The 72,089-nt window shown below is 33.9% G+C and overlaps 1 protein-coding gene across 1 annotated transcript; it reads right to left on the minus strand.

Moving 5' to 3' along the window:
- Positions 1 to 25,536: 25,536 nt before the first annotated feature.
- On the minus strand, positions 25,537 to 50,178 carry LOC142331203 (uncharacterized). Its single transcript, XM_075376975.1, has 5 exons — positions 49,961 to 50,178; positions 47,588 to 47,744; positions 43,910 to 44,042; positions 33,481 to 33,595; positions 25,537 to 25,751 (listed from the first exon to the last, which is right to left on the minus strand). Exons 1-5 carry the CDS (start codon positions 50,072 to 50,074, stop codon positions 25,623 to 25,625), a joined length of 648 nt encoding a protein of 215 aa, XP_075233090.1. The 5' UTR covers positions 50,075 to 50,178; the 3' UTR covers positions 25,537 to 25,622.
- Between the last annotated feature and the right edge of the window lie 21,911 nt (positions 50,179 to 72,089).

The raw sequence follows: 72,089 nt of genomic DNA on the forward strand, positions 1-72,089 counted from the left end.
TAAAACCATAATGGAATACAGTGTTAAAGATCTAACTTAAAACAACAACAAAAATTAAGATAAAAGAACATTTTATGAATAATAAAATATTTGAATACAAATGTACAGCCTTAAGAAATCATAAGACATAAGATATTTTCCGTAAGATATTTTGGATGTTAGCCCCTAGTTTAAACTTCCTACACAATGCCACATAGCTGACAGTCTACAAGGATTTGGTGTACCATTAGCTGGCAGTCACAGTAAACACAAACTGGTGCATCAGTATGATTCATAAGGTATCCATGAGTAACTTTAGTGTGCCCTATTTGCAAACAGCAAAATATCCTCTTGATGTTTATTCCTGCTTGAGGAGCTCCACGATGATACAGTGTTCTTAACTGGGCACTGTTGATGTAGCACTCCATTCACTTTGCCACTCATCACGGACCACTCAAGAAAACAGGCAGGTTCATCAGATATAACAGGATTAATGAAAAGGGACGGCAAATAACCCTCTTTTGCTGCTCTATAAGCGCAATCATTGCCTGAAATTCCAATATTTTTTTTGGAAATCCAGCAGAAGCTCACACTTCTGTTATGCAGAGTCAACTAAGAAATCATAAAAGTGAATCTCACAGACAACAGGGTGTCTGGAATATGTCATTAATCGCCTGCAAGATATTCATGTAATCTGAAGAGAGAAGTGTATGTTGGGCTAATTATATTTAAGGCCTATTAAAGCATACAGCTCTGTGAAGAAAACACTGACAATGCTAGAAAGCCTAACATGTATGTTATATTGTCAACCACAAAATTATCATGTTTAGAGCCTTCTATATAAATTACAGCTCAGGATTCATGCTATTTAATAAAATTTAATAAAATCTGTCTTGCAAGATTCGTATATTTTTTATAATAGCTACAAACACTAAAGCAATAATTTATGAAAGAAGGTTGCCTAGGGGGCAATAACATTGAGTTACAGCAACCAACTGAATGTAATTGTATATGTATAGCTAGAAAAGGCGCTGAGCTCTGATCCCTAGCATAGCAATAGATCTCATTTATTCCTCATATTGATTAAGATATGGGTTAGAGAACACTGCGTCTAAGGTCAGATGATTTGGTTGTGCTTTAATGCAAGCTACATAGGAGCAGATTATTTTGTTATTCCAAAGAGACGGCTCACCACTGAACACTAATAAACTTACCACAGGACTTGAACGAAACATACCTATAGCAAGATGGCTAAATGATGGACTGCATCGAGCATCCTAAGAAAGGTGGTTCATGCAGATGAATAAGCCACACAGCCATAGTCAAGTGGGAATGGACCAGAGCTCGGCAGAAGTGCAACATGCATCGATCAGCTCGATCAGCTCACCCCAACAAGTATTAGATATAAATCTCAGCATATCTAGCATTTTTAGACATTTTGCCTTCAGTTCCTTGAAATCTGTTTGTCACGTCAGTTGTTAGTCAAACCACAATCCTAAAAATATAACCTGCAAGCATGGTTCAGCTGGTTCACCATATAAAAACAGTTGAGGGTTAACATGTTCTTTCAACTGGTAAAGTCAAATTCATTTCGTATTTTCCAGGGAAAGAGTTATCCAGTTGTTTTACACCATGATTGTAAATGGGATACTGTGCCTTGGAGCAGGCTGTCGGCAGTAGCTGAAGTTTTACAAGCAATGTAAATGAAAAAATCATCTACAAATAGCAGGGTTTTTACACACAGTTAGTTATACTATTTATGACTATAGAAAAAAGGTAACACTTTCCTGAGGTATTACATTTTCTAGTGTGAAACGTTCGAGTACCATCGTTCCAACTTGAACGCGAAAGAACCGACTATTGAGAAAACCCCTGATAAATGAAAGGATATTCCTTTGTATATCCCATTCATGCAGTGTATTCAGAATGGCTTTCCTCCAAACCGTAGCGTACGCCTTTTGCATGTCTATAAATATAACAACCAGGCGTTTACAAACTAGGAAGGCATTTTAAATAACAGATTCCAGGGCAACCACGTGATCAATAGATGATTTAACTTGGCGGAAACCACATTGGGGCAATTAGAGCATTTCTCTCAAGGTAACACACTAGACAACAGTTACCAGTCATTCCATCAACTTGCACAGGGTAGTGGTCAAGGAGAAAGGACAATAACTTGAGGAGCATAATTTATTTTTACCAGATTTCAGTACAGAATCACCATAACTTCAGACCAAGAACCTGGAAAAACCTGGTCAGAATATACATTTTACTGCAAATACATAAAAGATGCCCTAATGGAGTATCCGGGAGGTTGAGATGACATAATGAGGCTGATATTATCATTTCCAGGGGAAGTTTTACGGGAATTATTCAAGGCAACTTTAGCTCACCAAAAGAAAAAGGAACGTTTAAGTCATTTTTCGAGTTTATTAAAAAAATGGGGTACTTTTTACATGCAACTTATACCTCAAACGCAAGACAGTAAGTCAATGTAAGGGAAACTGACATAAACTTATTTCTAAACGTGTTCGCAACATCAGTTGGCGAGGCGACAAGGATGTCATTGTTTTCCAGTTAATCGGAAGCGGAGACTGTCCTGATCCACACATGACCTGAACTTTTCTACACGCAACCGATGATGGAGTAGTCCGAGAAGTGGTATCTACATAATTCTGCCATTTTCGTTTACCACACCGAAACACTTGACGCCATACAGCTATCGCATTCCGGAGCACGGAGAAATTCTGTCAAATGCCCTCAATTGGAATTACGTAAAACCCTGCGACAATCCCTTAGTGCACTTCTACAGTCTTCGCCACACAAACGGATAACAGCCGCCTTGGCTTTCCAAATACCTATAACGTAAGGGGGTTGGATAAGGGCGGGCTGCGACGCGAGTACGCGGCTTCCTTACAGGGGTTGGAATAGCGCATGGAGCACATGGAATTGATAGCTGAACAATTCGGCCGGGATATCAAGACTGGCTGCGATAGGGCAACTCTGGTCTCCTTAAGTGCGTCCAGTGTTCCTGTGATTTGGTCTATTCTCAGTTATTTTCTGGCTGCTGGTCGTAAGTGTACCTTTCAGCAGTATTGAGACTTCGCTGATTATCAGACTGTGGACACAGTTAGCGCTTATTCATTTTAGGCTCATTATTTCTTACTTTCACGGAGGTAAAAGGGTTGCATTTGTACGATGCGTACCCGCCTTATCGCGGCTGAAAGGTGGCAACAACCCCTGGTCGTAAGACCCTGTTACAAGCAAGGGATTTCCCCTAGTCCTGCTTGCGCTCTTTTCAGAGCGAGGGCCGTAATCTGTGGTTTCGTGACGTACGTTTAAATACTGTACCCAATCGATGCAGTAGCAGCCAAGAGGTACAAAGAGTCAAAGAGTGACAGGAGAATAAAGAAGGTCCCCAGCTGTCCGTGGCTCGCTGCGGACAGTCGTCACATTCGTAGGTTCGCCCAGAGTTTCTTTGTAGGAAGGAAGACAGCGAGCATGTCGCGACCCCATGGTAGTGAGACTAGGGTATCTCTGGCCATGCTAGAGGACCAGCGGTCCTCTGGCCACCCAGACCGAGGTCTGGGCGGAAGAGGAGAGCGGAAATTTCACCGTTCCCCTTGTGTTCAGAGAGTGAGTTCTCCGAAGTAGATGAAGGGATTCCCACCCGGGAAGTTAGACGCGACCCGTTGGTCGAGGATTTTCTGGCTACTCAGGTAAACCTGGCAGTTCGTATGCTATGTTGGCTGCGGCGCATCAGAGTATTGACAACCTTCTAGATTTTGTCGAAGGTCCCCGCAGCGTTAGCGCGGGAGCGAGGAGCAGGATATTGCCACATCCTTACACTAACTTAAGGATGTTCTGTCTGCTTTGGCAGATGGTTTTGAGAAGTTGGCCTCCAGGCCCGCGGAAGTCAAGGTAGTTCAGGTCCCAACGCAGTTCAGGTCCCAACGCCTGCTCCAAGACAGCAGAAGCGGTACGCTGATGTTGTCAAAGACAAACGTGAGGCTAGTCAAGCCTCGAAGCAGCCCAGGTATTTTTTTGTGAATAAGACAACTCAAGGAGGATTTCCAGGTCGCTCTTCGCAGGAACCGGAAAAAATTCAAAATCAGGAAAATTAAAGAGACCAGCAAGGGTCTGGTAGTGGTTGCGAATGACAAAGAGAGACAGTTCAAGTCATCTCGGAGTCTCCTGAGGTAAAGAAGCTCGAGGTTAAGGTCGACCCGAAGCGAAAACGTAGGTCCCGGGTCATTGTCTATGACACTGACCGACGGCTATCCGATGAGGATGTTCTGTCTCTCATTAGGGAGCAGAATACCGAACTGGATGAGGCCGACTTCAGGAAAGAGTGTAGGCTACTCTTCAAGACCGGTAAGCGTGATGCCCAACGGTATCACGGCGTATTTGAACTTGCCGCTGGTCTCTTTAAGAATTTTGTGCCTGAGTGTAGGTTGTATGTTGATCTAACGTCCTGTAGGGTTAAGGAGTACGTGGATGTACAAAGGTGCTCCAAGTGCTGTCTTTTTGTCCACCGAACCAAATTCTGTAAGTATGCGTTGGTCTGCCCACATTGTGGCGAGGAAGGTCACAAGCGCGACGACTGTCCGCAGAAAGCCGAGGCTCCATCGTGCGTCAACTGTAAAAGGTTGCGCAAAGAGTGTAAGCATTCGGTCAGCAGTAAGGACTGTGGCTGTTACTTACGTGCGGTAGAATTGTATTTCAATTCCTTGGATAGTTAGTATCCTTCATTGAAGCTTGATGTTTGTCCGCAGAGTTAGGTAAATTGGTTCTCGTGAGACTCGGGGTCGTTTTTCGCAATGCCCATCACAAGGTGGGTGATATCTGCCAGGTCAATTGTTGTCTGTTCTACGATATCATGATCCATCTCCTCTCCGATGCGGCAGACTGTAGGTTTTATCTCTTGCTACGTCAAATCGCTTCTTTAGCAACAGATAGTTGATGAATGCGGGTTTCTAATGTGGTAAGACTCTGTTGGCAGAGTCGCTTCCGGGGAATCGAGATGTATGTACATACAGTTTAGGGTTTATTAGTAGTGATAGGCGCGGGGTCTTCGATCTTCCGCGTGTAGGCTTGTAGCTTAGTTCCTGAGGGCTACATGTTATTGCTATGTATCTGATATCTTCTTTGAAGGCAAAACTTGACTGGGGAGAAATTACTGATGTAGATATCCCTTGGGGCATCTGCATCGGTGGCATCTCACGAGGCCGGACTGACCACTGTGGAATGTGATCAGTTTGAGGGCAAGAAGATGTCCTCTGTTAAAGCCACAACTGGCAAGGGACACAGGGGGTGGTGTAGCGACTAGACACGTTACCAGACGGGATCTTCTCCCCTCGGGGAGGAATTGAGATGTGGGTACATACAGTTTAGGGTTTATTAGTAGTGATAGGCGCGGTGTCTTCGATCTTCCACGTGTAGGCTTGTAGCTTAGTTCCTGAGGGCTACGTGATAGTGCTAGGTGTCTGATTTCTTTGAAGGCAAAACTTGACTGGGGCGAAATTACTGATGTAGATATCCCTCGGGGCATCTGCGTCGGTGGCATCTCACGAGGCCGGAATGAGCACTGCGGAATGTGATCAGTTTGAGGGCAAAAGGATGACCTCCGATTAAGCCACTCTTGGCTAGGAACGGAGGGAGTGGTGTAGCGATCACACACGCTACGAGGAGGGGCCATCTCTTCTCCCCTCGGGGGAGAATCGAGATGGCTGCGATAAGGTCCTACGACGGCCTCGGCCAATAGACGGACTCTTAGGTAGTGGCCAGTCCGCTGATCGGAGGGTGCCTGGAGCCGTCATGACCGCTGCTTCCGGGGAGCCGTCTGTTAAACGCAGGCGGAAACCCGGGAAAAAGTGGTGTTCCTCTGACCTTAGCGTGCTGCGCGCAAGAGCGCAGCAAGCTAAGTGGTTCGCTGGGCGAAGATATCAGCGTCGCCCCCTAACCGGAATTATCGTTGATGACATGCACGCTGAAGGTCTTCGGATCTACTGGCGCGTCCGTATTGAATACGTTCATGCCATCCAGGAAGTCAAACTCAAGTTTTGGTAAGACTCCATGCGCGAGTTGCAGCGCAGCCCCTGGCAGCTCGCGAAGTCACGTTACCGGCCAAAGCCATTGCACGAGCTGTCCAATGTTCGATGCGGGTTTTGTGGTCGTGATCCAGCAAACATCTGTGGCAACTTACAAGGTGTTCCTGGATATTCTGTTTCCAGAAGCTCCAAAGGGTGAAGCAGAAGTCGGCGTTAGGGTGGATGAGACACCATTGCCTGGCGTACGGGCTATGTATCCCATTGATATAGACCGAGTAGTTTCTCGAATGGCACTGAGAAAGGCACCGGGGATTGACCAATTTGACCCCGATATTTTCTATCATCTGCTGTTTGTCATAAGAGAGCCGCTTGCTTGGCAAGCTGTTCTCGGGGTGCCTAAGCTGGGGTTGCTTTCAGACTTGTAGGAATGTGGCATTGGTGAGGGTGCTCTTAAAATCAGGAAAGGATCCGAGTGAGGTCAGCAGTTATCGACCCATCAACCTGTTGCCGGTAATCGGCAAGTTGCTTGAATGGCTGTTTGTGGAACGGCTTTGGGAAAATATAGATATGAACTCACTTCTGAGTCGAGGTCAATATGAATTCATGAAAGGGGTTGGCACCGACGATTGCATCTTAAATGCTCTTGCCGAGGTGGAAGGCGCCGACTGTAAATAAGTTTTGGCAATTTTTGTTGACATAGAGGCAGCATTTCCTTCCTTGTGTTGGAGTTCAGTCCTCTATGAGTTGGAACGCCGCAATGTTTCCGTAGCCCTGCAGGCCGTAGTACGTGACTGCTTGTCTGATCTCACGGCTCTGTTTAAGGATGCGCACGTAGTTGTGGAAAGGTCCATCACCACGGGAAGCCCGCAGGGCTCCGTTCTCAGTCCCTTCCTGTGGAACCTGGTATTCGACGGATTTTTGGGACTGACATTCCCGGAAAGGGTCATAGCCCAGGCTTTCACCGCATAACTGTCTTCTGTTAGTTCGTAGTAACTCATACCGCAGTTAGAATAGCGCAGGCGGCTTTGTCAACTGCAGAGGGCTGGACGGACATTCAAAATTTAAAGATTTGTGTTCCCAAGACGAAGTTTATAATATAATAATAGTAGATAATATTTTAAATGTAGATTTATAACACTATCACATAATTGCATTGTGATTGAAAAAAATAAAATAAGATCTAGTTGAAACAACAAAAAGTTTTATTTTTTCCGCGATGACGTTTTTAAAATTTTTGTTAAATAGGTACCCTTTTTTTGCTTACTTGGTCCGAGTACTTAGAATCGACATGAAAACACATCTAATATAAACAGTGTGAACAATTGTAATAATCATATGGTATTGCTTAAACATAAGTACAGTTAATAATTTTTGTTGTTTCGTCTTTATCATGATGAAAGTAACATGATAAAGACCATGTTACTTTAGACCATGTTACTTACATCATGGTCTTTATCATCTTTAACCTCATAAAAAACCCAGGCCTCATAAAAATCCAGCTTCGTCTTTATTATTGTAAAAATCAATTAATTCTTTTTATTCTTTTCTTTATTTCGATATCATGCTTTAAATTGTTTCCTACCATTTTGGAATAATTTTGTAGTGTTAAAAAACCCGTATTTGTATTGACAATTAGCTTAAAATCTGTGAAAATACCATATGATTAATTATCTTTTATTTGTTCGTAATATACATCGATTAATATACTACTGCGCATGCGTAAAAAAACTGTAATTTGCATTAAGTAGAGATCAAAGATCAATGCTATTGTAATATCTGTACCAATATATATAAAAAAAAAAATTATGAATGATTGACAGCTGTTATGAGGAATTCCTTGACGTCATAAACAGTCTGTAGTATGTTATAATAAAACAGATTTATAAGAAACTACGAATTGTGATGTAGAAGCTGTTTGATCGATAAATTTACTGTATTTTGCGGCTTTATCTAAAATTATTTTAGTCTCGCAAATCTGAAGGAACATATACAATAAAGAATCTGATATTTGCATCCCGTTTTCTCTGAAAGTAATGATGACCAATGTTGCAGAACTTCATCAGAGTTTTTCTTAAATTCAGAAGATAAAAGAATAGATTTATTGAAAAATGTATAGTGAAAAGTGGGTTTAAGGTGAATTGACATATGCGAATTTCGCTCGCTAGTATCTCGAGAACGATGGCCGCTAGACGCATGGGCGTGGAGCCTATCGTTCCGGGCGATCACAAAGTACCTTTTCCAAAAAAGCATTTCCAAATCGCATCAGAATTGGCCTAGGACGCATCGTTTTCGACATACATCCTTTTTTTATTTAATGAAAGATATGTCTGAGAAATCCCGTTTCTTACGTATAATATAAATAAAACAACATCAGCTGTCAATCATTAGTTATCACAACTATACAAAATTAAAAACCCACAGCACCCGCTTTTGCTGAAAGTAATAATGATGACCGATTGATGCAGAACATCATTACAAATTTACAGCGTTAACTGAGTACTGTTAGATTATAAAAACCAACAATGATTTTGAAGTTTGAACCGTAAATAATGATCAATGATGTAACACCCATATCGCTGAAAGTAATGATGATCTACATCACCATCATAAATTTAAAATTAATCATACCGTTTGCAGTTAAAGCATATAACGTTAACACACATTCATCATTGAAAGTAGCCGTTCTTTAATGTATTCGAATAAACCCGCGAAAAGAGACGTGTAGGTTCAAGCGCCAATTTCTTTGTTGGTTTTTTCTTGTAATTTTGAGGGCATCTCAAATCGGTGTTTTGCTATGTATTTTGTAGTAAAGTCACTCTTTCAGCGTGAAAATTTAACTACAAATATGGGGTAATCTTGAAAAACATACCCTCAGACTCAACCGATGGTTGGTTCTTTATTGTATTTTTTCTCAAACGCATGTTTTACTATGAATTTTTTAGCGACTCCACTCTTTCACCGTGTAAATTCATCCGCAAGCACACGTGCATCACTGAAATCGTTCAACAGCCGAAAAAATCAAATAAAGAACCAACAAAGAAAATAGAGCTTGAATGTAAACATTCTATAATACTGATGAGCGTGAAATCGCCAATTAGGCAGAGCAAAGGAATCTGTCATCCTCACTGACGCTGGAATTTGTCGGAAGGTACATGTTGCGGGTATTAATTTTAAATGGTATCAATACCTTTACTGCTACCGCAGGGATGTTTGTAGTCAGCTGAATCCGCATAGCTAATATGTCATCCTTCAGGAAATGCTGCGCGCAAGAGTGAGGTCCGCTCGGGCAAGATACCAGCGTTGCCCCCTAACGGGGATCACTGTCAACGACGTGCGCGCTGAGCGTCTGCGGGCCTTCCGGCGCGCCCGTAACGAATATGTTCACGCCATCAAGGAAGCCAAACTCAAGTTTTGGAAAGACTCCATGCGGGAATTGCAGCGCGATCCCTGGCAGCTCGCGAAGGCTTGTTACCGACCGAAGCCATTGCACGTGTTGTCCAGTGTCCGGTGCGGGTTAGGTGGTCGTGACCACACATTAACATCTGTGGCGACTTACCGGGCGTTCCTGGATACTCTGTTTCCAGATGCTCCGGAGGAGGAAGCGGAAATCGGCGTTAGGGCGGGTGAAACACCATTCCCTGGCGTTCGGACCGTGGAACCCGAAGATATAGACCGAGTGGTTTCTCGAATGGCACTAGGGAAGGCACCGGGGATTGACCAACTTGACCCGGATATTTTCCATCATTTATTCCCTGTCATAAGAGAGCCACTGGGCAGACTGTTCACGGGATGCCTAAACTGGGGCTGCTTTCCGGCTTGCTGGAAGGTGGCTTTGGTAAGGGTAATCCAGAAACCTGGAAAGGATCCTGGTGAGGTCGGCAGTTATCGACCCATCAGCCTCTTGCCGGTTCTCGGCAAGTTGCTGGAAAGGCTGGTTGTGGAACGGCTCGAGGAAGGCATCGATATGAGCTGTATTCTAAATCGAGGCCAATATGGCTTCATGAAAGGGGTTGGCACCGAGGATTGCATCTTAAATGCTCTTACCGAGGTGGAAAGCGCCGACTGCAAATATGTTTTGGCAATTTTTATTGATATAGAGGCAGCATTTCCTTCTTTGTGTTGGAGTTCTGTCCTCTATGCTTTGGAACGCCGCGATGTTCCCGAAGCCATACAGGCCGTGGTACGAGACTATTTGTCTAACCGTACGGCCCTGTTTAAAGATGCGCACCTAGTTGTGGAAAAATCCGTCACCAGGGGAAGCCCGCAGGGTTCCGTTCTCGGTCCCCTGCTGTGGAACCTGGTGTTCGATGGATTTCTGGGGTTGACATTCCCAGAAGGAGTCACGGCCCAGGCTTTCGCCGATGACTGTCTCCTTTTAGTTCGTGGAAATTCACGACCACAGCTGGAAAGTAGAGCGCAGGCGGCCTTGTCAACCGCCGAAGGCTGGATGGACATGCAAAATTTAAAGATTTCTGTGCCCAAGACGAAGTTTATGCTTCTAAAGGGCGCAGACAAATTATCATGCAGTCGAAACCCCCACATTAAGTATAAAGGCTGTGTAATCAGCCGAGTAAGGGTTCATAAGTACCTAGGTGTTTTGTTTGATGATAAGTTGCTTTTTAGCAACCACATTAGACAAGTTGCGGCGGACGCCGTCTCTGTGATGCACAAACTTAGAAGGATTGCTCGGAAAGACTACGGGCTTTCTGGTCGCCAAATGTACTTAGTGTACCGAGGTGTCTTCGAGTCTATGATTGCATACGCGGCGCCAGTTTGGGCGCATAGGTTGGATAGAAATAGAGCACTGCTTCTAAATTTAAGGAGTGCCCAGCGCAGAGCCTTAATTGTATGCACTGGTGTTTTTAAAACAACCTCCTACGAGGCTACTACCGTATTGGGAAAGGCTCTCCCAATCGATTTAGTGGTGAAAGTTCGAGCAGCCATGTGGAAGTTGCGAAGAGGTCGGGAAACCGAGGTATTTGGGATACGGTTTCGGGCCGGGCTAGAACCGGAACGGAACGGTGATCACAATGCACCGGGTCTAAATTTCGAACAGTTGCCCATTTCCCGCCTGCGGAAGAGGCTTTGGGGCCTCGCGATGGAGACTTGGCAGCATGAATGGCACACCACGTCTAAGGGAAGACCTCTGTATAGATTTATACAGGATCTGGGGGGATGGTATGCCTCAAGTTCATTTTTAAGGGCGGCGGGTGCCCAAGTGCTCACCAACCACGTGAATTTGATGCAATATCTGTTCAGGTTTCGCCTAGCGGCTGATGAGTTGTGCGTCTGTGGGGAGGTCCAGTCGAACGAACACCTAATGTTCGACTGCCCTGCTCTTGGGGGGGCCAGAGACCGGGCCACCCTGGAACTTAGAGGTCAGGGGGAAAACTGGCCGCTCATAAACGGCGAGTCAATGTGGCGTGAGCCGCATTGTCGGACCGTGTGGGAGTTCCTCGATGAGGTTGCGATGTTCAACCGTCATCGGTAATTTAAATTAATTTTAATGGGGAATTATTGATTCCTGTAGCGTGTCGGTGAAAACCTTCCTGGAAATAATGGCTGCCATCAGCCAATAAAGCTCCAAGCGCTTAAATGGTGGACAGACACTAGCTGGCAAACAGCGACCGAGGCGTGGCGGCTTAAATTGCCGTTTTTTAATATGTAACTTGACTGTTTTAATTGTAACAAGGGGTGCGCCTCCCCGATTTAGTTTTAGTGTGACAAGTGAGCGGTAGGGACACATAGGCGGGTGCTGTATGGCGCCCAGCTTAACCGCTCACGCATGATAGGAGCTCATTAGGAGCAATTAGGAAACGAGGTCGCAAATCTGTTTCGAGGCACAGTAGCCGTTTATTGGCACAGTACATTTGGTCTATACTCTAGGGCGACCGAATGGGGTGGTGGCGGGAGAAATGCCAGCTAACCAATCCTTCAGGAAAGCAACCATTGATGAGTTGTGTGTCTGCGGGGAGGTCCAGTCGAATGTACATATGATGTACGACTGCCCGGCTCTTGGGGGGCCAGAGACCGAGCCACCCTGGAACTTAGAGGTCGGGGGGAAACCTGGCCGCTCACAAGCGGCGAGGCAGTGTGGCGAGAGCCGCACTGTCGGACCGTGTGGGAGTTCCTCGATGAGGTTGCTATGTTCAACCGTCATCGGTAAATTTAAGGGATTATTAAATGTAAATGCAATTGGACTCCTACAGCTCTGCTGCTGGAAACCAACCTTGGGAATAGGGCTGGCCATCAGCCAAATCAGTTCCAAGCGCTGTTAAATGGTGGACAGGTACTAGCTGGCATACAGCGACCGAGGCGTGGCAGCCAAAATTGCTGTCTTTTATTTACATAGACTCGTATAGTTTTAAATTGTTGCAAGGGGTGCGCCTCCCCGATCTAGTTTTATGTTAGACAAGTGAGCGATTGGGACACTTAAGCGGGTGCTGTATGGCACCCTGCTTGATTCGCTCACGCATGTTAGGTAGCTCACTAGGAGCTTTTAGGATATTGGGTCGCTGAACCGATTTGAGGCACAGTAGCCGTTCTTGGCACGGAACATTTGGTCTATGCTCTAGGGCGACCGAATGGGGTGGTGTTGGGAGAAATGCCAATTAACCAAATCCTTTAGGAAAGCAACCAGTCATAACCCCAGGTCTTCTACCATCAGTATGATGGTCAAATCTTTCGCAGATGTAGCCGTGTAAAGACACTTCATCCTGAGGACAGAGGTGAATTTCTGCAGACACAAGACTAGATTTTTTTCCTCCTTAAGTTTGAATTCAATATCCTCATGCCGAGAACGGAGACCACAAACATTCCACTGAATATTATTTGTACCCTTAAATATTAATTTTCCTCATATAAAAAAACTCTGTGTGCAGATTACTTATTAAACACTAACCGGTTTTTCTTTTTGATGTTTATAACCTTTACGAAGTTCTTTCGCGTTTTCGGGCTCTTCATCAGTCACCATATCTCTGAACAGACCTCGACATGATGGTGGAGACTTGGGAGCCTGGGAGGCCGGTGATATCGTACCAGGCGAAGTTTTTTTTAATAGATCTTTTCATAGGATCTTTGTAGTTTGCTCATAGTTAATGCAGCGGGAATTTATTTGGTAGTGTGCTGACTGAAGTGGGTTTCGGTAAACCACTGTCGGACTTTACAGCAAAAATATCCTTCTTCTTGCCCGAACTCTTACCTCGGAAATAGTGTCTGTGAGTGAAGCAACTTGATCTCATAACATCTGAATAAGCTGTTTTAACTCATTGTAGAATCTGCACTGTTGACCTGCATTTGCAGACGCTTGCCTTGACGTAGCGACGGCAAAAGGGACGTCTGGTCTAACCAGATTCTCTTTTTATATTCTCTTCGTGCGGTAAGAAAAGATAGCTTCTGCACGGTACAAATTTTGAAAATTGCCTTTTCCTTAAAAGTCTGGCAATCTCATGTGCGAGCTGAATGTGATCCACCACAGTTAGGACATTTTTCTTCCTCTTTACAATTAGTATCCTTGAGACCCTCTTTACCACATCAAGCACGTATTGTAATTTTTGACCAAGATGTAGGGGGGCCATATCCTTGAGGAAACATCGCCGTGGGTTGGGAATGAATGGGAAAGTGGGTTTGCAGAGAAAGAGAAAAGGGTTTTCGACTCCGATCTAACGTTTCAACTTGGAGATAAAGTTCATCGGCAATCTCAGTAACACCGATCTCCAGAAGGTCTCGGCAAAATATTACTGCTCGGCTGGTATTCACCGAATTGTGGCATACCGCTTTTCAGTTAACACCATCCAAATGGGTGACGCAAGAGTGATTGCCACAAAACGTCTCCAGCCTTCGTCACTAAACATCTCAACCAGTACCGATCCGTCTCTTACTTCCTGACGGTTTTCGGTGAATCACTTGAACCCGTTATTACTTTATTTTTCAAAAAAGATATTGAAAACAGCATACTGAAGGTCAGATGCAGGAATTGGAGGAGCAATGGTTTTAGACCTGGTCATTCTTGTACAGATAATGTTTTCTGAGTAAAACAGCTTATTTAAAAATCATTAGCCTAAAGAGCTGCATATAATGTTTATTGACTTGAAAAAAGCTTACGATAGTGTTCCTATTAAGTACTTTTGGACAGCTGTGAAAGAGTGTGATATTACAAAAATTATAAAAATGCAATTAAAAATATTTATCAGGGTTCTAAAAGCAGGTACAGGTTGGTGCACATTTGTCTGTTGAATTCATTATCACCAAGGGTTTACAAGGGCAGGGTGTTGTATTTCCTCACTGTTATTTAAAATTTATTTGCAGAAACCTTTGAAATATTGGACTCGTAAATGTGATCAAATGGGAGTTCTGGTGGACCAAAACTGTATTTACAATCTATTGTTTGCAGATGATTAGGTTATTTTGGAAGAGGATAAGGATGATATTTACTATATGATAAGAGAGCTTAATTATTGAATATAAGAAGTGGGGTCTGGAAATTAATGTAGAAAAGGCATAGCACATGGTGATAGGAGGAAAAGGAAAGGACTTAGAAACATAATTAGGAACTGTGAAACATTCTGATGAATTTAAATATCTTGGAATAACATTAATATCTGATGGAAGAGATACTACAGATATTATGAATAAGATTATAATGGGAAAGAGAATTGTAAGAAGGTTGCACTCGGTTTTGTGGAATAAACATATTTTTAAAACTTTAGCTGAAAACAGTGTAGCAATTGATCTGAGCTATGGACTCTACATGAAATGATGGAACACATATTGACAGTTGTAGAGATAATGTTGCCAAATTATACTGATGGACAGAGCCAGGAGTGACAGAATAAGAGAAATTATAAAGGTCACCTCATCTTTGATAGAGAATGTAGCAGTTAAGATGGCTACTATGTATGGCCACATGCTCAGGATGAATCCAGACAGATTGTTTTGTCAAGTTTGAGAATGGCAGCCATCAAATAGAAGAGAGGCAGGCCACAGAGGATGTGGGTTCATGATGTGGAAAGAGTCTGAAAGTGGTTTGTTCAATGAAGTGACCCAGGATAGGAAATCTTTGTGTAGAATGTGCAAAATTGCTGTAAAAAAACCAACAATAATAATCAGTAAAGGTGAGTTTGAAGGAAGCCATCTCACTGATTGTTTTGGAAAACTACAAATCCGATACTGTTATACTGTGGTCAGGATGCTTCACCTTTTAAACTATTATTTCCAATAGTGTTGTTATTTTCATCACACAAAGCTGAACAGTCTTTTCATATGACATCATGTGGTGGTTTTTTCAGATGGACCACCATCATAAGGATTATTTCAGGACTAGTAATTTTGGTCCATGATTACTAGGAAATGCATGACCACCTCTGCACAGCCATACATATTGGCTAACAGTTACATACAACTTCCTTTTTCCTGTTTAGCCACTGAGAATTACTGTCAGGTATTACTTCAGAGGAAGAATGAGGATGATATATATGAGTGTAAGTGAAGGTACAGTCTTGTATCACGACCATTTCTGAGATGTGATTAATTGAAACGCAAACACCAAAGAACACCAGGTACCCACAATCTAGTATTCAAATCCATATAAAAGCCTTTACTAGGACTTGAACGCTGGAACTCTCGACTTCAAAATCAGCTGATTTGCGAAGATGCGTTCACCACTAAACCAACCCAGTGGGTTTAAGTTACATACAACTGGTTCACTCAGTGTCCAGAGGACAGTGTTCAAAACTCACTACTCACAGCCATTCAGCAATCGGCGTGATAGTTTCCACCTTAGGTTACAATTGCATTTCATAAGGTGTAGCAATACTACATAATGTAAGTGTAAGAAAAAACAGTATAAGATATTGTTACTATATAAACATATGTCGTAATTTGCATAGTATTTGTGCCTCAGCACCACCCTTCTTCAGCTTTACCACAATTCCGTTTTTTTTACAGACTGCTTTCTATTAATTTACTTCAGCTTTCTTCTTTGTTACCAGTTGCACTTAATGAATTGTTTTGGGTATAACATTACATAAATTCCAATAAATTATTATAGGTAGTAACCAAATGATCTAACTTAAAAAAAAAAATTGTCATTTGTTTGTAAATAGTGCCTTGACTGATTAATCTATGTGTATTACAGTAACCGATTTTTTGGTAATCCAATTACCCAGACTGCTTACATTCGCAATAGACAATTAAAAAAAAAAAATGAATATACTGTACTATTTAAAAAAATCTCTATTCAAATAAAGCATTGCTTCAACAAGAAATATATTTTTATTGATCTTTGTTTTTACTGGGATTTCTAATTAACTTATTTACAATTTATACAACTAAAACAAGCATATTTAGAAAGCAAATTCTTATATATATATAAATGTGAAGGTTCTAATGCCATTCATTTGACTGCGATGAAACTTTGGTGAGTTGTGGGCATGCCCACAAAGGTTACTGAATTAGCTTGAACCCGCTAGGTGGCGCTGGAGTCAAGATATTTTGAAAAATTGTATTTATGGTCCAATTTAGCTCATATTCTGAATGTATAACTTACATGGAAAAAGAATACTGCTGCAAAAACGGACCTGCTAGATGGCGCTGGGGTTATGATGTTTGGAAAATTGCATTTATGATCCGATTTGGCTCATATTCAGAATATATATTAGTTAGGTGAAAAAAATTCTATTTTTCAAAAACTATATACCCAGTAGCTGATGCCAGTGTCAAGATTTTTACAAAACAAAGAAATATACATACAGACTTTCTTCTATATATATAAAAGGCAATGTTTGTATGAGTGTCCACTGTAGAGTAAAAAACTACTGGATCGATTTATGTGTGGGAAAATGAGAAAGGGAGAGGGGAAAAGGGTAAAGGTTCAGTTGTGTTAATTCAATCCATATATATGCCAGCCTCCGTGGCGCAAGTGGTAGCGTCTCAGCTTTTTATCAAGAGGTCCCGAGTTTGAATCCCGGTCAGTTATGGCATTTTTCACACACGCCACAAATCATTCACATTCATCTCATCCTCTGAAGCAATACCTAATGGTGGCCCCAGGGGTTAATAAAAAAAAATTAACTTTTGAAAAGATGACTACAAAACATCAACTGGTCAAACATGAACTATGTTGAATGTTTATTTTTATTCTGCATGTAAAGTAGATCAAACCAAATGACATCATTACTCAATTCTTTGCTTTACCTCTTTTTAATTTTCAAGATGGGAAACCTGTATCATTAAGCCTCAATAAATTAACTCTTCTTAATAATTCAATATGCAAAACTAATTAAACCCTACTACTGTTAACATTCATGTTGCTATCATTAGTATGTCAACATCATGACTGTAACAAAATGAAGATGTTCCATCAATAAAAAAAATAAAATAAACTTAGAAAATTGAAAAATGGCTCATTAGGTAAATCATTAACAGATGAATCTGGCATAGGAACATCATCTATTTTAGACATTGAGAAAAATGGACACCACTATGAATTATGTTGTAAATTGCAAAAGATGTACAAAGTTTTTTAAAGATAATGAAGAAAATATCAAACAAAGAGCTGGATTGGCCTCTTTTTTGTGGTTTGTTCAAAAGTGGCCTCTTTGTAAGCCAATTCCAATTATTTTTAATGAGAATTTAAATGAAGATAAACATTTTATAGCAAGTACTAAAGGTGTGCCACTGTTGGTTAGTGTTAATGCAACTAGAGTTCAATTAAATCAATCTTAAGCTAATTGGCAAAAGATCAGAAGCTTTTAAAAGGGTTCTAAATCTTTCAGTTACTTTAAAAATAAAAATAAAGAATCGTAAATCTGTGACAAGTTTTCAGATTGGTATGATGAAATTATTTTATATTAGTGGTTAAAAAGAATCAGCAGAATATGGATAAAAATGGGACCATTCTTTTGATATTAGATAATACACCTACTCATCTTTCAGCTGGTAGGTCCAAATGTTTCCCACGATCTGGTGGGGGAAATTGCGAACGATCTTGAGGTTGAATTTATAGTCACCACATAGCCCAACCTGAGAACGGCGGCCAGAGGTGATTGGTGGGCTGACGCGGTTGGGGATGTTGCTATCAGTAATGTCTCCAGCCGTCTTGGCTGGCACCTACTTCATAGAGGTGAGGGAATTCTGGCAGTAGCACTCCCGGACTTTGTCCTTATAGCCGGTTATGTAAGTCCAAACATTAATATCGGGGACTTTGCGCAGTACATCAATGATTTGCAGCGAGTCATACAGCGGCCACCTAGTAGACCTATACTCTTAGGGGACTTTAATTGTAAGTCCATTTTAACTGGCAGCTCTTATACCAATGCAAGGGGACGAATCTTCATTGACATGATGATGACCACAGGACTGATCTGCCTGAATGACTGCACTTATACCTACGAGGCAAGAGGCCATAGATCAGTGCTGGATCTTACGCTGGTGGACGGCAGATGGAATCCTTCCGTCTTTAGTTGGAGCGTTCTTGAATCTGAAACCGGAAGCGATTACCTAGCAACTTTTTCTTGTTATGGAAGGCGCAAGACCTTCAACATCAGCCACTGCACGATTTAGATTTAGTCCAAGACAAGTTGAGATGGTGGTTAACAAGATTGCCAGGACTCTATCTGATGGAAGAATAGTAACGCCGCAAGTCCTTCAAGAATCAATTATTACAGAACTGTCTAGAGTCCCGCAGTTTGGAGGGGGTCGTCATCCAGTATACTGGTGGACGTCTGAAACTGCAGATCGGCGAAGTTTACAATTTTTGCGTAGGAAAAAGCAAAGGCTGCGGCCCGCTAGCGGTGCGCCATTTGACCAGGCGTAGGAAAGATTTGTCCAAGCTAGGCGTACTTTGAATCATCTAATATAGACTAGTAAAAGAAACTGTTGAAAACAGTTGTGTGCTGACTTGGATTCAGATCCGTGGGGACAGGCATACAAAATAGTAATGAAGAGACTAGGACGCCGCTTGCCTGTCCTAGTTACAGAAACGGCCTGACTGCATCTTCATAGCCTCTTCCTTGTTCATTACGAGGGACATACGGACATAATAGACTGTGAAGCTAAACGCTTTACACAAAACGAGGTCGCTATTGCCGTTTCTGGTATGAAGGATAAAAAAAGTCCAGGTCCGGATGGAATCCCGGCTGCCCTCCTCAAAGGATTAATGAAGATAATCCCCTGGGAAATCACTGTCGTGGCCAATTATGGAGTACAAAACAAGACTTTCCCCGCTTGCTGGAAGGAGTCACGGACTGTTTTCCTGCCTAAGAAGTCCGGCAATCAAGAAATCATTAGCTATCGGCCGTTGAGTCTCATCAATAATATGGGAAAGGTTGCAGAGCGCTTGGTAGCGAACAGACTTATCCAAGAATTAGAGTCCAAAGACGGGCTTCATGATAACCAATTTGGGTTCAGGAACATAGATCCACGCTGCAAGCTCTGGATAAAATTACCAACTGGGTATTGTCTGTCAGATCTGGTACGTGGCGTACCAGAAGAATCCCATTGGTTATTCTGTTAGATATAAAAAATGCCTTTGGATCGGTCCGGTGGGATACGATTATGGCAGCTCTCACGGACAAACAGATTAGTTCCTATATCAAAAGACAAGTACGAGAATATCTGAATGATAGGTGGACGTTGGTCGAGACGCTTGAAGGTAAATTTAGATATCAGCTTTATGGAGGAGTGCCGCAGGGGTCTGTGTTAAGCCCCTTGCTTAGGCTAATAGTAATTGATGGAATACTCAGACTGAGATTACCTGAAGGCTCGGAAATAGTTGCTTATGCCGATGATTTGGCTATATTAATTGAAGCCAAAACTGAACGTGACCTTGAAGTTGCCGGTAATGAAGTGCTAACATTAGTTAATAACTGCCTCTCGGACCGACAACTAGCTTTGTCTTTAAATAAATGTCACTATATTTTTCTGGCTGGAAGAAGGCGACTCAGAGACCTAAATCTCCGTGTGGGCGATCACACTGCCACACTAGACCATGTGGCAGTAACAAAATATCTTGGTGTCATTATAGACCCAGCTCTAAAGTTTAGTCCTCATCTCGCACAGAAATGTAAAGAGGTCAAGAATACCACAAAGGCTTTAACAAGATTGTTGGCTGGACATGAAGCTCCACGTGCATCTAGGCGGCAGGTCATTGCCTCAACTTTAACCTCTGTATTATTGTATGCTGCACCTATATGGGAAAAAGCACTTTGTGTTGCAAGAAATGTCGCAAGACTTAAAACTCTGCATAGGCAAGCTCTTACAAACATCACTTCTGCATACCGTACAATCTCTTACGATGCGGCTTGTGTATTATCATTGGTTCCCCCTATCGACCTCTTAGTTAGAGGGATCACTTAGGTATCATGGCATGCCAAAACAAGAAGCCGAAGCCAACATCAGGCGCATATGGCAGGACAGATGGAATCTTTCTACTAAAGCTACCTGGACCAGGAGATTGATACCAGACTTCGGCATGTGGCTTGATAGAGGACATGGGGAGGATGGTTATTATCTTACTCAAATACTTTCTGGACATGGTAGCTTCGAATATTATTTACATCGATTCGGTAGAAGACCAGCACCTATTTGCATGTTCTGCCAGGATTCGGATACTGCCGAACATAATCTGTTCCACTGTAATAGATGGACTATACATAGACGACGTGCAGGGCTGCAAGAATTAAATCCGGAGAATCTGCTTCTTTTTCTCCTACGATCCACTGACAATTGTAACAAAATGGAGGAGTTTGCCAAGATAGTGCTAAAGGCTAAAGATGATGTAGCCCTTTTAAGAGGCCATTGAGGCCCTGTGGTAACTTAGTAGTTTAATATTTTCGTTAAGGCAAGCAGCTATGAGGAGAAGATCATTCCTTCGTTTGGGGATCATAACAACTGGGTAATGAAAAGACCGAGACCCGGTTCCCTCGGCGGGGGCTAGGGACGGCTTTGTCGGGCCTGGTTCTCTGTCGGGGGGGCTTGAGGCAGGCACATTAAAACAAAAGATCCAACCGGGGAGGCTGACCTGCTGTGCCGGACGTACAGCCGGTGGATGGGGAGGCCTCCTTTGAGTTTAAAGGACACTTTCCCGGGCTGCGCATACTTGAATGGATACCCGGCCCGGGGATGTAGGCAGAAAAAAAAAAAAAGGTCCAAATGTTAATCTATTTTACAACCAATGGATCAAGGGATTATAGTTTCCCTTAAATTCCTTTACCACAAATTAAATGAAAAAAAATTCTTAGGGCTGATAATGAAGGTAAAAGCAACACAATTAAGATGATCAAACAAATTAATTTGAAAGACTACCGTTATAGAAAAATGCAACGAATTCTCTCAAAAGCGTGAAATAAAAATTTAAATAAAACTATGCCCAGTTACACTAACGGAACACATTATTTCTCAAGATGAGAAGTCAATGTTAAATAAAATAAACTGCTTTAAAAAGATTTATAGTAAGCATACATTTCGTAGCTAATTAAAAATGTATATTTACATTTACAGATAGGAATCAAAAATTACTCCTCTATTACAGTACCAGCCAACCACCAACTCACACTAAATGATTTCATATTTGTACACTTCAATAAAGTATACAATGACCTATCAATATGTTATTACTCCAGCTGAACTTTTTTTACATGCTAAATAAATGTATCAGTCTTGTTGAACCAATAAAAATCCATCTTATTGTGCCTAATAACTTGTTTTTTTTTCTTTAAATTCTAATTTAGACAGGCAATCTTTGTATTTATTTATCAAATTAAGATGCATAAAAAACTATTTTGGCAAAGATTTCAAGATAATAAGGTAGCACAGGCAAGGAAATGAATTTACAAAGGCAACATAATTTTATGCTTTGCTTATTACTTTTAGTTTTATATTACCAAATGAACTTCTGTTTCACTTTTCAAGACATTCAACTGGATCTTTTTATGTATATTTACTAATTACGGTAATAACTGCTGGTTAGGTCTACATGTTCAGAAATAACAAAAAAGATGTGATAAAAATGTTTTCATCTAGATTTTACAAACCTACAAAACAAATAATAAGCATTGTGTAGTATATGTAGCCTCAGTTAATGTCAGTTGCATACATTTACTCAACTAATTACTAAGTAGTAGTAAATATTACACATAAACTGCAAAAATATTGCTACATGTCCAGTACGTACCCTTCACTGTAAATATTAGACCATAGATTGCATGCCAAAGCATTACTGCTGCTGCCAATTGCTAAACTTAAATTGACAGAAGGAAATGTAATTTATCACTATATACTTATTTCCCAGGAAAAAAACAAACAATTATTAGGATGTTACATAAAAAAAAAAAAAAAATCATTTAGACAGGTAATTTTTATTTTTATTCTTACGAGCTTACAGATTATGCAGAAAATAATTGAAATTGGTAACTGATGTAAAAAAAAATTTAGCATATTTAAAATATAAGTTTAGCTGTTAACAACCAACCTTATAAAACTTCTATGCAGTTGTCTAATGAAAATTAGTAAAGTTCCCTTCAGTTACTGACAAGTATTCTTGTAAAAGTAACCTCGGCTAATAAATTCAATCATGAAACACTTGAGATAGTGAGATATAGATACATCTTTAGCCATCTATTTCATCAGCAATAACCATAACTGAGGGTGGAGTAATTACACAAGGAAAAAAAGTTAAGATTTGCCAACAGCAATGTTCTTTTGTTAGAAACAAAAATGAGAAATTCTAAATAGCACACATGCATTTTTGACTAGGGGAGGAATTCAGTTTGAAAATATGTAAGGGCAAAGCAAATAACAAAATTTAGGAAAGGATAGTAATGAGAAATGAAATATTAAGAAAGGGAAACAAGGTATGGAAGAATATCATCATTTAGGCAGCACAGTTACCAAGAATGGACAGAGTAAAGCTGACATTAAATGCTGGCTTCTACAAGCAGGAATGGTTTTTTTAAATAGAAGCCTGCAAATATCAAATGTACATTTAAGAATTACTAAGAAATAATTGAAAATTGTTTATGAATGTTAATTGAACAATGTTTTGTAGCAATTTACAATACTGATATATGAAAAAGAGCAGAAGAATTTTGAGTGTGACGTTACAGGAAAACTATGACTGCTAAAAATTACATGGGTTGATAAAATATAAAATAAAAAGGTCTTAGATAGAAGAGAGGTTTCTAGCAGAATCTTGTAGAGGTGAGTTAGATTAGTAAATCACATACCGAGCTCTCTGGAAATTAACTTCACATCTTACAATTAACATAACAGTTTGGTTTAGATGTTCTAGATGTTGTTAAAATTATACAGAAATATAGTTAAGTTGATCAGTGATTATATGAATCACTGTTAAACACTACTGATATGTTGCTGGAATATACTAGTTTACTATGAGATGAGAGTAACAATAGTAAAAGAGAGAATGGGGTTTATCATCTGAGGATGATGGTACTTCAGATAAAATAAAGCTCGAGAGGACATTTAGCTTGAATGGAACCATACAGATGAGATAAACTGGCCTCTGATTATCCAGCCTTTGAAAAAAATAAGAGGCAAACAAAAACCTAGATATGGGCATGAATAAATATGTTTGACGATAATCTGCGGAACGGATTTTTGCAAGAAAGCAATGTCAAGATATATGTTAGAAGAGGCCTATCCCATAAGATCTGCCTAGTATTGGTTAATAAAAAATAATAAAAATGGACAATACTGTTCAAAATATGATTTTTATGTCATTATACAAGTTATATATTTTACTTCATTTGTATATTGTATTTGGTTATTAATAACTGTTATTGTGGGTTATTGTATTTGGTTACTGCATTGTTGTTGTATTTGGTTATTAATAAAGTCTAATATAGGATATACATCCAGAATTTGGTGATGGGGATATGTAGTGTAAAAACTGTTATCAACAAAATATTATTTACTAGCGGTTTTCTACACAACTTATCAAATATTCATAATAAAAATAAAAAATGTTTATATCATATAAAACCTTTGTTTTTAATGCAAACTAATATTAAACAAATAAAACAGTTACATAACATGAATGGCAGAATGTGGCACATTGTACAAGTAGGATTTATTTTTAACTATTACTAATGAATTACAGTAGACATAATAAACCTTTATATAAATCATTTCAAACTCTAATTGTATTAAAAGTATTACCTTAAAAATTTAATTAAAAAATATAAATAAATTAATAGAGAAATCACTAATAGGAGTGCTGTACACACTATCATCTTATAAACGTCTCAACATCACGGACTGGAGTCCGGAACAGAGCCCAGCAGAGATGCGTCCTGAAAGGCAGCCATAACAGAAGTGGATGAAGAGCTTCTACACATCCCTTCCTTTTAAAACTTACAAAAAAAAAATTAACTCAAATCAGCAATTGCGACTCCTCCGGAAAAGGGGACACATTGCTCCCTCCATATAGTTAGTGCTCCGTTGTGGCGTATTCATGCTAACCTATGAAGCGTTAGCACCGAAAGGACTTCAGTGGACGGTCTGAAGGGAAATTACGTCGGGAGGACAGGTTGCATAAGCCTAGCCTTCCGCAGTCGGCCCATAAAATGGGTTCAATAACGCTGGTCTAACAACGGATTGGAATGCAATTAAATCCGTCCTTAAAATACTAAATAATAAACAAAACTTGAAAAATTAGACCCGCCATTTAAAATAAACCTTTTTAAAAAAAAACACGCCCAATTAGAATCATCCAGCAGCAAGGGACTCTGTCCAGGTTCTGCGATTTGTAGGGAGAAATAAACTCCCGCCAACTTTGCATTCCATTCCATCTTATAAAATATGTCAATTTTCTTTTTGTGTATGTTGTTTTATGACTAAACAATCATAAAATATATTGAAAAAATATTACAATGCCCCATGCCAGAGTTAAACAGTGCACTGTGTATATCCCACTGGATAGCAGCAAGTTCTGCCTGCAATGCTACAAGTAGGACTTCCATCCCAACCCCCATAGGGGAAGACGCCCACCTTGTGACGATTCTGGTCTTCACACAAAGCCTGATTTTTTCAATTCACTTACGACATATATATATATATATAAAACATCAAGTACACAAAACAACATACTACCCAACATAAAATACAGTAAAATTAAGTTTTTGTAGGTATAAAGTACATTAAGCAGTAACTCTTTACAAAATTGCATTTAAAGTTAATTGTTCAAAAATCTAAGATAAGATTTCCTGCATACAATATCAGATATATTGACTGCATGCTAATAATTCCATAAGAATTTTGAACTGTACTAAAATTTGCCACAAATGCATAAATGAAAATTTCAATCAGTTTTCTTTAAATTTATGACAAATAAATATATGCACATGCAAAAAATGAATTGTGGTTAATTTTGTTTATTTTTTTATACATACATTTTATAAATAAAAGTATATAAAGTAATTAATGAGAGAGGAATACATAATTTCAATATTTTAAATAAATTACATTAGTTTTACAACTAACAAACAGAAAATCACTGACAAACAGATTTAATATGGATTAGTTTAATACAAGCATGATATCTGAATAAAACTTTCTAAAAATATCAGGAATGCCAAATCATTGGATGACAGGTGAATTAACATTCTGGCCTGTCGCAATTTCAACAGATGATTTGAGTCTCTTAATATCAACAGAATAACGAATCAATAATGTCAACATAACCTTTTTATCAGCAACTGTTTTCTCCTGCAAAAAAATTCAGAAAAAATTACATGTACTATTTGAAGAAAAAGATTTTTTCTCTGTAAAAAATTAATATTAAGTGCTTAAAGATAATTTTTTTTTAAACTTTTATATAAAAACAAAATTTAAACAGAAAACTCAGCTTATATTTTTTAATTTTTCTTGTTAGACACATTCTTCATGTAAATTTTTTTATTACTTCTATAAAGAATATATATATATATATATATATATATATATATATAAAATATACATTTTTGCATACTTACTAATTTCTTACAAACGGTTACACCATATTATTAAGCTGAAAAATTAAATCCCAATAATGATTTATATATTTACATAAATATATTTTTAATTCTATTAATATAAACCACCCAGCATAGAATATTGAGATAGCATATGTCTTATCTTAATTTTACCATTAAAGTACTTTTGCAGGATCCCGCATTTTCAGTCATGATTGGAATAATTTAGTTAGCATAATAAAATTAAAAATAAAAAAACTAAAAACTAGAAGTTTTTATAAGACTTCTCCGTCAAACACTCTGATGGTTTATCAAACTGAAGTTCTGTTGAATTTATATATGTAATATCTTGAAATATATTACTTTAATTTTGTCTTCTTTATTAACTTCTAATATTTCTAAATTTTTGTTATATCAGCAATAGAATGTTCATTGTTTATAAGATGGTCTGCCTATTAGAAAATGTAATTTATTATTTTTGTAATATCTATAATATTCAAGAAATCTATTTTTAAGGATCTAATTGTTTTCCCTATATAAATACAATCACATTCAATTTTTAATTTTATAAATTCCACACAGATTGTTTATTTTATTATTATTATTTTTTTTTTTAATAATTCTTTTTTGTAAGTTAATAATGTTTTCAATGATATTATTTATTACTGTATAGATATTTTATGTATATACTTTCACTCTTTTAGGTCTTATAATGCATTAGTTGTAAGGCAGCTATTTTGGTATTGTGTTTTGATAATTGTTTTTAATAAATATTATTAATTAAAGTAGTATCATATCCAATTTCAACTGTTAAATGTTTTATGATGTTTATTTATTTTTTTTTATTGAAGGTATTACATAAATTCATTAGTCATATAACTGGTGACAGACAAAACAAGACAGATATCAGATTTACTAAATTATTTTTATACTCAAAAATTTACCTGATTTTAATATTAAAAGATTGTTTGTATTTAATTATTCTCTAAATTGGTAAATTATGTTTATTAATAAACAAATAATTTTATGTAATCAAAGTTAAAATTAAATTTTACTCCCCAAAGAAAGCAACAAAACTGAGCCCCTAAAATTAAACGAAAAATGTATCCTACCCAAATAATCAAAAATGAAAATTACCAAAAAAAATAATCACGGATAAACTCAAAGATCTAGTCAACAACCTTAAACAAATCGCAGAAGAATTAGCTCCAATAAAATCCTGTAAAAAGCATCAATGGTGGAAAATGTGACAAAACAGTGAAGAAAAGACATCAAGCATGGCTACTTCACCAATGACAAAATCAGAAACATCCATCCAAATTCTAGTAAAAAAAAGAAAAGAAACAAGCTGAACCCTAAGGAGAATAAAAAGACACACTGAAGTTAACAGAAAGAGAATTCAATAACACAGTCGAGAGACTACTGCAAAACCTTCAAAAATCAGCTCCAAAAATATGAACGCCCAACACTGCTAATAAAGAATGAAAACGGTAAATTGGCCCACAATAAAGATCTGGAAATTCTAGCTAAATATTTTAACAAACTCCTAAATTCCAACAGAACTCCTAAATTTCAACACTAACACCACCTTCAACCTTGAAAACATCAACCTTCCCATAATAAAAGAAGTCTATCAAGCACTGGGTGAATTACAAAGTAGCAGGAGAAGATTAGGCTTTTGAAGAGATCTGGAAACATGCAGGAAGATCAGCAAAATTTGTATTTCATCAACAGCTTGTCAATATCTGGATCAAAGAAGCACTTCCAGAACACTGGACAACAGCCCTCATCTATCTGCTTCAAAAAAGAGGGGATAAAACAGACAATAACAATTACAGGTGAATCCACTCCTAGACACACATACAAAATTCTTTCAAGAATCATCCTCAACAGAATTGATTCACAACTCAAGAAAGAACTAGGAAAATACCAGGGACCCTGAGGAGCTGTCCAGAACACATCATGAGTCTCAAGCGAATAATGGATTACAACAGGAAAAGAAACAGACACAGTGATAACATCTGTACATTTCAAGAAAGCTTATGACTGCATCCACAGAGAATCCCTACTAAAAATTCTAAAACACCTCGGACTACATATCAAATTAATAAACATGATAAAACTGACCCTCACAAACACTAAATCAAAGTTAAAATTCAGAGGTAAGCTCTTGGAACCACTTGAGAACAAAACAGGACTGTGCCAAGGCAATGGGCTGTCACTGTAGCCGAAATATCCAGGAGTTTGATGCCTTCGATCACAGTTACTGCCTCTCGCGAAACAGTCCTGTAACCGCCGACAACCGCTAACAAAAGAAGACGCAGGGCTCGTAATAGAATGTCCCTATAACCTTGGTACTGCATACGATGAGCCCAGACGGGCGCAGCATACAACATAACGGCCTAACAGACTTCTTTGTAAAGAATACGCATGGTACGGAAATTCAACCCCCAATCGGGATGGACAACTCTACGGACGCCGAAGAAAATATCAATAGCCTTCTTCACCACAGACTACAAGTGCTCCTTGAAGAGAAGCTTCTCATCAAGGATAACACCCAGATACTTCTGAAGAGTGACATACCTAATTGGAAGGCCGTCCATCACAACTCGCGGGTGGCGAGTTGCGGCTAGCCGGCCCATCAAAAACATCATAGTGGTTTTCTCCACACTGAAAACAATCTTATGCTGAAGACTTCACATCCTGAGAATCTTACATGCCTGTGCCGCTCTGGGCTCGATCTCAGCACGCGAACCGCCCTTGACCAGCAGCAGCTCATCGTTGGCATAAGCCACGATGCAACAACCGCCAGGCAAACGCAGCCGCATGAGAGAATCAAACTCGACGATCCATACGAGTGGACCTAGAACACTGCCCTGTGGACATCCTTTAGACAGGGTCTTTCCTACTTGCAAACTGCCATCGGGAAGGACAACAGTTCTGTTGCTGAAGTAGCTCGAGAGAGTTCTAATCTCATCTCGCCTGTAACCACGTTTCTGTATCTGAAACAAGGCAGAGGGCCACCACAAGTTATTGAATGCCCCGGATATGTTCAAGAAGACACAGAGTACATATTTGCACTCATTGCCTGAAGCCAGATCCATGACCCTAAGAATCGCGTCCTCTGTGCTCTTGCCGGGTCTAAAGCCATACTGGTGGTCCATCAGCATGTAATTTGAAGTCAACCTACTATTGATGCGGAGGTAGAGAACCTTCTCGAAAACCTTTCCAACTACTGGCAAGAGCGTCAGAGGACGGTAAGAACTGACAGTGGGGTCCTTGTCGCCACTCTTGAATAACAGCTTCAAAATACCATGTTTCCAACATGCTGGGAAGTACCCAGCGAACAAACACCTATTGAAAACCCTAGTCAACGGGCCAAGAATCATAAGCAGGGTACAAACAAGGAGCTCCACCGTAATACCATCATATCCGAGGGCTTTATTCCTAGCCAGGCTACAAATTACTAGGCGGACTTCCGTCTCAGTAATTTCTGAAGACACAGTCAGTGTTGAAACCTACAACCTCCGCTTGAACTCGCCGATGATACGAGATCTCACCAACCTCGGTATCATAAGGGAGCAGATCGTCCATCAGATGAGAGAGGACACGATCTTTCTCAATTACAATGCCATCTTGGGTCGAGAGAGCCGACAGAAGACTGTCTTTTTTGCGCTTATGTCCAAGTACTCGATAAACACCCTATGGGTCTTTATTTCCCTGCTCTTGAACAAAAGAGCGCCAGGAATCGCTTTGAAGACCTAATTCTATGAAAATACTCGGTCCTCTTCTGACGATACTCCGCAAACAGGACTGCACGCCGGTCAGGATCACGCGCACGCTGTGCGGCTCTCTTGAGTTGGCCCACAGCCTGCTTTATCGCAGTCAAGTCCAGAGACCACCATCCAGCAACTCTCTCTCGACCTGTGCTCCGGGGGTAGAGAGTTCAGCGGCTTCAACCACCCCGCATCCTGGCCGCAAGAATGTTAGAAAACTTGGGCAATCCGCCCGCCTGTGTAGGAAGCGCCCTTGCTGAACAGGAGCGTCCGCCCTAAAGACATCGCGCAGCCCACCTATCCAATCAAAAACTATGAGGTGTTGATCGCTTTCAAAATCATAGACTACTGACCAGTTTAGAATCCTACCAGGCATATCCTTGCCAATGGTAACAACGATGTTGGTACCATGGAAGGCCCTTCGCAATCCAACTGCGCTGGCGAAAGTAGATAACTCGCCGGCTTGCGAATGGAACAGCCAAGGATAAACATTATGTTACCGAAGAGTGGAAGAAACAAGACAATTTAACTCCAAGTGGGAAAAATATTATTCATGAGCCCTTGAACACAAAAAAATATTTTATCCCCTCTCCGTATCAAGCTAGGACTAATGAAAAAATTTTTAAAAGCATTGAAGAAGGATAGTCCTGGATTTTTGTGCATCCAGCAGAAATTTCCAAATGTAAGTGAAGGAAAAATTAAAGAAGGAATCTTTGTTGGTCCTCTTAATAAGAAAGTTGATCAAAGATGATGTATTTAACTCAATGTTAAATAATGTAGAACGTGCAGCTTGGGCTTAATTTAAAGATGTTTGCAAAAAACAAAAATCCATCAATTACGACGATATTGTTAATCAACTTCATACTTCATACAGAACTATGGAATGTAATATGTCTTTGAAAATAGATTTCCTCCACTTACATCTGGATTTTTTTCTGGACAACCTCGGAGACATAAGTGACAAACACAGTGAATGTTTCCACCAAGACATTCCGGTGATGGAAAGCTGCTATAAAGGGAAATGAATACTAACATGCTAGACGAATACTGTTGGATTATTGATAAAAAATTAGGCATTTATAAAAGGAAAGCATCAGTAAAATCATTCTAACACAGGTATGACCAAGCAAAATTATAAATTCTACAGATTTTAACTATATTTTCCCTTAATTTCTTTTTAAACGTAATTCATTTAAAACTAAAGAGTGATAAAAAAATTGTATGTATACAAAAAAAACAATTCAAGAAATGGAATCACACATGGAGAAACATTAAAAAATTTTTTTTGATTATCGGGGTAATTTGTATGCTTCTGATCAAATATTTACAGTATAGACTGAATTAATGAGATGGAAATAACAAATACTGCTGCTGCACATTCAGTATTCTACAGTGATTTTAATAGAATTAAAAATAGTAACAGAATTTTTTTTTACCTTTTTTGCAATTTTTCAAAATTGATTGTGCATGATTAGCAGGCGTAATATGGTAGTATAGACATTCAAAATGAAAATTAGTATAGCATTAATGCTACACTTACCTGATAAGATCAAGTAATAGTGAAAATAAGAATGCTTTTGTCCTCATAACAGCATTCACATAAAAAATTTTTTTATTTTGAAAATTTTGTTATGCACCTTCTAACCTTTTGTTTACTTTCTTAGGATTAGTGTTTTTCAGTAGAAATCTGTACTGATTACTAAAACATTAAATGTTACACTTTTTGTCAGCTATTATTAGGCTACAGCACATTCCCATCCAATTTGATTAGGATATTTATCTACATTTTTATTGGCTGGGCTTGGTTCATGAAAAATGGCCTTTATCATCTTCCACTACAAAGACCTAAGAGTCTTAAACAAGGTTTTGCTTGTTTTGTGTAAAACAAACAGATAGTATGATGTATGCACATACAAACCCACAGGGTTGGTCTGGTGGTTAAACTTGTCATTGCAAATCAGCTGATCTCAAAGTCAAGAGTTCTAAGGTTCAAATCCTAGTAAAGGCAGTTTCTTTTATGCGGATTTGAATACTAGATCATGGATACCGGTGTTCTTTTTTGGTTGGGTTTCAATTAACCACACATCTCTCAGGAATGGTCGACCTGAGACTATACAAGACTACACTTCATTTACATTCAAACATATCATCCTCTGAAGTAATACCTTACGGTGGTTTCGAGGGCTAAACAAAAAAAAGAGACTTGTATGCACATATAGGAATACACTATACTATCTTGCTCACGATAACATTTTTCATAAAAAATTAATATAATATGTATTACTGAGTTTTTTTTTTTTTTTTTTTTTTTTAAGGGCGAAAAACGGTTGAAGGTTATCATCGCCCGGAAAATAAATAAATAGATAAATAAATAAATAAATAAAAATAATTTTAGGTTTTTAGATAAAATTAAAACTTAAAACTACTATATATTACTGAGTTACAACTGAGTTAAAACTACTGTATTACTGAGTTACTGAACTAAAAAATGCAAATAAATATTTCAACATAAACGATATATATATATATATATATATATATATGCTAAACCACAATACAATGCATGTATTAAGAAGCATTATTCTTGAGCTAAGTGGAAATTGGCCTTTTGATAAAAGTATTAAAAAGGCATTAATAAACTGTTTATAACTTTAATAATAATAAATTTATGAAAGTTGAAAAAATTGATTATGCAACTGAGACGGCACTCAATAAATTGAAGTTTATTAAGTGCCTTCTCAACTTGGAACAGTAAAAATAAGTCAGAAAGAGGGAGGAATAAGGACGAGCCACTGATTTTTTTGTTGATATATTTAATTTTGCTCACTATTATTCTGATGATCTCAGTTAGTAGGAAGTTGTAAAGTGTTGGAAGGAGGAAAAGGAGAGGAGGTAAATCTCAAAATCTAATCATTTTTATCAAAGAATGTTATCAGATCTTCTTTAGATTTAAAAAGAAATGTCATATAAAACAATTTGTATTTATTGTTTTATTAATAATGACATAATAACCACCAATACACACAAAGTTGCTTCTTATTTTTAAGTAAGGAATAATTTTATATTTTGTAATTAGTGAATGAAATTAAACAACAAAGTCAAAAAATTTGTTATTGCTTTTTAAATGCTATATTTACAGAGCTAATATCTCTCTTTAAATCTAGAAGTAGTGTTACTTACTAATGTTGTGTCAACACTGTTGCAAATTGAATAAAAAAACCAAAATTGCATCATTGTGTTATCACATCAGATCTTCTTATTACTTCCTTATCAGCATTCTCCCTATTTCAAGTATATCATCCTTAAACATGGGTTAATAACACTTAATTTATTAATTATATATACTGTATGGAAAGTTGATTGTCTTTTCCAAGTATTCATCTTGTATGCCTTTTGATTTTAATTCACAACATAGAATGAATTCATTAACAACTTCCATTATCAATTATGTGTAGTATTTGCAACTCTTGAAATCTTATACATTTATATTAAACATAATTGGTAGAAATTGAATGAAAATATTAAAAGTGTTATACTTTATGAAATAATAAACAAGTAATGCATGAAATATTCAAAAACTCATTTATTTTTAAAATAAATGGAATATTTGGAGCACCTTTTTAAATTTTAAAAGATGGTTCTAAAAACCACATTATAGTATATTTTTTCTACTACATTAAAAACTAGTTTAAGTAAAATAAAATATACCATTTTCTTTGTGAGCGATTCCCAATCAACACCTACTTCATTACTCAGAAAGTTCAGATTTTCATCTAATGTATTACACAATTCTGCCAAAATCTGAAGTAATTCAACAAACTCTCTGTAAACAATAACATGCAGTAACAAAAATTGATGTTATAGTACATTCATGACTAATTAATCGGTAATGACAATTTACTATGTTTTCAGTGGTGTAACTTGAACAATTAGAAACATTTTTATTATTAGAAAAACAAAGCGTAGTTGACAATGTAAGACAAAGACTGTACACTACAGTTTCAACAAGTAACATAAAATAACAGTCCCCATTATAAAGATAATTTTACTCTTACTTTTTTGGTTGATTAATTAACCACATCAGCTTCAAGCTTGTGCGTGGGAATAGGGAATGTAAATTTTGAAGTATATGAAATATATTACGAAAAAGCATATGACAAGTGGCATGAGCCACCTGTCATACATTTTTTTTGCCAGTCAGGTGTCTGACTGGCTTTAAAACTAGAACTTCCAGACAAATAGCTGAGACAATACCACAAAGTTATTTACTTACACTCTATACTCTATACTCAGAGGATTAAAAAAAAATATTAAAAAAATAGAGGATTACTCTATACTCAGAGGATTAAAAAAAAAGTTAAAACGGGAAATGACAGAAACATTTTGTGGTTTTATACATTTTATGATCACAGGAATTGAATAAAACATGTCACACAACTCTATCTACTTTAATTTACAGCCCAAGGATTTTAGTATGTCTTCATTTCACCGTTGGAGTAGAAATTAGGGAGAAGTATTCTGCTAGCCCTAACTCAAAAAACAGACATGCTTGACATGTATTATAAGAACCATTTCGCTTATAATGTCCCAAATCAGTTCCTGAAATGTTGCCTTGCAATTTTGAATCACTATATATAAACACAGATACAAACTAGGCATGTTTTTACTACCTTGTACGAAATAAAGAAAGTATTGTGATCATGAAAAATTTCAGTTTTCAGATTTTTATGGATATATCCATTTTGATATAATATGTTTACATCAAAAATTAATTTAAATGTCAGAAAAAGATTTTTGAAAGTATATATTTGGAGCGTCGCTTTATATGGAAGTGAAACTTGAACGATCGGAGTACCTGAGAAGAAAAATTTAAAAGCTTTTGGTATGGTGCTATAGGAGAATGTTAAAAATCAGATGAATGGATAAAGTGACAAATGAAGAAGTGTTGCAGTAAATAGATGAAGAAAGAAGCATTTGGAAAAATACAGTTAAAAGAAGAGACAGATTTATAAGCCATCTTATAAGGCATCCTGGAATAGTCACTTTAATATTAGAGGGTTAGATAGAAGGGAAAAATTGTGCAGGCAGGCAACGTTTAGAATATGTAAAACAAATTGTTAGGGATGTAGGATGTAGGGGGTATACCGAAATGAAATGACTAGCACTAGATAGGGAATCTTCGAGAGATGCATCAAACCAGTCAAATGACTGAAGACAAAAAAAAATCCACTTTGACCATTCCTCAATCCATTTTGATTAGTTTCGGCGTGATGTCTATACATACGTACATATTATCTCATATAACTCAAAAACGGTTCTGTAGGATGTTGAAATTTCGGATTTAGGACTGTTGTAATATCTAGATATACACCTCCCTTTTTAACTGCAATCAACTGAACCAAAAGTGTCCAAAAAAGCCCAAAATCCATTAACATTTGGATTTTGGACTTTTTCTTAACTGTAGTAATAAGACCTCATTGAGAGCTTTTCAACAATATATCATAAGTTTCATTGGTTCCAGAGTTATAACCAAATGAAATTTTAATGAAATATTTGGATCTTAAAAGGAATCTTATAAGAGAGGGGGGGGAGCACATCAGTTTGAATCAGACTTCATCTCCTTTTTTTTAACTTTTTTTTTTAATTTAAATATTTTGATAATTAATAACTACTAACCTCTGGTTGTAGAAACATTGTTATGACAAATAATAATTCAATAAAAATTTTAAAAAATATGAAAAATATCAGAATTATTAATGAAATAAAATTTTATGTACTTTTCAGTTTAAAAAATGTGTACATGTAATTTAACAGGCATACAAGGAAGTTATGTGATGCCCACATCAGACGTTTTTAAGTACCATTTAAAAAAAAAGATTCAAGCAAATTTTTTCTGAAAAAATTTATATTCAGTTGAAAACCTGATCTTAATCTACAATTCTACAAAATTTCCACTACATTAAGACAGTTGTCATATTGTGTGATCAGTTTCTGCATTCCAGCTTCATAGAAATCTATGCATGACATTAGAATATAACCAATGCTGAACAGCTGTGTTTTCATTGTAGTGCTGACTGCTGAGGGGCTGCTTTAAACGCAGGAACAAATGGTAGTCGCTGGGCACCAGCTCAGAACTATACGGTGGGTGATCAATTTGTTCCCACTCAAAAAGATGAGCTGCATTTGGCTGAGCATTTTCGTGAAGCAGCATGATTCCCAAATTGAGCATGGTATATCTTCTGCTTTAGATTGTGCAACGCAGGTTTAATCAAGGTCTCACAATATGTCTCAGCATTTATCGTTTCATTCCAAGCCAAAAAATCAACAAGCAATGGCCCCTGTCTATCCCAAAACAGAGTGCACATGATTTTCCAGACTGACATTGCTTCAACTAGTGTCTCCATTCTATGAACTGTTGTTTGATTCCATATAATGTGAGACACCCAAGTTTCAACACTTAATCAGCTTAAAAACACATTGCCTTCATTGCTATATCTAGTGAGAAAATTAAAAGCACTAGCTAAAAAAAAAGTTTGTTTTGGTGGAACTCAGTTAGCATATTTGGTACCCAGCATTAGCATAACTTCCAATAATTTAAACGTACCAACACAATTTCATAGAAAACACTTCATGAAACTAAAAAAATTTTCATTACATGATGATGAAATTGTAAACTGCCTATTCTCATGGACATTTCCATTAACTCTCTGCACCAGGTCATCAGTAATAACAGACAGTCACCCACTCCATGCCACATCATGTACATTTGTTCGACCCTCTTTAAATTACCTAACCCATTTTATTACCATTCCATCGAACATTGTTATCCCTGTACACTTCATAAATCGATCAATGAATTTAAACCACTTTCATATCTCTTGCATTTAAGAAATGAATTACAAGACATATTTTACAATTGGCGGCACTGTCTATAGTTACAGGCAACATGCAGAGGAAACTGTAAACAAAGATTAACAATCAAGTAATGGTGTCTGTAACAAGCCAGTAGGTGTTGCTACTCAGAGCACAAGTGTGAAACAGCTATAGCCGAACTGCAGCAGACATATATCAAAACGGTAGTAACTAAAAAAACATATCTTGTACATAAATACAATCTCAAAAATAAATGGGAATAATTTCTATTCCATAAGTGAAAATAAAGAATAGAATCGATATTACACTGGTCTGAAAAACTTTTTTTTATAAATTATGAGTAGTGAAAATTTTCACCATGATTCTGAAACAGGGGTTAGATTTATCTACACTGAAATTCTTAGAATACAAATTATAGGGTAAAATCTGTGGTTTTATATGTTTCTAACCTGAATTAAAAATGGGTCTTATTTAAATTTATTTCCAATCAGTTTCTTAGAAAGATGTAAATTGTGAACTTTCTGGAAGTGAACCAAATTTCCTTTAGAGTATTTGTTAAACTTAACCGCACAACAAACAGTACGATGGTAGATTTAACCAGAACTATGACTACGGATATTTTGAAAGTACTGAATCATGTTTTCTTAAACAACAACATCAACAACATATGATACTGCTCTTAATATACAATAGAAAATCAATATGAAAGAAAAGAACCAATAGTACAAAAACAATGAAATATCAAAGTTTCTCGGGAATTTGAAATCCTCCAGTTTGAAAACCTTTTCTTGATATTCAAAATGTGCAGCTAGAGCACTTTCAAAACTTATCTGCTAACAAATGTCAGCATATTAGATCAGAGATAGATTTTTGAGATATGTAACATAAACTACACCATAAATAATAATTTCACTTTTTATTTAAGGTTTTCATAATATTTTTTTAATTAGCGTATTATCCTTAATATTATTATTTATTTATTTTTTTTTAAGGACCTTTATCTTTGAAACACTTCTAGGTGAATTATTTACAATACCAAAAATAGTATTAACTAAATTTTTTAACAATTGTAAATTTTAATATTATGATTAGTTTGTAAATTTATTAATTAAAATAACACATAACCCATATAACATTAAAGAACAAGAAACAAACACTCCTTTGACTATATTGCAAAAGGGAGAAATAACGTAAAACATTATTTTAAATTTTGAATCCACAAACACTTTAGGAAGAAAAATTAACCAAATGCTCATTCAAAATTGACCATTAAACAACTCAGTTACATCAGCGTCACATTAAACAGAACAAAATTTTTTGGGTTTAAACATTCCTTTATGGGTGAACTGTGAACTCCTATATAATTTTTAACTTTACCTTTTAAATACTATGGTATAAATAACCATCACTTACTTTTACCATAAAATTTTATTAACAAAATTAAAAAAAAAAACCTGATTTCATTACCTATAACACAATATAGAAACAATCTGAAACTTAGAATAAATCTGATGTTTTCTATGAAATGAATGTATAGGTGTTCAACCAAAAAAGCACTACTTTCAGAGGTGATTCTAGAAACAAAAACAAGAAAAAAAAAGCAAAAACCATAGGAATGCTTTGTTTTTGAGTTGTGGTTTCCATAAGATTCTAGATTTCTGCTACATACTTATATGATGTATTATAAAATCGTTGGAATTTGTGTATTTGTGATTGGGTCAAATTTGTGTCTTTAATGATTTTCAAAAATGGATATATGTTAAGTGCCAAATCAAGATTGCAAGATATTATAAGAATGTAATTCTCTTCAACTGTTACTTGGCATTCTATTTGTTCAGGAAAAAATTATTGAGGTAGTCTCTGGCCAACCCACTGAGGGGTGGTCAATGTAAAACACAGGGCTTTTAATGGGTAGGAATAACATTTCATGATGTGAACTCCCTATTACACTTCTGACAAAGAAGAAATTCTCTAACATTCTGTTTTTTGTGATTCCACACAAACCATAAATTCCAGTTACACAAAGTTCTTTTATAATTACATCAGGATTTTCATTAGACAACTACACATAATTATGAAAGTTTACTAGAAAAATTAATTTGAAGCATGCTGCATCAAACTATATATGAACAAAAAAAATTCCTCACAAAATTCCAGTTTTCTGCAAAAATAATTTTCATAAAGTAATCTTGGCCAATAATATTTAAACTTCAGCTCCTTTAGAATCTTTCATAAACTTGTTCGGGTATGTCCAGCCTAATGGAAGCATTCTGACTGATATTTTTAATAATGTCTCCATAATACATTGTTTACAAAGCGCAACTAGTTTTAGGCCTACAGAGGCCATCTCCAGCACCACAGTATTTTCAAACTCCATGTTGTACATTGGAGGTTGCTACTGAAGAATTAGGAAAGCTTGCCTGGACAGCAGCAATATTCTTATTCTTTACACCAACACTGAAGTACAAAAACTTAATTTCTTTACCTAAATGGCATTATTCTCAAGGCAGACAGAAAAATAAACTGAACAATTGGATAATTATAGAAATTAAAACACCTGATTACTACCAAATAAACCAGAATTTCCTGCCCGTTACAGAATTTAAATCTGCTTGCTGATTTATTATTTCGTCAGTTTACCTGACTACTCCAATATGCATTAAGTGATTTAGAATGAATATGTATGTGACTGAAGTGGTGATTTTAGATGTCAGGATAAGTACAATTAAACCTTTCTAGTCTGGTCATTCAACATGAACTGATTTTATCAGTATAATGAAAATTACCATATAGATGACATTCAACAAAGTTGGAAACTGATGAATTTGTTACAATACATCAGTTTTAATATAAAAAATCTTAAGTTTTAAAGATTTATATTAAATCTTTAATATAAAAATGATCTGTTTTTTGCTATTAGAAAACTAAGAGAGAAAATGTTTTAGATAAAAAAGGTTGGCCAAAACATGTAAAGCAGAAAAAATATAACTTAGTTTTATAGTAACATACTTGGAAAAAAACCATTATTATAGAATAAATCCATATTTTGTGCCTATTGTATAATCTGAAATAACTAAAGCAACAGTTCATAAAAAAAGAATACATTTAAATGAAAAAAAAAGGAAATAACCAATAACAAAAAATAATGTGAGCATCTGCCTGGAATTCCTAATTACACACCCAACTAAACGCTCAAGCAAACTGCAGTGCAGTAACCATATTACATATAAACAGGGTATACAAAAAAAAGAATATCAGGATTTTAGTTACTTAACATCTCTTAACTTTGACTTATGCCAATGAATCACAAATAATTATGAAAGAGTAACTCTTACAGTTTTTCTCTAATGTGAAAACCTTTCATCACATGACACACATCCAATTGATAGGAAGAGCTAGTTCCATACTTTAACCAGTATGTCTGAAGTAATGGAAGTGATAGCTACTTCAATCCTGTGCTACAAATTAAGTGGATCTGTAGGTACCAGAGGCACGCACACATGTGTGTGCATGTGCATGTGTGTGTGCACACATGCACAACACACACACATACAAGCTCATTTATAAAATCCCAAAGGAAAAAATCATATGGGGTCAGATTAGGTGACGTCAGAGGCCACCGCAAACAAGCTCTGTCATCGGGTCCATGCTGATCGATCCAGCTATTGAGGAAAACATCATTCAAGCAATTCCTTACAGAGTTATGCTAGTGGAGGTACACCAACTTGATGCCAAATAAAATTGCCTGGTCCATCTTGCAGTTGAGGAAAGATCCATGTACGCAGCATATCCAAATAAGCAATTTCTGTTAAGTGGAAAAGAATGGCTCATAAAAATGCCATCAGCAAACTGCACAGAGAGTCCCTTTAACATTGTAATATTTTATAGGGATTTCCTGCCCCCCCCCCACACTATTGACATTATGTGTGGTTAACTTTTCCACTAAGTTTTAATGCTGACTCATCAATAAACACAATAAAATCAAAAAGTCATCACCTTCATGTTGTAACATTTGATTTCTGAAGCTGGCACGCACAGCATAGTCTTGTTAGGCTTGCAAGCCTGTAACAGTTGTAAGCAGTATGAATGCATATATAAGCATTTCCTTAAAACACAAAACACTCGCACACTCTCCTCACCGGCATTGCCAGTGTGCAGTAGGCCTTCCTAACGGATATTTTAGGACTATACAGGAAAGACTCCCTATCATGTTTCAATTCTTCAGACCCACCCACTTGCTCATCCCGCATTCTTCCCTTTACACAGACATCCAATCACTTCAAAGTGATTAAGCCATCAACAAATGTTATTGTCGCTGTAATTAAAACCTTAAGCTATAAATCAACACCTCATCCAAGAGATATTAAAACAAATTAAACGATTTTTTTTTGTAAACGTGGTGCATTGTGTGTTGTTACGCAGCAAAAGGAAAAAGTATAAGAAATAAACTTCTAGAAATCAATTAATGTAGCATAAAATATATTTTTCCACAACGTTACTTAACAATATATAATAATGTATATTATTTAGTGAACAGGGAAGTTTTTTCCTCTTTTTAATCAATGTCATTGTAATATCTTTGAAATACAAGATTCAGCAATCATGCTTATTATGACCCAATTTTCAAGATGATGTACCATCAGTGAAGATGTCAGATATTACTTTAACAAGGCCTATAAAGAAAAGATTTAATGACTTCAGAAGGTATAAAACCATCTAAAATCCTCCTGGATGTTCAAGCAATGTGATAAAGTTTTATGAATTGTGGCAATTTAAAAAAAGAAGTTTAAATAATTCATAAACATCCAAATGAGCATTACTGATAACCAAAGTGAGGATTAACTCCATTATTTAGTGAACAGGGAAGTTTTTTCCTCTTTTTAATCAATGTCATTGTAATATCTTTGAAATACAAGATTCAGCAATCATGCTTATTATGACCCAATTTTCAAGATGATGTACCATCAGTGAAGATGTCAGATATTACTTTAACAAGACCTATAAAGAAAAGATTTAATGACTTCAGAAGGTATAAAACCATCTAAAATCCTCCTGGATGTTCAAGCAATGTGATAAAGTTTTATGAATTGTGGCAATTTAAAAAAAGAAGTTTAAATAATTCATAAACATCCAAATGAGCATTACTGATAACCAAAGTGAGGATTAACTCCAACTCTAGGCTCTTGCACTGATTAAATTATTTAAGGCAGGAACTTCAAAAAGAATGAATAACTGAAAATTGTAATGTTAAGCATTGATACAGTTTATTCAATTAGTAAAACAAACTGATTTACAACTCAATAAAATAAACTGATTTACCATGTGTCATGTTCAAGGCAGGTTCTAAGAAACAATCATGAAACCAGATCTTGTTCTTTACCAACAATCATAAAACCAGATTGCCAACAAATCAATCAAGTCTAGGAAATTGAAAAAAAAAACTATTTATTTGATTGGGAGTTGAATTTTTTTAAAGAAAAAATAGAACTGAAAGTATCTGTTTTCCAGTGAGGAAAATATTCAAGGTTCAGCCAGACAACTCACTCCCTGCTGGTTAATATAATGCTAATGATCTTTTAGGATGCCACAGATCTAAATTTCTATGAATATTTTTGGAAGGTAGTGTGCTATTATGAATTTGTGCAACATACAAGGTGTGTGAGAAAAGTAATGAGATTGGTAACACTGTGAGCGATCTGGCAACGCTGTGTCTACTGGTCTGTGCTAGACCAGTTTGTTCATCCCTTCCACATACTCAGTACGAGTTTCAATTCCGTTCACCCAACTTATTATTTTTGACAGCACCATCAGTGAAGGTGTATTTTTGTTGTGTGTTATGAAAACAGAGCATCGGAATTTAGAGCAATGTTGTGCAATCAAGTTTTGTGTTAAACTTGGGGAATCTGTGAATGTGACCTTTGAAAAGTTGAAACAGGCCTATGAGGAACATTGCTTATCAAAAGCACAAGTTTTCCGTTGGCAAAAATCATTTTTGAAAGGCCGAGAACACATTGAAGATCAATCTTGCTCAGGAAGACCTTCAACTTCAAAATCTGATGAAAACGTTTAGCGTGTTTATTTATTCATAAATAATTTGTTCCTCCAGGACAAACTGTCAACCAAGTGTTTTTACAAAGGTGTCCTTGAAAGACTCAGGAAAAGAGTGATTTGTATGAGACCTGATATTGCAGACAAGTGAATGCTTCATCATGAGAATGCCCCGTGTCACATGGCCATTTCCATCACAAAAGTTTTGACCACAAAACGGATTCCTATGGTTCCTCAACTTCCCTATTCACCTGATTTGAGTCCTTGTGACTTTTCCTTTTCCCGAAATTGAAACATGTCTTAAAAGGACGTCATTTTGGAACTCTGGAGAACATTCAAAAGACTAAGACCAACTAGTTAAAAGCCCTACCAGTTGAAGCCTTCCAGCGCTGCTACCAGGAGTGGAAACGACTCAGCCGGTGTGTAGTTGCCCAAGGGAACTACTTTGAAGGTGATAATATTGTTGTTTGAAAAACATAAAAATTTGGTAAGTAAAAAGTCAGTCTCATTACTTTTCTCACACACCTCATATATAAGCTTGAAAAAATATTGAACTACTTCATTTTTTGCATTTACTTTTTTACCAACAATCTCTGCTTCATCAGAATTTGTTTTCCTCTTTTATGACATTTAATTAAAAATATAATTTAAGATTTTAAAATTACAGATATGTTTATCAGCTCAGTTACTGATATAAAATGAGTTATTTTGCTGATATTACAATCTGTTAGTAATGAAATTATTGTTTTTGATAATATAATCTGAATATATATTTTTAAATAAAAATCTAAATAATTTAAATTACATGTATCAAATATTTTCATGTCATTGTGCATGAACATTATACATGGAACACTGTATATTGTCATATTTTGCTTTTAAAATATCTATTCATTATAAAAATATACACTCAGAAAACAATGAATGTATATGATGATTCATTGGTCTAACAAAATAAAATAAAAATTTCTAATGAGGTGATTTTTGGATTAGCAATATATTATTCAGTTTTTACTGATAGATATTAGCATTAGATTTTACTAGTAATCAACACATCATACATAAATATCTAACTATCATCAGTATTTTCTATTGCTTGCTCTTCTGTAAACAGACTAGTGTTCTTTAAAATGATAAAAATGCAATACAAAGGAATTTATCTATTACAAACAAATATTGCCAATGTAATATTTAAGAGAAATTATTTATCACTTACTTCTGAACAGATCTGTCAATTGTCAAAGTTTTTTCATGATGTAACTGTAAGGAATAATCATCTAAATACTTAAAATTTTTATTTAAATAATTTAATTTAAATTCTAGTTTCTCTATGGTCTTTAATCCTGTAACTGCAAACAACAAAAATCAATGTTTGTAAATGTTACAAAAGAAATAAACAAATCAGAAGTAAAAATATATATTACTACATGTATCAGTAATTAAATCTTTTATATCAAGTTACTTTTGAAGATAAAGCAATATGAATTCCCAAGATCATACACTGATAATCCCAATTCACTAAGATAAAATATTTAATCTTAATCAGAAATAATTCAGGGCTAGTTGACAAGTTCAAATATTTCAGTTAATTTTATTTTATAAGATACTAGTTTTATTCATTACCTTAAAATTGTTACATCCCTTATTTCACCCAACTCAACTCTACGAGACATTTCCCAAGGGCGCAAAAATCTGAAGGGCACTTGGAACGTGAAGCAAACCTTTCTTATGACAAAAAATACAATATAAACAATACGTTTATTAAATGTTTTGTTCAAAGCTTAGACTTAAAAGGACCGTAGTAGGTACCCATTCAAGCAGGTTATTTTTTTTAATCAACATTATGTAATTCTTCCAAAAATAAAAACAAAAACTCATAAAACCATGTAATTTTAATTATAACTAAAGTTGGTTTAGTAATGCAACCTGGCAGACTATTTCGAAAAGCACTGCATTTTTGGATACGAAATTGTGAACTACAAAATTTATATCAGTGGTTTGGTGGTGTTGCAATATTCAAATTTCACAATTACAATCTTCATAAGAGGCAAGTCAAATTAATATAATTTTTTTTTATAAACTCTTGATAATAGTTTAAATTAATCATTTCATTTACAAATGTGTGCATATTTGGGATCTGCTATGTTATCATAACATGAAAATATTAATAAATTAGAGCAGTAAACTGAAACCTATTATATACACATAAAATAAAATATATGAAATGAATTGACTGAGTACATGAGTTGATTCAATGATATGACTATAAAGTATACTACCAAGCTGTACTTACTAAAAACCTTACCTTATTAAAAGGCACTTTCTAATTACAAGAATTTATAATTGGTTTTTAAAACATTACAACTATAATGCATAACTATTTCACAAAAAAAAATATGATGTGACACTGAAATTCATCAAAAGTATTAGTTGAACTTCTTTTATACACATTCTTACTTACATACATACACACATGCACGTGCACATATACTTAAATTATTATCAAGAAACACCAATTCTGATGGTCAGTTATTTTTAAATAGATTTTTACTTTTTGAAATATAATGCTTTGTTTTTTTTTGGGGGAGGGGGATTTAAAAGTACAATCAGTAGAACTGGAATATTATTCTATAACCTCCTTGTTCTGAACAGGTACATATCATTTATATGCACCCACTAGTCTAATATTTCTTATTTGTGACAATTCCTTAAATTAATATCAATGTAATCTTTTCCAAAATCCAAATTTTATGCCACCACCAATTTGTATACAAGCATCATACCAACATTTCATTTATATCATTTTTCTTGTCTTAAAAGTCTTACCTTTGTCTTACCTTTAAAATGATGTAGCAACAAACAGTGCTACCATTTAAAATATTTGTGTTACAACCACTGGGGCATCCCTCCCCCTGCAAGACGGAACTGAAATTCTATTTATCAAAAGATAAAGCAGTTGACTGATACCTTATCCTGAAAGTCTGGAATTCTGTCTCCTTTTTATAGCCTCTGGGACCACCATTAGACATTGCTTCAGAGGATGAGATGAAATGACAATTCTGTAGTGTGTGAAGATGCCAAGCCTGAGTGGGATTCGAACCAGGGGTCTCCGGATGAAAGATCAAGATGCTACCCCCATGCCATAGAGGCCAGCACAGTATTTCAACTCAAATAGTTTTAAAGTTGTTGAGGAGTTTCCATACTTTTGACTCACTCTGTATATACAGAATGTATCACAAAGTTCTCCTAGCATTTTTATAGCCTATTCTACTCATTAAAATAATAGAAAAAGTTCATGTAAAAATACATCCTAAAATGCTTTGTCTGTGAGTTACAGCTAGTGAAAGATTTCGCTCAGATTTCAACTACTCTAGTGAAATGAGGTCGTACTGAAATTTTTACGACATTAATTAAGGGGCAGAATTAGTGATTTCTTATGGTCTTTGACCTGAAAAAAATTGAATAAAATAGTTCTCAGAAAAGTATTTGCAGTAGTTTTTGTGAAACTGATGTGAAACCCAATAAATTGGGTTAAAAACCCCTGCTTTTTATGTCTAATGTATAATACCTTTGTTAAATGAGTAATAAATACATAAAACTTGTAGAGAATTTAATTCTGAACAAAATGGTGTAAAATATGTTGAATAAAATAAAGAAAAGTTAGAAAAATTCAAATTTTATTTATAAAATACTAAATTTAATTTTAAAAAGTCACATTTGTCAGAAAAGGTCTTATTTATTGTAAACAAAAATCAAATTCTTTTTTGGTGATGGGAAAAACTTCTAAACACAATATACATACCAGTTTATAATAAATGTCCAAAAATGAACCTGCCATTTTGGACAGTATTTTGAAGGAGACTGACATTTTCAAGATGTTAACTTAAATGAAAAATTTTAAATAAATAATTCTCCATTTTTTTGGGTACCCCCTTGTGTATATAAAGTGAGTCTTTTTTTATTCAAATATAAACAGAGATAACATTTGCTCATCAAAACTAGTATAATAGAGAACTTACATATATAGTGTATTACATATATATATATATATATATATAGAACTTACATGGTGTAATAATTCTCTTTTGTATCATATTTATTTTCTTTGTTTAATTTGTAAAGTATTTCACATAAAACCTTGTAAGACTGAAAATATGATTTTAATTTTAGATTTTAAAAAATGAGCATTTACATTATAGTGTCTTGTTAGATTTAAAAGTAAAGTAGTAACTTGTAAAATGGATAATTTTTTATTAACTTATTTCACTTTCTGTTTTTCAAAATCTTCAAACACCCACTTAACTAAATTTTCTGCATCTTACTCAGCAGAGTCTCTAGTAGCAGTCTAAACTTCATGAGGAATATGTCTTTAAGGCCTTTACAAGAGTAATTTCCATTATTCTGAACGTGAGCAGTTCATTATTTTTAATAATCTTGATATCAAATTTTGTCATATGCTGTTTAATGGATTTAATAAGCAATGAGTAATAAAAAAATATGTACAGTGCAAAAATAGTGAACTATCAAGTTGCTGACAGCTATTTCATTTATAATATATTTAAGAAATGTAGATAATGAAAAATTTTGAATTTTAAATTTTGAAGGATGTTTGAATTAAACCTGAAACAGAGCCAATAAATGTTCACTTAAATATTGGCACAGCATCAAAGCAAACTGAGGATACACAAAACAAATTGAAATTGTAACAAACGCTCTAAAGTTCACAATTTGTAAGAACTATATCCTCCTGCTTTCTGGGGTGCGAAAGTTGCTTCACGTACTATTTCTTACTATTCGAAACTAATTAAGAATCAACCAAGCCTTTGTTAATTAAAAGGTCTATCCAGAGTTTGGGTAAAGGGTATTTTACTATGTAACTAATTCACAAACTAACCAATTAATGACTGTAATCTTTCCTTTGCTTTCATGTTTTCATTTAAATTAAATTTATTTTTTAAGTCACAATAGTGAGTCATTTTTTTATGGAAATTTTCAACAACTGGATACTTCTCATTTGTTTCATCTCCATTTTCATTTCCGATTACCTGAAACTAATTACAAAATTTACATCTAATAATATGTAAATAGAAAAATACATTATTACTAAATGTTAACAAAACTATTTATAAGCCACACTATATAAATGTTACTCTAATGTTAGTATTTTCAAATATTTATTTAGGTTAAATAATAATACTATGAATATTTTTTTTGAGTAGTACAGTTATAAAATTGTATTGGAAAACTACATTTCCAGGTAACTGCTGAACAAAACATGGGAAATGACATATTCCTTAATCAGGAAATCTGTTACCAAATACTAAATTACAAATTGTGCTCTATTTAATATGTTGTTTATGATATATTTAGTGGGTTTATAAGTTTAAATCTAGTAAGACAATTACAGCATTCAGATGACAAAACATGTAACACTAATACAAATAAGACTAATTGAAATATTTTAATAAATTTTTGGGATCTGGTAAGCCTAATGAATTAATATAACACACTACATAACAAAACATTTTTATTTCACAAAGCAAATCATTACATGTGAAATACATTACAATATACAAATAATTCAATTAATAAATGTTATTACATTCTGTTCACTGCATATGTTTTTTATGTTACCTATAGCCAATGGTACATTGCAGCCATCAAAGAAAAACATTTCTGCATTAAAAAATTAGAATAAAAAGTAAATTATCAAAATAAAACAGAATAGACCCACAAAACAAGTCATTAATATCATTTTAAAGCCGCAGCTTAACTATTAAATTCCTCATAATCATAACACTATAGATTTCAGTCTGGTGAATGATGAAATAATTAGGTCTAAAGTAAAGAATCATCATCAATTAGTACAAGTCACTAAATGCATAGTGATAATCAACTACCTCTAGTATTTATTAACACTGAAATTATTTTTAGTGCATTAGAATTAAATAAAAGTCACTCAAAAGTGAGCCTGAAATGGATCAGTCTCAAAAAGATATTTAATAATATTAGTTTTAATAATTTCATTTACAAATAAGTACATTTATTTAAGTACAAAGAAAAACAATGTCCCAGTTCGCACTTCAACTCCATATTTTTAAATAATTTCAATAATTTATTTGTATAGCAGCAACATGTTGACCCCAAATAAAATTTCTAGGATGGATGATAATGAATTCCACCTAGTAAATTTAACGTACATGTCACTTTAAGGCAAACTCATTCTTTTTATTTTCAAGGTGAGCTTCTATGTTTGATAATTCTTTAAATCTGGTAAGAATAACCATATTTTTCTGCAAGAACTCATAATCATTTATTTTTTTATAACCTAGATATTTGTTTCATTTAGAAGAATTTACTTTTATTAAAATGGAAAGATATTATTAAGTGATTGCCAAGTAGTTTAAGATTAATAACTAAGTAGTTAAAAATTAATAATTAAGTAGTTTAAATAAATTCAACTTAATTAAGGCATAATAGTTGGGAGGGACAAACAGCAGGTATGAAGGGTTTAAATGTAGAGAAAAGAACTTATGTGGTGACATGTTAGTAAGCAACTTTGTTTTTTAGAAGGTGGTTTGTAGTTATACCAGTTCAAATCAATGAGAAAGTATTAAAACAAATAAATAAAAGTGTGGCACTTACCAAAATATTGTATTAATTTACAGATGTTTTTGGTACATATTGTTTTCTTAAACCTATTAGTTTGATTTATTCTTTTAAGGTACTGTATTTAAATTCATGAATTTTTAATGGAAAGCTGTGAAAGAAATTTTTAATCAGATGAAAAATATACTGCAATAATCTAGTGAAAGACCCTCCAAAATAGCGAGTCAACAACTACGTATTAAAATTAGAATGTTACTGACATTTGGGCTGGTGAACTAAAATAACTATGCATTTCTAATACCTTTAACAGCACAATTTTTAAGTGTTAATAGATTAAAATATTTGAATAGTAATATCTGCTGCTGCCATCATGATTACACTATTACAAAATCTTAACAATATGTAATATGTTACAGAAATGTATATAATTATAAATTGATTATATTTTTGAAACTACAAGCAAATTTCTCATAACCTACAATTCTTTAAATGCAACTTTGAACTTGATTTTAAAAATATCCATAATACCATTATAAAGAGCTTATGATTAGTAAACAATTATGATTAATAAAAAATCACTACAAATAAAACTCGCGAAGGAACACATATTGAAATTGTCATATTTTTAGGTTAAGTTTCATAACGAAAACGTACTCACTTCATGGTCTAACAATATGTTACTGCAAGGGCTGCGTTCACCCTCAGAGATGTTACTCCACAAGTTTTCTGCCAATTCATTATACTTATCTAAACTAATTTCACTCATTCTCATTTAGTCTTATGAAACAAAAACTAAATACAATATTATTAAACGAGTATCCCGCTCGCGCGTAACACAACCATCCGCAGCCTCAATGCCATCTAGATAGTTAACAAAGTTATTAAATATACGGCCATGCAAACGTACTCATAAGAAATATTCTACATTATATAACTCACGTCAAATTTACTGAATTTGTTATTCCAAGAAAACTTCTTATTTCACCATACATTCAACTTCTGCAAATTAAAGTATATTCATTTTCAACTATTTGTATATTTAGAATATTTCAGTTCGCACTAATATAATAGAAAAAAACTTTTTCTGACACGTTTCATTTTACTTTTTTTTATTAATAAGTCATATGAAAACTACTAAAAACGATAGAAACTTGTTTATCCTATGATAAATTTAATGTATTTTTTAATCGCGACATTTTCTGTTATGTTTCATTACAGTTTTATTTGATTCAACTTACTGAATTGATTTTATAATCATTGTATACTAGAAAAATTGTATTTTTCGAGTATAAACGAAACGATTATTGTACCAAATTAGTGTAACTGGGTTACATTAATTTCGTTCATTTTGAATATATGCCATTTTCTACCACTGCACGCTGGTATTGCATATTCTATTTAGCTAAGACTGCCACAAGAAGTGCTGTAATTGCTCAAAAAAATTAAAAACAGCTTCTTATATCGTGCTGTAATAAGTATTACCAAATAAATATCGCAAATGATTTTTTTTTGCGGGGGAAAACAACGAAGAACTGTTGTGAACATCCGGGAGCAATGCTTCTACGAAAACAAACTAGTTTAATAATTAACGTTAAGTATCACAGATATATAATCTAAATAACATAAAAATAAAAATTTACAATCAAACCACACAATATCACGCAAAGTAGTAAAATTCCAAAACACATGTTACAATAATTATTAAATATTCGAATACTGACGTACGATCTTAAAAAAACAAGATATTCGATAACTTCGTCATATTGTTCAGTAAAATATTATGGATGTAAATTAGGGGCCCTTAATTTAAATTTATAACGGAATGCTGTACAGCCCTTTCTTTTTCCTGTTTAGTCTCACAACTTCAGAGGATGAATGAAGTTATGTATGAGCGTAAATGAAGTGTAATGTTGTACAGTCTCAGTTCGTCCATTCCTGAGATGTGTGGTTAATTGAAACCCAACCACCAAAGAACACCGGTATTCAAGATCTAATATTCAAATCCGGTTAAAAATAACTGCCTTTACTAGGACTTAATAAACACAGTCCACAAGGATGTGGTGTAACAATATTTGGCAATCGCAGCGATTACAAACTGGTGCATCGGTTGAGTCATAAAAAAAAAAGAAGAAAGTTATCAACCCTTGTTTTAAGGATGTATTCTCAAAGATGAGATTTTTCCAAATATTTTGGAAAATGCATTTAAGCCCTTCCGTCAGTAAAGATCCTATTTTAGGCACTTTAACCTGATCAGCAAAGGTTAAAAAAGTAGTAAAGCATTTGGAAAGAAAATTTAAAGATTTCTACCATTCTCATAAGTAAGCACTGATGAAGAGATTTTAAAGGTGGTGTTACTTTTAAAATCTAGATAAAGATAAACCTATAAAATGGGGGTCAAAATGTTTGTCGTTTGTGATGCTATATGTGGATATGACGGTGAATTACAACAAGGATTGTTTTGGCATTAGTAATAGACTTGATCAAAGTTACGGAAATGTCACAGGTTTCCATGTGTTCCCAGATAGGTACTATACCAATGTAGAACTGGCCAAAGAATTGTATGTAATTAATGTCCATTTAACTGGCACAATCAACAGATGAAGAAAAGGGCTTCCAAACTAAATTAAAATAAAACCAAAATTGATTAAAGGCTAAGTTCTTGCCCTGAGGAAAGATAAAAAAGATAATGATCCTTACTATATTAATGTGCTAGAATGGAATGACAAGTTACTATGTTAACAACCATATATGATGCTTGAGGAAGTTGAAAGAATAAAGAAAGGGGGAGAGATAGAAACTATTAAAAAACCATCAGTAGTATGTCGCTACAATAAATACATGGTAGTAATTGATCTTGCAGACCATTATATTGCTCATTCACAAGAAAAACAGTTAAATGGTGACGTAAAATACTCTTTTGGTTATTAGAAGTTTCACTAGTAAATGCCTTCATACTTTACAATACAACTAGAGAACCTGGGTATAATGAGGAAAAATTAAGACAGTTTCATAAAAACGTGATAAAATCATTGGTTGGCGATTTCAGGAACACTAAAAAGCAAAGCAGGCCCTCAAATAGTGATGATAACAAAAGGTTAAATGGAAAACTTAATGTGCCAGGAGATTTTTGGATGTCAGAAAATCCAAAGACTTTGCCATTTGCAGCAACAGGGCTATTGGGGGAGAGAGAAAATGCACAATATTGTATTGAAAACAACTTGGACTACATCCAGGTGACTGTTTTATTAGGTAACACACCTAAAAAATTAAAAAAGTAAAATCACATTATTTCAATATTTTAATTTCAGCTATATAAAATTAAAACATTGTATATTTGTTTTAAATTTATATTGCTTGTTTGTATATTTTTAAACGTAATTTTTTATTTGTATACCTGATTTTATTATTCATATTTTGAATATTATAATTTAGTAATTTTGTTAAACCACCTAGAACATTAAAAAGTTCTAAATACCTTAGTAACAGGCATTCAGTAGGGGTGGGCTGATAATTTGTATTTAATGTTACTACATAATTCGATTTCTCTATTTTTATTCTTACTAAAAATTTTGTATGTTTCATTAGCCAAAAAGGTTGTGCATTTGTTTTAAATTTATATTACTTGTATGTATATTAAGTAAATTTCATAAGAAAGCTACCTATTGTAATGGGTACCTTGATTCGACTTCTGAAAATTGTTGACCCCAAAACCACCCTCAGTTCATTAAGTAAAATATCAAATTCATTTAAAGTTCCTACTATTCTTTGGATAAGCCTTACACTTATCTAAATAAAGTTTATTGATATCCCCAACCATTGGCCCAGGGGGTGGAAAAAATAGGGTTTCAAATACAAAAAACATATTACCTCCCTTAATAGGCACAGAATCGAATCGGTTTAAAGCTGTTGTTAGTCCTGTAAACATTACCTAAAAATTTTGTCTGAAACAATTTTTGATATGATCAACCCTTATGGCAAAGGATGACCAAAACCAAAAAACAGTAAAAACAAAATAATTTGTCTATATCTATAAATTTCTTATTAAGTAAAATATCGAATTCGTTTAAAGTTCCGAAATTAATATTTAGGGTAATAAATTTTTCTTTTCGGTACATTCAAACAAGGTAGGGTATCTAACGTAAGTTGTAATACTTAATGTGGCTAATGTAGATCTATTGTATTTTCAAATCATCTTCTCAATAATACTGTTGTTACATTTATACATTTTTTTAAATAAAACTTTTTGAAAACATTCTCTTTTTTTATCAATACAAAGAGACAAACAATAATCTCGCACTAATCCTCATATAGTTGTGTTGTCAAGCAGTTCAGAAAAAATCATAAGGAAATCTTGATAAATTTAGCAACAGCTTGTAGTTTAATGTAGTGTCTGTAAAACATAGAAAGTAATGTTTGATACGAGCTCGTACAATCGTAGTTCGCCTACTCCTATTTTGCCCCGGTGAAATCTACCTCCACATTCCGGCGTGCCAAAAGGATTTTTTTAAACTTCATCTTTTATTGGTATAGCTGATTTTATTATTCATATTTTGAAAATAATAATTTAGTAATTTTGTTAAACCGCCTAGAACATTAAAAAGTTCTAAATACCTACATAACTTAAAACACTGTATATTTGTTTTAAATTTATATTACTTGTTTGTATAATTTTAAACTTGATTTTTTATTAGTATACCTGATTTTGTTATTCATATTTTTATTTTAAAATAATAATTTAATAATTTTATTAAACTATCTGGAACATTAAAAAGTTCATTTGTAACAAATATATTTTAATGTTTCATTCCAAAACCTGTCTTAGGCAGCTGTCATTAATAATTTTTATTTCGGTAATATACAGCAGCTATAGCACAATTTCTTTTAATTATTTTAAAATAGAAATACCAAATTAAAAGGACTGATCATTTTAAAATAACGCAATTAAAATATGATTAAACAATATGAAGTTTAACTTAAGCATTTATCACCAGTTGTGCTACGTTTTGGAAAAATAAATAAGAGCTGTACGGCTTAATTAGTTAATTAAAGAGGGGGGAAGAGAATTTTAATGCTGGTCTGCACTGCATATCACGGAAGCTGATAAGACAAATACGATCAATAAAATCAGGGCCTACTATCAGAACAGATATGTTCTGATAGATGGACAGCTCCTCCAGGGTCTGAAACCTCCCTGGGATTCTCCTAGTTCTTTTTCGAGTTGTAAAGCGATTCTGTTGACAATGATTCTTAAAAGAATTTTGTATGTTGTGTCTGTGAGTAAGATTCCCCTGTAATTGTGAGGGTCTGTTTTGTCCCCTTACTTGCGTAGTGGATGGATGAGGGCCGACATCCAGTGTTCTGGTAGTTCTTCTTTGAGCCAGATATTGACAAGCTATTGATGAAGGGTAATTTTTGCTGAACTTCCTGCATGTTTCCAGATCGTGGGTACTGGTGTTCTTTGGTGGTTGGGTTTCAACTAACCACACATTTCAGGAATGGTCGACCTCAGACTGTACAAGATGACACATCATTCATACATATCATCCTCATTGACCCTCTGAAATAATAGGTTACAGTGGTTTCAGAGGCTAAACAGAAAAAAATCTCTACAAAAATTTTATCTTCTCCTGCTGGTTTGTAATTCTTCATCTCACCCAGTGCTCAGTAGACTTCTTTTATTATGTGAAGGGTAATGTTTTCTGATGATGGTGTTGTTGAAGTTTAGGAGTTCTGTTGGTTCTTAGCAATTTAGGTGTTTGTTGAAATATTTAGCTGGGATTTACACATTGTCTTTATTGTTATGGCCAGTTTACAGTATCTATTATTTATTAGTAGGGTTGTTGGTTTGTATTTTTTAAGGTTTTGCAGTAGTCTCTCGACTGTATTTTATTAAATTCTTCTATTGATTTCAGTATATTTTAAAGTGTCTTTTTATTCTCCTTAGAGTTTCTTTTTCTTATTTTATTATACTAGATTTTGGAAGGATGTTTCTGATTTTTGGGATTGATGAAATAGCCATGATCAATGTCTTTCCTCCACTATTTCATCATATTCGCTGTTCCACCACTGATGTTTTTATGGCATTTTATTGGGGCTAATTCTTCTGTAATTTGTTTAAGGTTATTAACTACATTTTTTAGTTTATTTGTGATTGTTATTTTTTTCGGTTGCTTTTTGGTAATTTTCATTCTTGATTAGTTGGGTAGGGTTCAATTTTCTTTTAGTTTTAGGGGCTTGTTTTTGTTGCTTTCTTTGGGGGGAATAAATTTAATATTAATTTTGACTACATAGTGATCTGAGCCTGTGTTCTCCTTGAAGGACTTTTATGTTGTAGATCTCCTAGTGGTGGCGTTTGTCCATAAACACATGGTCTAGTTGCCATTTTCCTTTAGTGTAGTCAAGAGTGTTTCCAGGTTTTGAATTAATGAGGTTTCTTCTTAAAATATGTGGATTTTGAGATTAGGTTGTGGTTTCTACAGATATAGATGAGCCTCTGTTGGTTTACTTTTGGACAGGCCATTTTCCGATGATGTTGTGGTATCTTCTTTCTCTGCCTGGTTGAGCTTTGAAATCCCTGATTAATTGTTTAACATGGTTCTTGAGGATGTTATTTATAATCAGGTTGAGTAGATCCCAGAACTTTTATGTTTCTTGAAGGTCTTTTGGAGAGTTATTTTTATTATTAGTGGATGCATGGGTGTTTATTATAGTACAGATTTTATTAGATGCTTTACGGTGAGTGTTGAGATTATTGGGGATTGTGAGTTGAATTTTTGTTTAGTTTATTTTGAGGCTGACTAAAAGCCTGTTCTAAATTGTCAGACATTTTTCATCACTCTCTTCCCAGGTATACCCTTGTAGAGCCTATATCCTTGACATTCCATGGCATCCTGGTCAGTGTTTCTCATTTCCTGCAGACCCATGATGAGAATTTTATGTTGGTCCATTAGGTCAGTTATTCTTTATAGTTTAACAGTCTGCTTGAGTGAGTTTATATTGTGTGTGGAAATGTAGGTGATTTTCTTTGGTTTGATTTTGGACTTTGTAGTTTTCTTGTACATGTGTGTAGTGTTGGGAGCATTCCAATGCTTCTGATCGCAAGTTCTGATCTTCTTAATGGCAGCCCACCATATCTGAATGCTGCCTTCTCTGAACTCTTAGTGTTGCTTGTTTCAGCTGGTTGAACCAAGCAAGAAAGACCTTTCATAGTTGACTGTCAAGGGGTCACCTGTGCTGGGACTAGGTCCTAAGTTACAACTCTAGATGTAATCTGGCGAGGTGTGATTTGTTGATAAACAAAGCTGTGATGTTTGTTTAGATACAATTCATAAAACTAATTTTTCCTATTTGTTTCAGCTATATCCAGGTACACCTTGTGGAGGCTCAATCCAGCTTTTCTTAAAGTTTTTATATTGGAGAAAAGTTACAAAGTCTAATCCTAAACATTATGCCAAAAATGGTGATGACTGGAATAAATATAACAGAATATCTGACTGGTACTAGCGGGAGTTTTTCTTAGTGTTGCTAATACTCTGAACTCAATAGTTTTTTGTTATCCTATCTCATATTATACAATCATAAAAAATTAACCCACAACTGACTGAGTAACTTAGAAGCACAAATTATGAAGTGACAAAACAAATTACCTTATTTCTATTATGAAACTTTAATGCTAGGCTTATGTATGGTTATTTTAGTTATATCTTTTATGGTATAAAGAATAGCTTTCTTGGTATTTTAAGAAATTTTAGATAATAATAGCTAATCATGCATTACAAAAATTCATAAATATTAATTTAGTAGGCTGAACTTTGCCACTTACAATTTAATTTTAACTGTTGATTCTTTGCACTGAAAAATATTTCAAATAATGCCAGAAACCATGTAAACATAATTTTTATCTAGACAAGACAAGTTATTGAATATTCCATTTATTTAAATACTTGTCTATGCTTAGTATAAGAGATAATTATAGTCTGAAATTAGTTCCTGCTAAAACAACAAAAAATTATAATTCTTTGTATAATATGCTTCAAACAAAGCCTATGATGGTGCTACTACTTAAAGAAGATATTATCATGCAATGTTTTTGTCTGTTCAAGTTCTAAGATTTTTTAAATAAAATTTTTTTTAAGTGTTATTAATATTTTCCATGCTAAATGTTTTTCTCACTATTTAAAGAATAAAAATTTAGTGAATTGATTGCTATCCACGGTAGTGAATGTATGTATTGTTTGTTGGCTTTCTTATCTGTTTTATTTAATTATTAGTGTTTACTAGCCATAGTTGTATTTATGTGCACATATGGAAATTTTCTCAAACATTTACTCAAATCATTTTTTTTACTTTTCTTTACAAAAACTTTTTTTTATTAATTTATTTATTCATTTTTGTGAACTTTAAATGGATAAATTTGTAATTTCACAAAGTTCACAAGGTGATAAATGAGATCATTCCCAAAGTTCACCAGAGAGTGGTTTGTAATCTTTAAATTAAAATATAATTCCAAAAGTTAAAGGGGAATTACTGGAAGCCATAGAGGGTGTGATCACAAATTTATTTAACAAAGAATTAGGAACTTTGATTACTTAGGATGACTTTGCAAACTTATTGCTGATGTAATTGAAAAGAATGAACTGAAAGTAGAAGTTGAATGCATAAGAGAAGAAAATGCATTAATTAAGTGAGGTTGGGCAATCTTGAAAAAGTGATCAAAGAAATAATTTAATTTTCAAAGGTCATGGTTATGGTCAAAGGTATGCTTTTTAAGCACATTGTTCTTAAAAAACTATATTTAGTTTAACCGAACAAATAATAAAATGTCAATAGAGATAATATTTTTTAATATTATTAGATAACCCATCGGTTGGTCTAGTGGTGAATGTGTCTTCGCAAATCAGCTCATTTGGAAGTCGAGAGTTCCAGCATTCAAATCCAAATAGAGTTAGTTATTTTTACATGAATTTAAATACTAGATCATGGATACCGGAGTTCTTTGGTGGTTGGGTTTCAATTAACCACACATCTCAGGAATGGTCGACCTGAGACTGTACAAGACTACACTTCACTTGCACTCAAACATATCATCCTCATTCATCCTCTGAAGTAATACCTGATAGAATTCCCGGAGGCTAAACAGAAAAAAGGAAGTATTATTGGAAAATAACTTAATAAAATGTCCGCTTAAAAACACTATAGTCCAACTGTGCTTAATTCAAATTTCTGTGTACACAGAAACAAATACATAATTAGTTTTTACTAATTACCTTCTCTTTCACCCTTCCAGCGTATTTTTGGACAGACTTGGCAATCAAAGAGCTCTTGCTTTCCGCCATCTTCTAATTACTACTGAAAAACCAACTAAACCACTTTCATATTTCTTCCAACTATTAAACTAGAAAAGGGAACGAACAAGGAACGTTCCATACACATGCTGAGTAAAAAATATCTACCTTCCACCAGCATGCCAGAGTCAGCACTGTGGGAGTGACAATGCTCTCTCTCCCTTGCAGCCTCACATACAGCTTCCTACGTGTGCATGTGCACAACAGCCACATACCACACCGCTGGAACTGTGAAACACACAGTTCTATACAAAAATATTTGTATCATTCATAAACTGGGGGATGGCTACTGACATTAAGCTTCAGGATTATATATTGTACAAGTATAAAAAAAGAGTTAAAAAAAAGGACTCATTATAATAAATATTATCAATAATATCAAGTGGAAATCGGGAGTGCTGCAGTCCCACAGTGCCTATATGCAAGCCGTTTTTGTATTTTGTTGTCGCACTTTTCTACATATATATATATTTTTTTGCAAACATAAAAGTGGATGATGAAAATGATAGGTTATTTATATCCAGTATAGAGTTTCTGGGTTGCTTTATCATGCAGCTCTTATTTAGCAAGACAAATCTTTGTATTCCAAAAATAGTGAAAATGTTAGTCAAAGGATATGTGAAAAATAAATTTTCACAAAAATTAGAAATAGTGTCCTATACTTCAGTGTGTAGTACGGTCATATTATTTTAATATATAAATTGTTCAATAATCTTTCTATAATAATATTGTAATATTTAAAAGTATTGTTAAAAGAAACACATCATTAATAAATTAAAAATAAACTTGTAAAATGCAATAAGATAAATAAATTGTAAAAATTTAATGTAAGATATTTCTTTTCATCATCAGTGATCCCACCTCTCACGTCTGAGAGCTGGTGACTTGATTTATATCCTGCTGACAATTTTACACCATAGATCACGGTCCTGTACCATTCAAATCAATGTGCCTAACGTTTCTCCTATCGCCTCTTCAATTTGGTCCAGCCATCTTTTCGACGATCTTCCATGTGACCTGCTGCCTTCTATTTTTTCCAGTAGAAGTAGCTTCTCATTGTAATTTTAAAAACGTAAAAATTCTGTAATTTAAATTGTAAAAAATGCAACACAAACATGGAGCTAAAAGAAATAGTGCACTAATAAAAGATAAATAAATAGCCTAATTGTTAACAAGAAGTTGAGAAACACTTTTTATTTATTTTACAATAATAATAACATAAGAATACTACTGACAATATCTGAAAAAAAATTATTGAAACTATAAGTACCTACACTACATACATAAGATGGGACTTGTACTTTGAATCAAATGATAAGTATCGTATCACTAAATTTCTTCAGCAGACACAGTTCTGTATATGGTATACATTTTTCACTAATTTATTAGTGAAAAATTTCTTTTACATATCTTTATAAACAGTGTTATTAATGTTTTAGATTTTATAGAATGTAAATGATGAATAACAATGTGCTATCTGTGCAAAACATCATTCTGTGGCTCCAGAGAAGGGAGAAATTAAAAAATTTATGACAGTTATAAATGTCATTATATATTTGTATAATATGAATATGAATTTTTTATAAATATCCTTTATAACATTACATTAAAATTTTATGTGTAAATTGGGCTATATGTATGGACTATGATAACGTATAATTCAAATTGTTCTTATCTCTTTGCATATTGGTTAGGTAGTTTATCTCATGACATTTTAAATAAATCACCTTCCTTAGTGACCATTTATTTTGTCCCTCCTGGCTATAAATGTGATTCACATCTCTCAATTAATACCATTTTGTCATAGGAGTAACAAACAATTTAAAGCAGTACACCCAGCCTAGTAGGGAAACTAAAATTTGCTGCTTATTTGGGTAAGCATTTATGTTTGTGACATTTTTTTTAGTTATATTTTTATTTAATGTTGTTCTTTTTTTATTTAAAACTGAAGTTCAGTCGAATCTGGTCTTCGAAGTGGGTGGTAAAAAAAAAGTGAAATGTTATTCAGATGGGAATGGAATTTTTTATTGTGTGAATTTGTATGATAGATCAAGAAATTCTCGGTGGAAATTATGTGCACCAATAGAAAATGTAAAGTATCTGCAGCATTGATAAACCCAGAAGGTGATAAGACATTACAACATAACCAATCCCATACTTGTGAACCTGATTTCTCATTTCAACAAGTTATTGCGCTAAAGCAGAAAATCATTGATAGATGCAAAACAGAATTGAATTCTTTAGCCAAATCTACAACGAAGAATGTAGAATAAGGTCAGTGAGTAAATAGTTTTTTTAACAAAAGCACATGTTGATATGTTATCTAATTTTTTCACTTACAAAAGATCACATTGATAATCATATTATCAATGTTATTAATACTTATAATTTACAATTTTACTTATGTATAATGTTTGTAAATTTCTAGCCGAGTGTAAAAAGGATTTAGAAGAAACAATGAATGGCATGGATGAAGTCCTACGCAAGAACTATCGCATGAAAATAAACAACAACAAAACAAAAGTAATGAAATGTAGTAGAAATAACAAAGATGGACCACTGAATGTGAAAATAGGAGGAGAAAAGATTATGGAGGTAGAAGAATTTTGTTATTTGGGAAGTAGAATTACTAAAGATGGATGTTAATTTAAAAAAAAAAAAAATGTTAATTTTTGTTGGTTTATATTAAATTTTGATAAAAGGTATTTTTATTTTATCAGACTTTGTCAAATCACATCTCTTTGAAATGTGAAGATAATTGTGGAATTGCATTATAATTTTTTGTTTATTTATGCATAAAAAAATATCAGTTTAATTAATTTTTCTCAGGTAAAAACCTAAAACCTAGAGTTAAACAGAACCAAACTTTTTGTTTTTTTTTTTTTTTTTATAAATTCCTAACTTTCAAATATTATGATTTTTGGACCTACACTTTGGGTCTAAAAAAATCTTCAAATGTAATCCCACCTTATTTTGAAAATACTTATTTTTTAAAATATTGCAAAAAGGCAGACCTTATTGAAAATAACTCATTTCCCTTTTTAGAATTACTGAAAATATTTACCAGAATTTACAGTTAAAAATATTCTCTTTTTATAACATAAACATCTAAGGATCCAGTTCAGGGTGGAAATGAAAGATTTTTGGATAAATGGACTGATATTACAAGTAAACATTTTTTGGAATATTATTCTAGTATGAAATTTTTATATTTAATGTGAGATTTGAATAAATTTTAGTAACATATTTTTAATGTCTCAGTTGAAAAACTTATAAGCTAATTTGTAAAAGTAAATATATCAAAAAAAGTTTATCATTATGGATTATAAACATACTTTTAATCATTTCTTAGTAAAAATAAAATACTATTTGATTTATTCAGATCTAATATTGATATGTTTAATGAATGAACAATGAAATTGAAATAAAAAACTGCAATTTATGATTATGTGCAAATAAAATACAGTTTGCTATATGGTAATATGCAAATTAAATTATGATCATAGTAATAAATTATTATTTTAATGTTACTTCAAATATAATAAACTCATTTATTTACAGTGAAGTAGCTGCAACACTAACTTTTGCAAGAATGGAGTCAGCAACATATAGATCACAAAGGAGTAATATGTATACAATAGTTCCCTTTTTTTGAAATTTGAAAAACAAAATGGAGAATTTACAGAAAAAAATTATAACCAAACTTTCTTCAATGTCACTGTGGGGTGAAGGACCATTCATTTTAAAAGAGATGTTAATTTTAAAAACTGAACATTTACTCTGAAATTCCTGAATTAAAGACTGACCCAAGCATTTGCCAGAAAATAATGGTGTATATCAGAAGCATGTAAGAAAAACTTAATTTTCATATTACACAGTATTTTGTATTTGTTATGTTTTTATGTATCATTATTTTCATGTTTCTTTATTATTGAGGTTTTGATTTAATGTTAATTAATATTTAAACAGAAAATAATATTACACTCTGCTTAACTATCAAAATTTGGTGATTTATATTTTTCATGAAGTGAAATTGATATTTCATGAAATTTTATAATTGATAATGTGAAGTACAGCCGAGTAGTTACAGCAAGGTGCTTGCAGGGAGGAAGTGATACATAGCTGTGGGAGGTACATAACAAATGCAGGGAAGAACTTATTCATAACAGGAATCAGTGTACTAACCTATGCAAAAAAAATTAAATGTTAACATTATTTACTTTCCCTAATTAATGTAGCTCTTCATTACTGTTAATTTAGCCATATGAATCGTCATCATCACTGGGTTTACTGTCACTACTGTCAATATAGTTTTCACAATCGTATGTTGTGTTCACTATAATTTCAGATACCTGGCCAATCACAAGCTCAGTTTCTAAATATTCTTTTCCTAATTGTTGCACATGCTGGCATTTTTTGCATCCATCATCTTTGTTAATTGCACTTATTTTATCTTGCGCTAATTTTACACAATCATCCAATCTGAAAGTTACATTTTTATCAGCAACATTATTCTTTATATCAGCCCATATCATCTCAATCAGATTGAGATCCTGGTGAAACAGTGGAAGCCCAATACTCTGTGATCCTTTTCAACAAGTAAAGCATCTATTTTACACATTTTAAATCTTGATTTACTGACTGAAATTAATTTTTATAGCTCGGGTTTTAACATTTATTTCAGTAAGTAATTCACATTTCACATTTCTGGCAGCTTGATTTCAGTGCACCATTCAACTCCAGATTGTGACCTGGTGTGTTATCAATGACTAACACTTAATGTTGTGGTAAATATTTTATAAGTTGATTTGAAACCCATTTTTCATTATTTCTATAATTCAAACTATCATGGTAATCGCCAGACTTTTGTCCAGATTTGAAAATCAATAATGTGTCTTTTACGAAACCATTTTCCCCACTAGCATGAACAAAAACTGCTCTTTGACCTTTAAAAATCGAAGCAAGTAACCCAGATGTTTCATCAGAATCATTCATCCAATAATATGGCCTTGTGTGTATTAAACACACATACATTTCATCCATATGAATGACTGACCATCCTTCAGTTATGTATTTTCCTAACGCCCATAGATGCAGTATTCATTTCTCCCAAATATAATTTTTCTTTATCAAGAATTTTCTATTATTACGTGTCTCTTTCCATCTGAACCCTAATTGTCTTATAACCTCCTGAAAAGCCCATTTTCCACCCTTAAAGTTTATTTTGTTCTTTACCACTGTTAATAAATATTTTATAGTAAATCGTTGACCTGCAAAATATGAAATTCATTTATAGTTCATCTAATAACACATTTGTCAAAGTTATCAATTTCTATTTTCGGTTTGTTTTGTGAACCTTTTTTGTTTGAAATAGAAAATCCATAACCTGATGCTGCATTTTTTTACTTTCCTTAATTATTTGCTGAACACTACGATGAGAAATTCCTGTTGCTTCAGCAACACTTTCCTCAACTTTTGTTATTAACCGTGGACCTTCAACTCCAGCACAACTCACGACTGAGTAGTTGCATCAATGTGCCACTTGGACTAGAAGTAGCTTATAGACCAAGGTCAAAGATGGTGTGCCTACGCAAGCTGCAGGGTTGCCACATCTTAAAAGAAAAATCAGTCTCATTACTTTATTGTCGCACCTCGTACACCTATATATAATAGATATTTCACAGGTTTGTTTCTTGTATTTTACAAATAAAATTACTGTTTCAGGGCTATAGCAATATATACTGCTAAGCAGCTATAGCTATAATAGGCAAGTACATATATTGGTTAAAAAAAGATCTAGTTAAAAAAGGAGGTTATGGATTTGACTCATATTTTATGTTTATTCACATATAACTTCTTCCCTATTCATCTAATTGCAATAAATTTTGCTGCAGTTGATTCAGATGCTTTTGCAGTGGTACCATGTTGTTGATAAAATTTTTTAGACGCAAAAAATCAATCTGAAAACAAAAAAAATTTTTTTACCATCCAAAGGTTAGGTAGAGACAGTGGGAATGTTGATATTCTACATTTATGAGTCACGTTAGATGATGTTATTTGGTCTTCTGTAGGGCAGGTAATGTGAGTTTCTGCACAAGATATCTAGTACAATCTATAAAATCATCAAAAATCAAGATATCCTGTCTTAAACGTTTGAGACCCAATATACATTACATATAATATACAGCATTGATAGGGGTAGTGGGAATCTTATAATTTTATATACGTTCATCACATTACATGGTCTTGATGTCGGTTCCATTAAAAAAAAAAATTATTAAATTTTGTGTCTAGTGACATTAAAAAAAAATTAATAAAAAAAGATTTAAATAAATTTTAAACAATCTGTGAAAAAGTTTTTATTCCTATGCTCTCAAGTCAAAAATCAATTCTTGCCAAACGGACGTTTTGTGTGTATGTTTGTGTGTGATGTTATGTAGTATGTATGTTGGCCTCTATTTAGTCTTATAACTCTGGATCCTATTGACCAATATTCTTCACACTTGGTAGACTGCTACTACCTTCAGGGGGAAAGAATGTATTAAATTTTTACCAAAATTGGATAAAGGAGCTGGGGTGTTTTGGCCAAAATAAAATTTCAATCTTTACTCTGACAATTTAGCAAAAGGTTTTTCTTACAAAAGTTGAAGTTTTTTTACAAAATCACAAATTATCAAAAGTTTTTATTTAATATTCAAAGAAAATTGAATCAATACAGGGTTTTCAAGAAAAAGAAAGGAAAAAAGATAACATGCTCAAGAATGGTTGAAATAAAGAAGACAACAGCAAACTCAATGAATGGGATAATACTGAGCCAAGAGAAAACTGCAAAGAAAGTGAAGATTCATTGACAAAGAATGATCTAATTTTCTGTAGAGGGCAGTATTATGATTTGATTTTCTAAGAACTTCAACAACAATTATTTACATGTTGAAAGAAATTTAATATTGCTGACAGCATTATGTGCATCATGTCTTCATTAGATGAACTGAAACAGTCAACCCTGGTGCCTTGCTGGAAGAAGCTGCTTCAAACGAATACGCTGGAAGGTACTGGTGACATCGAGACCCCAGGAAATATCGCCGAAAGCAATAGCTTGTTCAATAGGTAAAAATGAATTCGATGAAGTACATGACATAAATATTGAAAATTTAGTAAAACACTCGTGAAGAAATTCATAAACAAAATCTGGTTGAGAATGAAGGTGAAGAGGTAGAAGATACGATCCCTGGAAAACAGTTAAATATCAAAACACTTACCAAAGGCGTTAAACTATCCCATGATCTTAAACAGTTTCTTATAGAAATTTTATAAAATTAAATATGATAATAATTAAATTCTATTATGATAAATGGATGATGCTTTAGGTGTAAAATTAAAATCTTTAATCTTAATCTTTTAAATAAAATCTGTAAAATTAAAATCTTTAAGCGCAAAATTGAAGATGCCATGCAAGAATACACAAAACTTCACACGGATTTAAAAACATGAGCGAGACAAGGAAAAATTACAATTTTTTTAACTGCAATCCAAAATACTGTAGGTTAGTTTTGTAAATTTCCTTTACAGTAATTTTAGTTTTAGTGTACGTAGTACTGTTTTTTTTTTACTTTTTAAGGCAATTACCGACTATAATTTGAACGTATAATATCGTTTTCTAATACAGCACATTATAGTTTGTTTTTAAATCAAATTTTCGTTAAGTGCTTGCGAGTATATTAGGAAATATACTCTATTTTACAAAATATTTGTTTTGTTCTGTACCTATGTACTATACTAAATTGGTGCTTATAATTAATGTTGCCTAACCATTCTTCCTTAAATGAGTATTAGTTCCGTTGTATATTCGCAGCATTTTAACGGTCTCTAACCCCCCGCAAATGAGATTTTACTACACCTCAAATAATCAAAATAGTTTTTTCTGTATTTATTTTTATTTATAAACTACTATTTTTAGTAAACAGAGAAAACCATTAAATATATTCTTAATAAAAAAAAAACATTACTTGTAATTTTAATGGTTTTTTTTCGCTTTCCTGAATTTTTTTTTCATTTACTTTACTTTGGTTCTTTCCCCAATATTGAATAATGTACGTTAGCGAGTCCTCTATTCAGTGTTCTAATGTAAACCAACCAATGAAAACAAAATACTCAATATTCTTTAGTTATGCATTTATGGTGCAAATGACTTCTTAAATACAAATTAGAATATTGAAAAAAATATATTTGGAGACTGACAAGAAATTAAAGATATAAAATAGTCTTATCTTTAAAATACATGGTCACAAAGATGACGACCTACTATTTATTATATCTATCTTTAACAATAATATATATATAATCTATCTTTTACAATATTTTCTGCGGAAGAGAGAAATTTTGTGAATTGGTTCAATAATTATTAAATTAGCATATTAAAAAGTTTAAAATGAATTAGGGCAGAAGATGTAAGTGACAAAAATGTAATTTCATTTGACAAAAATTTCAGTGACAAAAATGTAAATTTCAACTTAAAACAAAAAAAATTTTTGGAAAGGGGGAATTACTGTGAACAAAGCTGTAGGAAGTTTGATAATAAATTAACAGCATCTTGTCTAATAATATATAACTAATTATATTAAAAATAAAAATAATATTCTATTTTTTATTTTAAATTAAAGAATAAAAAAAAAATTACTTTACCTTTTATCTTTGCATCAATTGCTGCTACAACTTATTGCTTCACATTTGACATTTAATTTCCTATTTTCTGATTAGTTAAAATTATTATTTCACAAATATCTTTTATACTCAAAGGCAAAAATAAAATAGAGATGTCTAGATAATATGATAAATGGATGATGCTTTAGATGTAAACTGATTCAGCACAACATCTTTTTACAGTTTGGGTGAGAACTACAAATAAGACTGCATAAATCACTTATTGAATGCTCTTTAATTATACTCGTATATATGAAATCTGTTGATATTATTTATTAAAGATGACAAAACACTCAATAAACCAACACAGAGCCTTCATTGTCTGATGATATAAAATTAATCCACAGTTCTATAAATTTTCATTTTTTTTATTACTGGTTTTACAAACCACTTCACCTTTGCTACTTTTTTCAGAGTAATTTATGTATAGGTTTTTCTACAAACCATGCTATATCACCAGCCTCATATCATCATTCTTATATGAAGGTTTACCTAAAGTTTTATCTTCATCTCCCAATCTTTTCTCAATACAAATGTAAATTTATTGTTTGTAAATTCTTCACTATTTATTATTGTATTAGACATTTTAAAATTCAGCAAACCCAATTCTTTACATTACTTAGCAAGTAGATGGGAATGCATTAATGATTAATTATGAACCTTGCCCAATAGTTGGAAAATTATAAGACCCAGAGTACTAAAAAAAAGAAAATTAACTTTAAATAAATAAAAAACTTCAAGTCAAAAAAAAACTGATGATACAATTAATAAATGACACTTAAAAAGGCAAATCAGTACATTCTTAAAATGAAATGGAATTTCTTAAAGAAATGCATAAGTTAATAGAAGGTCAACAAGAACTTGTTTTTCAATTTGAAAATTGATAAGAACTTAAACTATATACATATTGTAGAATAAAAAAGACGTTAAATTAATAAGCTTTTCAAAAATTTAACCCATTAATAAAAATTAATGAATAACAAACAAACAATAAAAAATTTATCAATACAAGAAAAACTTTAAACAAGATTACATCAGTACATATACTATTACTGTTACTAAATTAATATATTTAGTTACTTAATTTTATTACTGTTACTAAATTGTTATACTATTACTTACATCAGTACTAAAATATTTACTGAAAAAATAATTGATATACTGAAAAAAATAATATTTTGGTAGTTATATTTGCACTAATATTAACAATTAGATTTAACAGTCAAGTATTGAGGTCATTAACCACAAAATTTTAGTTTTAAAATGTAAATGAAATGTGAGAAAACAGCTGTTATGCAAGAAATGTAGAAAGTTTTTTCGTTTTCTGTTTAGCATCCAGAATCACTGTAAGGAATTATTTCAGAGAATGATATGTATGAATGTAAATGAAGTGTAATCTTGTACAGTCTCAGGTCGACCATTCCTGAGTGGAAAAATAACAGCTTAATAACTGTAAAATTAGGAATTAAAAATTGTTACAAATATTTCTGTTGTCAACTAAACTGATCTCATAACAAATTGAATAGTTTTAAGAACATTTAAAGAGAAGTCTAAACTAAATTATTTATATTTAAATTACATTTAACAAGAATTGTGGTGCCATTTATAAAGCAATGTTTTTCAAATATTACAGTTCTAAATACAGGAAGGCAAACATTATGATTACAGGATTCTCCTAGTAGTATATTTATGCTAAGCTTAAAAAAATCATCTACATTTTTAAATCACCTGAGAAATACATAAAGATCTTTCATACAATTAAAATAAGTTAATGGTATCTTAATTTAAAAAAAATGTTATGCTATATAGCTTATAATGTAAAATGGGTTAAACCATATAACTTCAATTAATTTACTTAACTAGTTCATAAACCTTATTAATTATTATTACTATAAATAATCACATTTATTTTCCCAGATTATATGTTTCTATAAAAGACAGACTGCATAAAATCATAGAAAACAAGGCTTAAGGTTGAAACATTTATGAGGTATGTACCAAAAGTAAGTATACTGATTTTCCTACGGACGAACAGGTAATGTAAAACGTCCTTTTTTATAACAGCACATAGTGACCTTGGCTGCATGTGCATATTTGTTTCAACTGGATCGGTTGAGTTACTGCTGTTCATGTATGGTTGTATTTTATAACCTCGTTACATTTGCGATGAAGGAAAATATTGAACAATGTTACGTTATATTTTGTGTAAAACCCAACAAGTCTGCCACAGAAACATTTGATTCTTTAACCAAAGCTTATGAAGATGCCACTCTATTGAGAATTATGTTTTTTAAGTGGAACAAAACTTCCAAAGAGGGACAAAAAAATGTTGAAGATGACCCTTGTTCTGGAAGATCAACCTCGTCAACAAATGATGAAAATGTGCACAGCTTGCACTGCCCATTTTTCACAAATTTGTACCTTCAGGACAGACAGTTAATAGTGCCTTCCACAAAGATGTCTTGGATAGACTTCAAAAATGGTCCAGCAAGTCCGAATGGACATTGCACATGATTGGGTGCTGCACCACAATAATGCGTCAGCTCACATTTGCTTTCAATTCGAGAATTTCTGGCGAAGAAAAACATTCCCCTACTTTCACAGCCTCCCTGCAGCCTAGATCTAGCTCTGTGCGATTTCTACCTCTTCCTTAAGTTGAAATTGAAGGATCATCATATTGGGACAATGGAATACATAAAAAAAACTGTAACAGATGAACTACACACACTTAAGGAAAATGACTTCGGGTACTACCATGAACAGTGAAAGAAACGTTGGAACTACTGTGTAACTTCCAAGGGTCATACTTTGAAGGAGATTAGATTTCAGGTAAGTTCATAGATAATTAATAAAAAATCAGTACACTTACTTTTGGTGGGACAAACCTCATAGAAAACCCTTCAAAATGTGTAATTTAAGAAATAAAAAATGTATCGTCACTTTCTTAATAAGTAAATAACATTTTAATTTCATATCTACATCTAGTCCTGGGCAAATTCTTGTAAAAAAAGAACTTTATTACATTTACCTTGTAAATGATTCTTTTGACTACAAACTGGGCGATGTAAAACCATTTGTCAATAATTGCAAGTATCATTATTTTAACTGAATTTAATACTTTTGTTTTATTGTAATTTAGTGGTTACTATTCAGTTATCTTTCTACAGTTGATATATCTTTATTATCTTTAATTAAATTTGTCAATGGACATTCAATTTATCATCAGCAAAAGCAAAAATATTCCCTGTGATTTCTTTTTAAATTTAGAGCATAATACAATTAATTATTTTTAAAAGAAATAAAATTTTTCTGAGAAATCTCACAATCTGAACTCTATCAGTTAGAAGACTCAAAAAGACACCAACAGAGTCCTGAGTCCATATTTTTTTAACTTCTTAATAAGAAGCTGATGACTGAGACAATCAAAACTCTTTTTAATAAAGAGAAAAATACCAAAAATCATTTTTTTACTTCCTTGTACGAAGTAAAGGAAGCATTGTGATCACGAAAAATTTTGGTTTTCAAATTTCAATGTAAATATCCATTTTGACAATCACTGAATCCATTTTGACTAGTTTTGGCATGATATCATATAATTTTGGTATGTATGTGCATATGTATCTCGCGTAACTCAAAGCTGTAGGATATTGAAATTTTGGATTTAGGACTGTTGTAACATCTAGTTGTGCACCTCTCCTGTTGATTGCAATTGACTGAACCAAAAGTGTCCAAAAAAGCCCAAAATCCAAAAAAATCTGGATTTTGGACTTTTTCTTAACTGTAGTAATAAGCCCTTATTGAGAGCTTTTCAACGATATAACGTAAGTGGTACTTATTTTCATTGGTTCCAGAGTTACAGCCAAATAAAATTTTAATTAATGAAATATTTGGATCTTAGAAGGGATCTTATTAGGAGGGGGGGCACATTGGTTCGAATCTGACTTCATATACGTTAATTTCTTTAAATTTAAATATATTGATTTGTTAATAGTTATTAACCTCTGGTTATAAAAATATTTTTAACAATAAATAATAATTCAATAAAAATATGAAAAATAATCAGAAGTTATTAGTGAAATAAAATTTTATGTAATTTTCATTTTAATTAGAAAATTTTTACAATCAAAGGTTAATAATTTAATTAATAATAAATCAATATATTTAAATTAAAAAAAAATATATGTATATGCAGTCGGATTCGAATAAATGTGTGCATAGTTACGGATCCGACACTTCCTCACTTACACCACATATCTACCTGAGCCATGTGAGACAAAATTAATATATAAACTAACATAGAATGCTAAAAAAACTTTTAGGCCAATTTTTTTGAGTATAATTGAAAACTGTGTGATGAAGACATGTAAACAGTGTACTATTCACACACGTAATATGGTTCAAATCAGTATCCCGAAGCCCGTGCCTTCCCCTCGTTAGCTACAGTAATATGGATCTTAGGTGCCTTATACTTATTTAAATTTTTATAGAAAAAGGTTAATATAGTTGATGTTAATATTTAATGTTTGTTAATTAATATTTAAATATTTGATGTTAATAAAAACTAATATTTTAGCAATTATGTAACTGTCCACTTTATTAAAGAATTGGAGGATCGTATCTCACTTTCAAATGAAATAACTTTAAATGAAATTTAAACAAAAAATGTGTATATGTAATTTAATAGGCATACAAGGAAGTCATGTGGTGTCCACATCAGATTTTTTAAATATAAATTTAATTAAA

Source organism: Lycorma delicatula, chromosome 1, assembly GCF_047948215.1.
Source record: "Lycorma delicatula isolate Av1 chromosome 1, ASM4794821v1, whole genome shotgun sequence".
In the NCBI taxonomy this organism is placed as follows: domain Eukaryota; kingdom Metazoa; phylum Arthropoda; class Insecta; order Hemiptera; family Fulgoridae; genus Lycorma; species Lycorma delicatula.

What these genes read in the sequence shown, in the direction of transcription:
- LOC142331203 (XM_075376975.1), bottom strand. Translation starts at nt 50,074, where the DNA reads ATGAGAATGAGTGAAATTAGTTTAGATAAGTATAATGAATTGGCAGAA. An exon ending in ACATATTGTTAGACCATGAA is followed by an intron (nt 47,745 to 49,960) that starts GTGAGTACGTTT and finishes TTTTGTAATTAG; the next exon opens with TTTCAGGTAATCGGAAATGA. An exon ending in AAGATTACAGTCATTAATTG is followed by an intron (nt 44,043 to 47,587) that starts GTTAGTTTGTGA and finishes TGTTGTTTGCAG; the next exon opens with TTACAGGATTAAAGACCATA.